We start from the raw sequence: 72,089 nt of genomic DNA on the forward strand, positions 1-72,089 counted from the left end.
AACATAATTTTATTAGAATACATATAACATATAACATTATTCTATTTGAATATTCTACATATACCTATTATTTTTATTTAATAAATGAAATTATTTAACAAGAAACCTATAAAACTATTCAATTAGATTATCAACATGATACATCATGCGTTAGATTCAAATATTGTATCTAGTTTGATTTTGTTTTTTATTTCATATTATTAGCCATTTAAAAGCTTTGATTTCAGCATTATATGACCTTAGTGTGTTTAAGTGCATCATTCTAATGATAATAGAAAATTTTAATTTTTATTCTATTAGAATATTATATGTATAAACATTTATACTATTAGAATATTACACAAATACCCATTGATTTTAAAGTTAATACCAGAAAATCTAGAATATTATCATAATATTATTCTATATGGTTTTTTTTTGTAACTCAAAGTAATGATGTTGTAGAGGAATCTCACTCAAGTAACATATTCATTGTAGCTAATGGTTCTTTGGTTTACATTTCAGATGTCGATTCTAGTCACACCTGATATAGCTACAATATTTAATGATATTAATGATGAGGCTATGATTCTCTACAATTATATTTTAAATGTATCAAAAACATTGGAAAATAAATGATGACTACAATAGTGCAAGAAAAAACTTTATCATAATTACATCATATTTCCAACCATACCTAGTATTTTATTAAACATAACAAGGAATTCGAACATTCAAAACGTAACTATTGTTCATACATACTTTGTTCAAAATACAGAAAACGTAAGAAAGAAAATGATTGAATGTCATTCACAATCACACATTTCCAAACTTCCATTAATTCTATTTTTGGATCCCTTCCAATGCATTCTTTTTCATCAATCCATTCCCTCTTCATCTTATGCCAAATTTCTTTATCAAGATTTTCATATTACTTAGGTTCTTCAATAATCTTTTTTCTTCTTATTTGATCTGCATCAAATTATATAGTATAAATCTGTTGGAAAACAAACATATGCATTATTTCATAACCTAATATAAAATCGAATACAAAAATATGTACATTCTAAGAATAATCAACATGGTAAAAAGTAGAATATAACACTTCACAATACCTTAACTTAGAATATTTATGTCAGATCTTCATATATATTAGTGTGTTTAATGTTATACCTTGACATTTATTTCAAGCTCTGATGAGGACCTATCGGTTGAGCTATCATTAACTTTCTTAGCTTTAGTATCAACAACATATTTTGCTCTTGACTTGTAATTCTTGTCACTTGATTTGCATAAAAACATATACTATGCTTCAATTAGGAAAATAAATACAAGAAGATTCAGGCCACACACCATAAACTAAAATAATACATGGATTTGTTTTTTAAATACTTGACAAAAACTAGAATATTGACATTATAAAGCATAAACTACAATATAATAATAATCAAAATCATATAGACATTAACCTTACACAATAAAGTCATTGGTGTATGATTTAAATTTCACTTATCAAAGTAGGAAATAGAATCTAGTTAATCAATAGAATAAGATCTGAAACCAAATTTATGAGGTAACATCTGACTTATCAAATAAGAATACCTAGAATATTATATTATCAAACACTAATTTACTAATCTTTTTTACCGGACCATCTATTTAATCAAGGAAGTAACATCTGAAATCAAATTATGACGTATTATATGACTTATCAAAAATAGAATACCTAGAATATCAAGTTATCAAACACCATTTTACCAAATTTTACTAAAACATCCATTTAATAAAAACATACATCTAAAATCAAATTAGGAAGTACCATATGACTTATCAAACCAAAATACCTAGAATATCAAGTTCTCAAACGCTATTTACTATATCTTTAGTAGATCATCCAATTAATCAAACAAAATAACATCATTAATCAAATTAGGAAGTTAGATATGACTTATCAAATCAGAATATGTGGAATATCAAGTTACCAAACAATTATTTACTAAATTTTCACTAGATAATAAGATAAATCAAACAAAATAACATTTGGAATCAAAATATATTTTAAATACCTCGAATATCTCAACATATTTTACGAATAACTTCATTTAGGCATAATAACATAACATGAATACTAGAATTATCAACATTGGAATTGTTAGCAGCCAAGGATGAGTCAATGACATCTACTATTACCTGATGAGAAGAATCCACCCGCAACTAAGAAACATGAAAAGCAGTACTAGTTGAAGGATTAATAGAAATATGTATGTGATGAGGAGTTTTTTTATTTCTTAAAATAACAACATTCTTATAACATTAAGTTATTATGTAAAATATTACATAGTCTAAAATCAGAATATGACACATAATTTCATAATATTTCACATTACTAGATTGTTAATAAAGTACTATCAGAATATTACATATTACTTCACAACAAGGTCCAAAATATGTTGTTTCCAACAAAATTAGAATGTATAAAGTTATATATTACACATTACTTAACAAAAAGTTCAAAACAAGATGTTTCCAACAAAATCATAATGTCTAAAATCATATATTACGCATTACTTAACAAAAAGATTGAAAGCAGTTTGTTTCTAACAAAATCATTGTGTCTAAAATCAGAATATGACACATAATTCTAGAATGATTCACATAAGTTTATGGTATATCAAATATTATCATAATATTACACAGTACTCCACCAAGTGGTTCAAAGCAAGTAGTTTCTAACAAAATCATAATGTCTAAAATACTTTTCCATAAGTGATTGTTCATTATTGACTTTATCTATTGAACCTTACAATTACATTTTCATTCAGCCTTTGTCTATAAATGAATCATTAGTGGTTTCCAACAAGATCAAAATGTCTAGAATATTCTTGATATTAAAACTTACATCATTATATTTGTACTGTATCATTTAATTAAACAACTTAATAACACTTGACCTTAGATTATACTAATAAGAATACATAGAATATTAAAATGAAAAACCATGTTTTACTAAATTCATACTAGAAGATAATTAGTCAACATAATACCTTAAATAACTTGTATATGGTCCTCAGTGGAATTAGCTTGTTACTTTGTTTGAGAACTTTGCTTTTAATTCTTTATCCTCAACTCTATTACTTCTTCGAAGCAGAGTAGATAAGGGTTAACATTGTTGTTTTGATTATAATCACTAGATGAAAATAGAAAGAAAAATACATGATCTTGAACCGGAAACAATTGAAATCGAAAACATATGTCTGAATAAGGTTTTATCATGAACGAGATTAAATCAACTTCATTTGTAATTTCATAATATTACATAGAAATATCATAATACTACACAAAATTTTAGAATAATATGTATCAACGCATGATTTAGTAAATAATATCGCAATCTTACCAAACCAAAATGCCTAATTTATTAGTGGGTTAAACCCTATTTCAATGTATTTGTACTACCTCATCTAACTAATCAACATAACAACGTCTGAACATAAACTTTACTAAGCATAATACTTAAAATACTCAGATCTAAAACCCTATTTAAACAAAATTTATACTAGAAGCTAATTAATCAAAAAATACCTGAAATAACTCTTTTATGCTCTTCATCAGAATCATGTATTTCAATCGGAGATGATTTTTTGAGAGATTCATAATGAGATATAATCAAGATTTGATTTGGGGTAGAGTGAAGTCGTGATTTCCAGAATATGAATCGAAATAAGTTTTTAGGGCTTTTTTGCGGTTTTAATCGACTGTTTGGGAAATTTATCTAGATTTAATCGAGAAAGTTTCTGAAGAAACTTTTAATCAGAATCAAATGTAATCATAAATGAAAATTTAATTTTAATGGATGGACTTTTTTCAAAATCGAAGATGAATCAGAATGAAAGGAATTAATTGACAAATTTCAAGGCGATGAGAGTTCTAGGGTTTGAAAGAGAACTTTTTGTTTGAGGAAGAAAGATGTAAAACAGGATGCGACGTGATTCAGGTACCAGGTGACTAAAGCAAATTGACAAGAATAGCCCTCCGTGTCCATGAATTAATCTTCAACTTTGAAATAATTTCAAAATTGCCACCGTGTTCCACCAACTTTTTTGTTTTAATCTCAACCCTAAATTATTTATAAAGAATGGTTCAGATATTGTCTTCTTGTCTCATATGAACCCAACCCTATATATATATATATATATATATATATATATATATATATATATATATATATATATATATATATATATCATTTTAGCACATTTTCATAATATTATTATTATTTAAATTTATTATAATTATATTTTTTTTTGGATCGGCCGTAATATCTTCCTTATATTTTGTGCAATAATACTATTCCTTCTATTTTGTAGGTATAATTCCAATAGCATTTCATGAACCGGTACGAAGCCCGTCTGGAAACTAAAACAATGCAAACGTGGGTATCGACTATCGACGGACGTAAAAGAAAATGTCAGAGATAACATACATGATTTTAAGGGTAGTATGCCGGAAAATTTCTCAAAAAAATTATACTACGCCGGAAATCGGAAGGGTAGCACAGGCCATGTGCAACTTGTTGGTCTGACATAGGTGGAGGGCGATTTTGCCATTGTTGATGTCACCAACACCATCATAGTCACCATTGCCGTACATCATTGATACGAAAGTCGCCTGGAACAACACTTCTTTTTGGGTGATTATGGTTCGGAATGTATGGTTCTTAAATTCTTTTAGTGTGGTTTCTGTAATTAAAAAATCACAATTAAATTAGTGTTTGTTCATGTTCGCTTCTATCCATTGAATTAAAAAAAACATGTTTATGGTTGGTTCTGTTGATCGAATCAATGTTTGTTGATAGTTAAAAGTATTTTTGTTATTGAAAAAGTTGTAAACTTGTTTGAGACACAAAGGAGTAGAAACGTCCACGTAAAAAATTGTCTGAAGTTTTTTGATTTTTTGAACTTGGTATTTTATGCTTGGCTTCTCAAAATATTTGTATTTGTTTTAAAAGCAATCATAGAGATTTTCTTGTGAAGGAAATGAAATAATTTTTGGAGTTATATTGCGTGATTGAATAATCCAATATTAAATCACTTTAACTCATGCATTGTCACGTGTTGCCTTGTGAAGGGTGCAAGAGTTAATATGATAAATGTTTATGGTAGGCAAGGAGTTGGTATACGAATTGGCAAATGGCAAGTGCTTTTGTTCCCTTTTAAGTATAGTATCTCACTTTTTTTAAAAAAAAATTGATAATTTAAATAAATATGATATTTTAAAAGTTTATAAAAAATATAAATGATGTTTTAATATTAAATTTAGGAAAAAATAAAAATAACAGTTAAAAATAATTTTAAAATATAAAAAAAAGGTTTTAGACAGATGATATTTTAAGTTTTTATTTATAACATATGAAATTCTCCCTCGATCAAGTTTTATAAACTCTAATTATTCAACAAATAATTAGGTTTATAATACATCGACACATGACATTTTCTAAAATTTTTGAATTTTTTATTTTCTATTTGTCATTTTATTGTATTTTTCATTTTATTAAATTAAAATTTCACATTTAATACGTAAGGTAATATATATGTAAGGTGTTTATTAAAAATGATGTATATATGTAATGTATTAAATGTATTAAAGTCTCATTAATTTTAATAATTTAAATTTTTTTCTTATTTTTCTTATAAATTCAAACTTTTCAAATTATTAAAATTTCATATTTAATTTTTTTAGATAAACTCATGTAATAAATGAGTGTCACACACCTAGTTATTTCATATAAAAATGTTTACTAACCAAATAACATCGTTTCTTGAATATTCTTTAACTAGGTTCAAATATCCTCATCAAGACCCAAAACATGGTAAACCTAAGTTCATCAATATGATCAGACATCGAGATTAGGGTTATGCCTCTGGTTGTTGTGTTAATATAACAAAATAATCTTCAAAAAGTAGTTCTCTTTTTAAAGCCCTCTTGACACCAAAATCGCCCTTGGACTTCACTCTTGAGCTCTTTGAAGTGTTTTCGGATAAAATGGGTGTGTGTGTGTGTTTTTGTCAGAAAAGTAAACAAGTATGTGGTCTTTCTTCCATGACACATTCGAGCATGTTGATAAAGCTAAAAACACTTTGATTAATGAAGAAAAACTAACCCAACAGTATTTATTCCGTATAAAAAGATAGAACATGTTACCAATATCTTCTTGTCAAGTTCAAACATTTTCAGGACTCACTTTCTACAGAATCCTCATGTACATATGTAATATGTTCGAATCATAGGATTTCAATCAAGAAGACATGGATATTACTACCATAGTATGGGCAGCTTTCATGCAGCAGCAGTTGGTTCACTAGTGGTTCGTGCTTCAAGTGTCTTCTCATATTCCTCGATAGATTTGAAGAGCTCAGAGAAATTCCCCTTCCCGAATCCTCCACACCCTGCCTTCTGCTGCACCTTGCCTTCATCATCTTTCACCATACACCCAACTCTCTGAATTATCTCTATGAATATGGTTGGCCTGCCCAGATACAAATACAAACAACAATCCCAATTTTGGGAATTCATCAATATGCAAGTTAGGGTTCTGTATTATTGAATATGCTGATAATGAATTCAAGAAAATTGGTGAATATGGGCAAACCTGTCGCCCACGGGTTTGGTGAAGATTTGAAGCAGAGTCCCCTGATCATCTCTATCGACTAATATTCCCAATTCCTCACACTCCTTAATCTGTTCATCCGTCAATACATCTCCGACTCTATTCTTCAAATTCCGATAATAAGTAGGCGGTGGCGACGGCATAAACTCAAAACCACCAATTCCGCTGCGCTTCCTCATCTCTCTCAAGGTCCGAAATATGTCCTCACTTGCCAGCGCCAAATGCTGAACTCCGGCGCCTTCGTTGTGTTCCAGGTACGTCTGAATCTGGCTCTTCCTCTTTGTTCCGTACACCGGCTCATTCATAGGGATCAAAACCATCTCGCTATTGCACGCTAAAACGACCGAATTGAGTCCGCTCTCGCTCGTGCCGACATCCTCCGCCGTGAATTCGGCGAACTCATGGAATCCAGTGAAAGATTTCACGTAGTCTACAGCCGGAGCGAGTTCCGGGACGTTGCCTACCGCATGATCAAGACGGCGGATACCGTAGTCAAGGTCAGGAAACGACGACGTCTTTTCAACTGGTTCAAACCCGGGCAAGAAATTAGATATGCCATCAAAGTTGGGATTCTTGTAGCTTATGTAACGCAAAACGACATCGCCGTAGAGTTTAACTTCCGACAGTATGACGTCGTTATTTCCAAGGGTGATTGGGGAAGAAGAGGGTTTAGCGCCGTGGGAGACGCTGACGGAGAAAGCGATTTCGGCGTCTTCGACTTCAATGGCGACTGAGCGGACTGCGAGGCCGTGGGAGGCGGTGAAGTTGCGGCAGTCAGTGTGGGAAAACGACGGGATGGAAGCGGTGGTGGTGGTGGCGGCGGAGGAGATGGATGGGGAATAAGGAGCAGTGAAGAGGAAGTTGAGTTGGCCGGAGCGGAGGAGGTAGGAGGCGTGAGTTGCGTTTCCAGTTGATAGATCGGATTTCTGAACGATGGGCATGCCGAGGCCCCAGGAGAAACGTCGGGCGGTGTTGGTGGCGTCGGAGCACCAGAACTCAATGTGGTGGAATCTTTTGACTGAGAATTTGTCGGACATGGGATTTGTTCGGATGAAGTTGTTGAAGCCAACTAGCTTGAAGGCGGAGCCGGTTTGTTCTCCGGCAACGGTGTTTCCATTGGTGAGTTTAGCTTCCGTTCCCATTTTGATTTTGGATTTGGATTTGGATTTGGATTTTGAAATCGTTAATTAGGTGTAGATCGAATATAGATATATAGAAGCGAGTAGGAGCACGTCTCCTACAGAAACAGGATATGAACCACACGGAAGTATCAACGATTGGTTTGGAGTGATGATATTGACACGTAGTCACGTAACACTGGTTATCTCAAAGATTCAAACCAGAATTAGATACTAATCTCTGTTTTTCAAGTTGCATATACACTTTATCTAACAAATTAGTGGCAATATAAGATCTTTATGCTAAATTTTTAAATTTAAATCGTTTAACTAAAATCTATGCATACGATAAAATCATAAGAGTAATTATATTTTTATGAAACCCAATTTTAGATATATTTAACATATAAATATTTAGAAATGCATTTTTTACATCTAATTATTTAATTCAAAATTGAATATTTATATACTAATCATATTATTTTGAAAATATTAATTTTTTTTATATAAGTTATCTTTAATCGAGGGATCAACATTTATATATTTCAAAATTGAGGAGCATTTCAGGTTGAGTTTGAAAATACAATTCATTTTTTTAGTAAATTACACGAATGGTCCCTATGGTTTGGGATAACTTGCGTGTTTGGTCTCTAACTTCTTTTTTTTAATTTGGACGGTCCTTAATATACATTTTTGTTACAAGCTTGGTCATCCCAAACATAAAAAGACTATTTTGCCCTTTACTATTTTTTTTTAAAAATTTAATTCATTTTTATTCACCTATTTATATTTATTATTAAATATAAAGAACCTAAATTTACTTCCCACTTTCATCACCCACGTTTTTTGGTTCACCCATAACTTCCACCTCCGGTTACATCTTCCACCGCCTCTACCCCCCCCCCCTCTACACGTCGACGTTTTCTCTCTCCAGCTTTCGACGTGTGCAAAGTCACCGCCACAACATCTATTGCTCCCGCCACAAACGTCGATCTACTGCCCCGCCACCCCCTTAGTGTAAGCATGTAAGGAACCCTCATTTTAAATCAATGTCGAAGTTTAATGGTGATGGATATGAAAATCGTCAAAGCTTTTAGTTAAGATGTAGAACACAGTTTCTAATGCTTATTCACTAATCTAGTATTTGCAAACCGAGAAAGGACACAATTTCTAATGCTTGTTCACTAATCTGGTATTTACAAAATCGAGAAAGAGCACCGATTTTTAGATCTAGGGTTTAGATTCATGGGCCTACCATTGTCGACAAACCAAACAAGTAACAAGGATGGGTGATTTTCGTTGGCGAAGTGTGAGTACAATACGACACTTCCATGGTAGATGCGATGTGTGTCTGTTTGGGGGGTGCTTATCGACCAAATTAGAAGGTGACTTGGTGCTGATTTTCTTTGAGTAATCAATGGCTTCGTCTTCTTACTTTCACCTAGCACTAATCCACAAGCTACCAATTTAAAAATGCTCGGAAAGTAAGCTTGTATTTGTTGAAATATTTTGTGGTGAGTAGTGAATTTAATAGACCATTTCTGATTCAATGATTTGTAATTGTAAGAGGCACATGGATTTCAAATCGTATTTTTGTTTTCTATGGTTGTTTTAGTGGTAATAGAAATTGTCTCTTTAGCTTCATATTCAACAGTTTCATGCTGGAAATCAAATTAATAAATTGGAATTTTTTGTCATGTAATTAGAACCGTGTTGTTGTTTGTGATTTTGTTTTGTATTGGGCATAAGTCATCTGATAGTGTCTCATGGTCGTCTAGTGGTTAGGGGGAAGAGATATGGGTCATCGGGGAGACAAAGGAAGGAAATTTGAAAAAGGTTTGGAGTGGGACCATTATATGTTAATAATAATATAAATAGTTGTATAAAAATGAATCAAATTAAAATAGAAATCACTAAAGGGCAAAATAGTCTTTTTATACTTGGCAGGGACCAAGTGCGTAACAAAAATATATACTAGAGACCGGCCGAGTTAAAAAAAAGAGTTAGAGACCAAACGCGCAAGTTACCCCAAACCATAGATACTATTCATGTAATTTACTCTTCATTTTTTTATGAAATTGTTTTCTATGCGGTAAAAAAATAGAATACATAAAGGTGTATTTGGATTAATTTATATATAAAAAAACTAGGTCCATGTGATTTTTAATCTCAGATATAATCTCTAAGTTTAAAAAACATCATAGATAGTCCCTGTGGTTTCAAAAAATTTAACAAATAGTCTCTTATCCACATAAAAAGACTTATTTACCCTTTTTAATATATTTTTGATTTCCTTTATTTAAATTTATTTAAAAAAATAATAAATAACTTGGCCCGCCCACCCCCCCCCCCTTCTCCCCCTCTATTTCTCTCTCTCCTACCTACGACACACTCTTCACTTGCATAATTATCTTCATAAAGTCATGATGGTGTATGGGTATTGGCCCATACATAAAACCAGGTCGGCAAGACAAGAAACAACCTAAACAGCCCCATCAAAACCCAAATACATAAACAGGTCGACGCCCACCTTAATCCAGTTTAAATCATGTCGGACAACAATAAATATATATGGAATTTTCTGCATGACAATGTCTCGGGGAACATGGAAAAGGCAACATTATTTTATTAAAGGGTTCCACCCTTGCGAACTTTGGGCAAAAGCAATACCTCGACAGGAGATTAATAAACTGGATCGACATCAGTATATAAAAAGGACCAAGCATACATCGAATAGGTATCATTATCTTTTCTCTCTTAAAGAAACTCAAGAAATCTTTCTTGTAACCTCAAACGACATCTAACTTAGGCATCAGAGAGTAATATCGGGGTCTAACTAGCAACGTATCCAAGATTCCACATAGCAAGATTGGTGTCACCCATCTATAAAAACAATGCAAGATAAATCACAAACCACACGTGTCATGGCAGACTCAAGCTTCAGTCTCATTAACTTAATCCCAACATTCATCTCGCTTACCACAATTATGCCAAGCACAGTACCACCAACGATTGTTTCGTCCCGACAAACAAAACAACCGTTAGTCCAAGTACACTTCCAAGAAGAAAGAGAGTTACAACGACAATCATCAACAAAATGAAAGAAAACAAGACAAGTAGGCTCGGTGATGATTGTATCAGATAGTAGTCCCATCACGGGCAGACCAACCGCACCAATGGGACAACTTAAGATTACCTCGAAGAATAACAAGTTGACGGTACGAGTCCTACCCCTGTTATTAAAACAACATTCAACAACTACCACAACGTTGGCACAACAAAATGCACCACCATACATTATGTTTCCACCACCATTCCTTTATACGCATTATCAATCATATTGGCCCCCACGGGGACAACAAGCTTACACCACACAAACCATCCTTAGAGATAAAGTAATCTCGCAGGTTCAATGGAACACCCAAACAACAACAACAACGCATTAAGAGACTCAACAAGGAACACCAACAATTGTCGTGTCTTGAAATCTGATAACTCGCCCCTTATTAGGAGTATACGCGAGTATCAGTTACCAATAGGAGAAAATATACAATAAATTTCAAAATACGATGGATCAGGCGACCTGGATGATCATACTGAAAAATACAAATGGACAATGGACGCTTATTACCTAGACGAGAAGTAATGGTGCTTCTTCTTCCCCACCACCTTGTCAGGGCCAACGCGATTATAGTATAAAAGCCTACCAGTGGAGTGCGTACATGATTTTAATCAGTTAAGAGATGAGTTTGTAGGTCATTTCATACAACAAATGAGATACACGTTGGACGCCCAAGTAATCCTAGGATGCAAACAACGTGAGGACTAATCATTGAGCTATTTCATCCATCGTTTTAGCAATGCCACACTTAATGCCCTAGAAAGAGCAGATAACATTGTGATAGTTGCGTTCACCTATGGTTTACGAACAAGGTTTTGTTCAAAAAGTTATTGGGTTAACCGCCAAAATCAAGAAAAGACACGATGGAATGAATTCACCGTTACATGAGACAAGAAGAAGCAGCATTTGAGAAAATAAAAACCGACCAGGGGGGAAATCTACGACCAAAGAGAGATCTGAACACCTTACGTGCGAAGCCAATTCCAAGATAATAACATATAACGCCCGCAAGATAGGGCTAGAAGATTAAAGAATAATATGATAATTATTTGTCACAACGATAAACAAATACTTTTGATAGAAGATTATTTAGGATAAATAATCTAAAAGAAAGTTGTAGGAATCGTAAAACTGAGAGCGTGCATATGATGAACGTCTAAATCTGACTTCGTAAGAGGACGTTATGATTTTCGAAATTTCAGCACAATAATATACGACACAGAAACCGAAATTAAGATCGGTCGATTTTTAGGAAAAAATTCTAAACGAGAGTTGAAGATCTCGTAAATACCTATATGTCGATATAAAGACAGTTAGAACGGATATCGTATGAGAGAGTTATGATTTTCGCACGGACTTTAATAGTTTAAGCACGTTAAAAATATAACTTTAAAATTAAAGTGAGAATTAGCTGACGGAGTCTAAACGAAAGTTGTAGATCTCGTCAATAGCTATGCGTGGATATAAATAACGGCGAAAACGAAACTCTTATGAAGAGTATAGATTTTCTGAAGTTTTTTTAAAAACGTCTCGCGTGGGTAGGTTATGCGTGGCGTGCAGACCTTCTAGAAGGGGAGACACGCACCTCAGATAGCTTGACACGTAACAACATTTTTGAGGAGCATCGTTGACCAAAGTGCGCGACACGCATGTCAAATCCTCCTATAAATAAGCTGTGAAGCAGCCTCATTTCTCATCCCATTTCATACATTTCTCTCTGAAAATCTCTTTAGCCCTTTAGATCCGACTTTTCCGGACTTTTGAAACTTTTAGCTAGGCTCTGGGATAGCTAGAAGCGCGATTAGTTCGGAGTTTTGCCAGTATAATTTCCAAACTTTTGTGAGGAAAATCTCTATAAGTTAAGCTACACTTGTATCGCTTTCAGTGTAACTTATATTTATATTCATAGTCGTTGTTATGAATTTATAAATAAGATTCATCACTAATTCCAAACCATAATACCAATTGATCTACTTTCGGGAATGATGTCTAGGCTGGATTTAGTGAGGTATTTAAAGTAAGATTTCCAATCAATATACTTTGTATACCAAATGGACCCTACCTCTAATATGATCCTACCTGGTTGTTCCTTACTTGATAGATCTTGATTTAGACATTAGGATTAGTGAGGAATCCAGACTATCATTATTCACCAAGAGTATTAAATCAAGACTCAATATTAATCATACGAAGGTCATGTTAAAGGAAATGTCAAGGTGTTAGGCGGAACACTGCCAGATTCTCCAGTCACCCACCTAAGTCGGGTGAGTGCATAGTTCTTTTCATGAACATGATTTTAATACAAGTATTAATTAAAGTATTAAATATTGGTCGAAAAGTTTATATGTGAGCTATAAGCTTTTTGTCTGGACTATGTGTAAAATGTATTTGATGATATACGATATGCGAGCCAAATATGGTTCTTTATATGTTAAGAGATATATATCTATTAGTACAAGTACTTATTAACAAACTTATAATTATTATTAGAAAGACACTATAATTTATCACTTTTAACTATTTACAAAATATTATTTGGGTTGTTTAAGTTGAACTAAAACTTATATTTAAGTTGACCCTGTAATGATATATTTAGATTAACAATTTAAGTATTTTATACAAATTGTTCAAAAACTATAGCTTTAAAATGATAATGATTTACATAAAACAACATATTAAAACTAATACATTAAGTATAATATGTTAAAAGTCAAAAACATAACTTTATAAGTAGAAGTAAATATATTCTTTAAATATTGAAATTTAGTTTATATATGATTATACTTTAGGTTTGATATTTATTTAACCTTATTAACCAACTTATAATCGTTATTAGAAAGAAACTGAAAAGTCATGAGTGTTTCAAATGAATGTGATGAAATGAAAAATGCTTCCTTTATAAGTATACTAGTCGAATCCTCGCGCGTTACGCGTGAATATAATTATTTAATTAAAATAATAACATTTAACAAATTGTGATTTAATATTCATACATGTAAAACCAATGTCAATAGCAAAACAAATTCTATAGTTAACATATTAGTTGTATTAATTTTAATAAATTTGTATCATTAGTTATTTCCACTATTAATTCATGATTTTATAAACCGTTTTATGTTGTGTAAATTATATATCAAACATATATTGATTTCTATATATAATAAAAACATAGTAGTATGAAAAAATAAATACTATAACTTTTGATGATTTTATAGAACGTATTAAGTTGTGAAAATTATATATAAAACGTATGCCGATTTGTATACAAAACAAATAATAAATAGTATGAAAAACACTATAGCTTTTAATAAAATAAAAACACTACAACATTATAACATTTACATCAAACAAAACTTATTAAACACTTATAAATCATTCAAAATTAATATTTAGAAATCAACATACATTTGATATATAAACACATTGTTATAAAAAAATTGTGTTGAAATAATCATTGATGCGACAAAACTTATTTTTTTTTTCAACTCATTCAATTTGAATCGCAAATCTTTTCAAACATATGATTTTTAATCAAAACTTACATATATACTACTAATATAGCTACAATGTGTATAATAAATAAGTGGAAAATAAAAAAGCATTGCACATTAATAATCATAAGTTTAAAAAACTTTTGAATGTAGTGTAAAATATAAAGGCAAATCACATTAAATTTGAAATCATAGTTACATTTAAATAAAAAAAAACTATTGAGTTGTAGTGAGATTTTTAAACTCTTGATTTCTTCCCAATAATGTAATATAAATATTAACAATTATATGTTATAAAAATAATATTATAAGTATTTATCATTGAGATAATAATTTTTATAATAAGTTGTAACTAATAATATAATAAATTTAAGTATACGATAAGAAAGAAATAAAAAGTTGTGTTTGAATCAAAATGAATTAAGTTTTTGATTTAAAATTATTTTAAACTATAGACATTTTTAACTAATTTATAAATAATTTATTTGAATATTTTTTATTTCCTATATTATTATTATTATTATTATTGAAATTATTATTTCAAATAACAGTAATTTTTTAATATAATATAATCTATTCATATTTGAAATTTTTCGTTATTATATTTTTCAAAAAAACTATCATACTTTTTTATTGTACTTTAATTTTTTTCCTTAAAGATATGAAATATTGGAAGAGAATGAACGGTCCAAATAAAATGGTGATTTGAATTTCAAAACTATAGTAATTGTTATGTATTGTGACAAATCTTAAAAAAAATATGTTAGAAGTGGGTTAGAGTAGAAGGAGTGTTACACTTAAGGTATATTTTTATCACTTATATTTTCTTATGAAAATATTAATATTCTATTTATTTTACTTTTCCTTAACGATAAAGAACGAATAGGGAAAAAAAATTGACAAATTTAATAAGATAATTTATTTTTATTACTATAAAAACATTTAAAATTGGGTACATCCATATAAGTTTTTGTAGAACATAAAGAAATCATTATTATAACACACATAATTATTGATTTTCAACAATCAAGTCATATCATATTAAAAATCATTCGTTCTAATTCGTCATTATCACCAACAATTTGGAATAATAATTGTAAACTCATTTCATCAAAATCAATTATACAAAACTCCATCGATGTTATTTACAACAAAATAAGCGATAGAAACTAACATAATATATACATAACATAAAATACATGTTGAATAATGTTCTCTTGTACATAAAATATATTTTGTTAACATAAAAAGGAGAGACACAACATAAAGATACATACATATTAACAAAGTTAATTTCTCTAACTGATAAATAGTTTGATGGTTGATTTACCAAAAGCTTATGAGAAGTAATTGTCAATCCCACTTCATCATCCTGTGATTATAGAAAGATGCATAACACATAAACTTAAAAAATGATCTCAAATATACCTTTACAAACATACCTAAATTTGAACATTGGTTAATATCTAAAACTTTACATGCACCCAATTTGAGTTTACATGAATTTATATTTGGAAAAGTTGCAATTGCTTTCTTACATCCATGGAACCACTCAAATAACTCTTCAAACCTTACAAATATGATCTATCATTTTGTGTTGACATACATGTAATATGTAATCTACAAATTTCTTATATAGGCTAAATATTTCATTTAACTCATCAATTAAATAGCATGATTTGAAGAGTTTTAAGAGTTACAAATCATACTATTTCAATTAATCAAAAACTTAATTTGTATAAGTTGAATAGTCTTGGGAGTTTGAAATGCATGAGGTTCAAGAAAAATGGTCTTGGGAGTTTGAAATGCATGAGGTTCAAGGAAAAATGCTAGCTTTATAAGATACTAGACGAATTCATGCGCATTGCGCAACGAATATTAAAAATATATTGTTAAAATATTGAAAAATATATGTTTAAAATGGTTATGTTATTGACATTAATTTTGAGATAATATTTTTACACACACACACATATATATATATATATATATATATATATATATATATATAATCTCAATTATTTTGAACAATATTATTCATTAATATCAACCCACATTCCTCATTAATAGAATTAAATATAATTATCTATTTAGTATTATTTTTAACAATTATTATTATTGATTAATTATATTTTTACTTATGCGATCATTTTCTAATTTCAATAATGATGTTCATTTAAAATACAATCTATTTATAGCTAAATGTAATTTATAATTTGATGTTATTATAATTTAAAATTGTTATTTATTAATTTTAAACCACTTATGATTACTAATAAGTTAAAGAAGACTTTTAAGAAACACTTAATATTATTATTAAAATGTGAAACATACACTAAATAATAAAGTGATAAGATAGACAATTTGCATTTCAAAAGAGACTTGCATGGATAATATGACATATCCATGTAATTTGATTTTATTATTTATAATTATTGCTTATTAATTTTAAAACCACCTATTATTATTAATAAGTGAAAAAAAACTTTTAAAAAGCACTTATTATTATAATTAAAATGTTAAACATATACTAAAATATAAAGTGATAAGATTGACAATTTGCATTTTAAAAAAGGCTTACATGGATAATATGGATAATATGACATATCCATGATTTTTAATTAATTATTTTTTTGAAGCAACATGAACATACAAACATGTATACAATAGTTAATTAAATATCATATATATCACCTTCCATAACATATGATCGATAACATGAATCTAATCTAATTTACATTAAAATTTCAACCACAACATACAATGATATTCTTAAAAGAATACTTAAATCAAAAAAATACAAAAAAAGAATTAGTATATAACAAACTTACAAATTAAAAACTTCAATATAATAACATGGCTCGAAAAATTGTTCAAAGCCCTTAAACCAACACAAAAAACTTTAAACTTGTTTTCTTTGTGAATTTTGCATGTGATTTGTATTTGTGTGTCTACTAAAAAAGATTGACATTTTTATAGTAGAGTATCCGTTAATTGTTTATTAAATATATTATATAAGTTATAAAACCTTTGAATTGTTAATCATTATTAAGAGACTTTTGAGTGGTATTCATTAAAATAGGAGGTTTCAAATGCATGAGGTGTTTGCAAATTTTTATGGGGGTTTCAAATGCATGAGGTTCAAAAAAAAATGCTAGCTTTATAAGTATGTATGATATAGATAGATATAGATATAGATATAGATATAGATATAGAGATAGGCGAATGTCCACGTGTTGCGCAGAAACACCTATATAGTTGAAATCTTCACAAATATATGTTTTCTTAAATATAACAAGAATGTTGTTGTTAAATTTGATATAATAATTCGTATACTAAGTTGATATAATATATTGATTATTTTGAATTATATTATAACATATACATCTATTAAATCTGCATAATCTCAATCGTTTGAATAACCTCTACCCACGGGTTACTCATTAATGAAAATAAAAAATAATATATGGTTTAATGTTATTTATAGTTGTTGTTATTGTTAATTAATTTTTTAAAATTTATTTTGCTTAACGTTTTAATTTCTATCATTGTAATTATTTAAAACATCAAACATTGTTTTTTGTTTTTATAGGTAACAATATAATCATTTATATAGAGTTTTTTCTAACTGTTGTTATTGTAAGTTATTTTAAGCTACTTATTTAAAAACTTTTAATGATTATAAAAATATCTCTAAGAAATATTTGAGTTAAATTCATATTACAATTTAGTTTTTATATTTAGTACTACAATTTATCACTTTTAACTATTCAAAAAATATTCTTTGGGTTTTTTAAGTGGAACTGCAATTTATATTTAAGTTGACCATGTAATTTTATATTTAAATTAACAATTTAAGTATTTTATCCAAATTGATCAAAAGTCGTAGCTTTAAACTGATAATGGTTACATACAACAACATATTAAATCTAATAAATAAAGTATAATATGTTAAAAGTTAAAAACATAATTTTATAAGTAAAAGTAAATATATTATTTTAATATTGAAAATTAGTTTATTTATGATTACACTTTAGGTTTGATATTTATTTAACCTTATTAACCAACTTAAAATCATTATTAGAAAGACACTACAATTTATCACTTTTAACTATTCACAAAATATTTTTTAGGTTGTTTAAGTAGAACTAAAATTTATATTTAAGTTGACCCTATAATGTTATATTTAAATTAACAATTTAAGTATTCTATCCAAACTGTTCGAAAGTTGTATTTTAAAATGATAATGATTTACATACAACAACATTTTAAAACTAATAAATTAAGTATAATATGTTAAAAGTTAAAGACAAAACTTTGTAAGTAAAACTATAAAAGTAAAGATATTATTTTAATATTAAAATTTAGTTTATAAATGATTACACTTTATGTTTGATATTTATTTAACTTTATTAACCAACTTATAATCATTATTAAAAAGAAATTGAAAAGTTATGGGAGTTTCAAATGAATGTGGTGAAAGGAAAAATGCATCATTTAAGCTACTTATTTGAAAACTTTTAACGGTTATAAAAATATCTTTAGGAAATAGTTTAGTTAAGTTGAGATTACAATTTAGTTTTTGCATTTATCACTACAATTTATCACTTTTAACTATTTATAAAATATTCTTTGGTTTTTTTAAGTGGAACTGAAATTTATATTTAAGTTGACATTGTAATGTTACATTTAAATTAACAATTTAAATATTTTGTCCAAACTGTTCAAAAGTTGTAGCTTTAAAATGATAATGGTTTACATACAATAACATATTAAATATAATAAATTAAATATAATATGTTAAAAGTTAAAGACATAGTTTTATAAGTAAAAGTAAATATATTATTTTAAAACTGAAATTTAGTATATTTTTTATTACACTTTAGGTTTGATATTTATTTAACCCATTAACCAACTTATAATCTTTATTAGAAAGACACTACAATTAATCACTTTTAAATATTTATAAAATATTATTTGGGTTGTTTAAGTTCAACTAAAATTTATATTTAAGTTGACCTTGTAATGTTATATTCAAATTAATAATTTAAATATTTTATACAAATTATTCCAAAATTGTATCTTTAAAATGATAATGGTTTACATCCAACAATATATTAAAACTAATAAATTAAGTATAATATGTTAAAAGTTAAAAAAAACATAACTTTATAAGTAGAAGTAAAGATATTATTTTAATATTGAAATTTAGTTTATATATGATTACACTTTAGGTTTGATATTTATTTAACCTTATTAACCAACTTATAATTATTATTAGAAAAAAATTGAAAAGTCATTGGAGTTTTAAATGAATGTGATGAATAGAAAAATGCTTCCTTTATATATATATATATATATACCAGTCGAATCTCCGCACGTTGCGCGTAAATATAATTATTTAATTAAAATAATAACATTTAACAAATTTTGATTTAATATTTATACTTGTAAAACCAATGTCAATAGAAAAACAAACTCCACAGTTAGCATATTAGTTTTATTAATTTTAATAAATTTATATCATTAGTTATTTCCCCTATTAATTCATGATTTTATAGACCGTTTTATATTGTGTAAGTTATATATATCAGACATATATTGATCCATATGTATAAAAAAACAAAGTAGTATGAAAAAATAAATACTACAGCTTTTGATGATTTTATAGAAGGTTTTAAGTTGTGGAAGTTATATATAAGACGTATGTCGGTTTGTATATAAAATAAATAACAAATAGTATGAAAAGCACTATAGCTTTTAATAAAATAAAAACACTACAACATTATATCATTTACATCAAACAAAACTTATTAAACACTTATAAATCATTCAAAATGAATATTTAGAAATCAACATGCATTTGATATATAGAAACATTGTTATAAAAAAATTGTGTTGAAATAACCATTGATACGACAAAACTTATTTTTTTCAACTCTTTCATTTTGAATCACAAATCTTTTAAAACATATGATTTTTTTAATCAAACATTACTTATATACTACTAATATAGCTACAATGTGTATAATAAATAAGTGGAAAATAAAAAAGCATTGCACATTAAAAACCACAAGTTTAAAAAACGTTTGAATGTAATGGAAAATGTAAACGCAAATTACATTCAATTTGAAATCATAATTACATTTAAATACAAAAAACTATTGAGTTGTAGTGGGAGTTTTAAACTCTTGAGTTGTGCCCAATAATGTAATATAAATATTAACAATTATATGTTATAAAACAATATTATAAGTATTTATCATTTAAATAATAATTTTTATACTAAGTTGTAACTAATATTATAATAATTTTAAGTATATGATCAAAAATATATAAAAAAAATTGTGTTTGAATCAAATTGAATTAAGTGTTTGATTTAAAATTATTTTTAACTATACTTATTTTAAACTAATTTATAAATAATTTATTTGAATCTTTTTATTTCCTATATTATTATTATTATTATTATTTCAAATAACAATAATTTATTAATATAATATAATATATTATTTAGTTTTACGTTATTTTAAACAATTATTACTTTTATTAATTAAAAATTACTTATTTGAAAATTTTCATTATTATATTTAAAAAGAACTATCATACTTTTTTATTGTATTTTTATTTTTTCCTTAAAGCTACGAAATATTGGAAGAGAATGAACGGTCCAAATAAAATGGTAATTTGAATTTCAAAACTATATTAATTGTTATGTACTGCGACCAATCTTAAAAACAATATGTTAAAAGTGGGTTAGGGGAGGAGGAGTGTTACATTTGAGCTATATTCTGATCACTTATATTTTTCTTATGAAAATATTAATATTTTATTTATTTTACTTTTCCTTTACGATAAAAAATGAATAGGAAAAAAGGAAAGCGACAAATGTAATAAGATAGTTTATTTTTATTACTATAAAAACATTTAAAATTGGGTACATCCATATAAGTTTTGGTAGAACATAAATAATTCAATTTTATAACACACATAATTATTGGTTTTCAACAATAAAGTCATATCATATTAAAAAATCATTCGTTCTAATTCGTCATTATCACCAACAATTTGGAATAATAATTGTAAACTCCTTTCATCAAAATCAATTATAAAAAATCTCCATCGATTTTATTTACAAAATAAACGATAGAAACTAACATAGTATATACATAGCATAAAATACATGTTGAATAATGTTCTCTTGTACATAAAATATTTTTTCTTAACATAAAAAAGAGAGAGACAACATAAAGATAAATACATGTTAACAAAGTTAATTGCTCTAACTTATAAATAATTTGATGGTTGTTTACCAAAAGACCATGAGAAGTAATTATAAATCTCACTTCATCATCCTGTGATTATAGAAATATACATAACACATTTACCTAAAAAATGATCTCAAGTATACCTTTACAAACATACCTAAATTTGAACATTGGTTAATATCTAAAAATTTACATGCACCCAATTTGAGTTTACATGAATTTATATTTGGAAAAGTTGCAATTGCTTTCTTACATCCATGAAACCACTCATATAACTCTTCAAACCCTACAAATATAATCTATCATTTTGTGTTTACATACATGCAATATGTAATCTACAAATTTCTTATATAGGCTAAATATTTCATTTAACTCATCAATCAAATAGCATGATTTGAAGAGTTTTAAGAGTTACAAATCGTAATATTTCAATTAATCATAAATTAATTTTTATAAGTTGAATAGTCTTGTGAGTTTCAAATGCATGAGGTTCAAGAAAAAATGGTCTTGGGAGTTTCAAATGCATTAGGTTCAGGGAAAAATGCTAGCTTTATAAGATATATATATATATAGTTAGGTTCAAGTGTTTCTAGCAACTATTGTGTGCATGAATGCACCAATAGGAATTTAGGAAAAAATAAATAATTAAATAAATCATTTAAGGGTATTAAAGTAATCTTTGCATAATTAATTATGGTAGATAATTAATATGTTGTTTATTATTCCTTTAAATATGGGATGTCAAAGTCAAAATCTGTTGAAAAAACCCTAGCCGATTCTTTTTCTCTTTCTCTGGAATTCATCTTCACGTACTTCTTTCCATCTTATATGTGTGTCTCAATCGATTCGTGTATCTCTTTGTTAACCTCGACTCTAGCCATATTTTGCTTTCCCGTTGTTTCTAATTTGTTTTGGGTCTTTTGCAAATAGTTGCATACGAAGAGGGGATTCAGGTGAGACGCTTCTGCATGTTTCTTCTTTCTCTATTCAATTTTATTTTGGATTCAGATTGGAGGCTGCCTGCAACACAATCGAAATCGGAGGTACCACTGTTCATTAGGTTTAATGCATAACCGGGGTAATTAGATGACGTCCAGGTAATTAGATGTTTGTTTAACCTAATTTTCCTTCTTCTAATTTCCAATATCAATTTCTGTATGCACACCCTCCATAGAGATTTGACCTTTTTCATTTTCTGCAAACGATTATTCCTTATTCCTTCTGTACGATATATTGTTTTGGTGTTTTTTGGTTTTTCCTTTATGTATTACCATCATAAAGAATACTTGATGGATGGAGATGATGATTGAATTGGTAAGACTCTCACTAATTTTTTTTGAAGAAACTGAAGCAACACATCACGTGTTCGATAAAATGCATAGTTGAAATCTACGTATTTTGTAACTGGAAAACAAAAGATTGTTTATGTGATGTAGTAACTTGTGCTTAACTGTAGAAATTATTTACCTCAATCCTGAAAATAGATTTTACATCCAATTGCTTTTTGATTTTGATTATGGAACACAATCATCAATTTTTTAACCAACTGATAAGTATATATGTTTATGCATTCTATGTATCCTGCTATTTCAATTTCATAGTCCTTTTTTCTATTTAGATTGTTAGGTTTTTTTAATGCATCTTAATGTCAATCATTCTGCTAGAATGGAATATCAAGTTCTAATTTTGTCAGAATAGAATCTTGAATTCCTTGTTAACTTAAGCAGTGAATTACCGTAACCAATTCTGTCAGAATAAAATTGGTTTCAATTCTTGTTATTGGTCTCGATTCTTATAAAATGACATCCTAAATAATGAAACATTACATTCTTTCAGAATAATATACATTGTAAGTTTAGGGATGATTGTTAATGTTGGTTTGTAGACATTATAGTTATATTCTATTTGAATGTATATCACATTCTATTAGATTTTATTGTTTTATTCTATTTAATGCACTAAATTTTTTAATATTTAAAAATTGATTATATTTTCCTTGTGAATTTAGGTTTTGAAGAGGTTGTCATTAATGTGGAAAATGAAGAAAACATGGAGAACGATATTGTATTTTAACAGGATGTATTCTGTCAGAATTTATAAATTGTTTCTTAACAATAATATTCTTTCGGAATAGAGTAGTGTTTTTGTTAGATTTTGATGTTTTTTTCTCTTTTTTAACCATTTTTAGTTTTAATCTTTAAGAATAAATGTAATCCTTAGAATGATTGTAATAATTGTTTATAGTCTTTTTCTTTACGAATGAATGTAAATAGTGATTCTTAAAGAACAAAATCTGTATTCTTTAGAAAATGTTATTCTTGATAATATGTTGTATAATTCTTTAAGCATGTTTAATATAAAAAGTATCTTGAATGAAACAATATTCTGCAACAATAAAACCGCAAATATATTTACTAGTTTATTGTTGATTTTTTGTCATTCTGACAGAATAAAATCGATTAGTATTAAAAGTAATATTAAAATTTAATTAAAAATTAATTTAAAAAATTCGGATTTTTTAAAAATAAGGGAATTAATGATCCCTTAAATTCCGAAAATTTCCTTTTTTAAAATAAGTTAATTGACCAAAATACCCTTTTGCTGAAATTTAAGTGATTATATGATACATGTCACCCTATTGTAATATCATAGACCTTCAGATCATAATTGTTGATTCTATTCATCCGGTGGTCTAGATCTGTGCATTATGACACACAATAGTTAGTAAAAACGAAATAACCTAAGCCTATATATATATATATATATATATATATATATATATATATATATATATATATATATATATATATATATTCATTTTTATTCTATATACTAAAATCAAAATACATAAAGTAAAATAACTTTTGTTATTTTATTTTAAGGTTATTACATAGTCATTTTGGTTACAAATAGAACTTGTTTTTTCAAGCAAAGATTGATTAAATATGATTAACATTTCATATTTCGTACACTTATTCCCATACATTTGTAGGAATATTTTCCATAGAATACACATACACGTCAACAAGACGTGGGAATTTTTACCAATTAGCATTTTTCACTTATCGGCTATTGGTTCAATGGTGGTTCAAGTGTCTTCTCATATTCCTCTATAGATTTGAAGAGCTCCGAGAAGTTCCCCTTGCCAAATCCCCCGCACCCTGCTTTTTGCTGTATATTTCCTTTATCGTCTTTCAACATACAACCAACTCTCTGAATTATCTCTATAAATATGGTTGGCCTACTTGTACACAAAAAAAAAAACCATAAAATTATAACAATCACCAATTAGAAACAACTGTTACTGTAAGCAAAATGCAAAAGTATTTTAAAATATGTTTTTCATAATGAATAATATGCAATTTAAGGTTGTTGAAAATACTAAAGGAAAATGGATAAGGTTTTTTCTCTTTCTCCATGTGTACCACATATTAGTTTACACAAACAAAAATCAAGTTCTTCATTTCTCTATCTCTATCTCTCATAATTTGCAAGCAAGACATTTCATTTTCTCTGGTTTCTTTTCATGAGTCTTTACGCCTCACAACCAAGAGACTAGGGGTGGCAAATCGTGCTATCGCTTCGTGTTTCTGTCTGACACGACACGACACGACAAGGTTTTATATAACACGAACACGACACGACACGACACGATGTTGTTTTTTTTAACTAACACGAAAACGAACGAATTAAAAAACGACAAACACGACACAACATGACAAAGATAAAATAAATAAAAGTTAGTTTATTTAATGAATACTTAATCATACATAACACGATAAAAACGACAAACACGAAAAACACGACAAGGAAACGCTAAATCGTGTCAATTTCGTGTCGAATTTTGAACACGAACACGACACGACACGACATTGTGTTTTTGACACTTAACACGAACACGACACGAACACGAATTCAAAATTCATTTTCGTCCCAATTTCGTTTCGTGTCGTGTATTTTTGTCGTGTCGTGTCATAAATTGCCACCCCTACAAGAGAGTGACACAAAAACCTTAAAAGGATATCCAACCTCATTATATTTTGAAATTATACTTTATTTATTGATTGTAACAGCTCCAACTCAACTTTATTTTACACTCAATAAATAGTAAAATAAACCATTACACTCTAAATTTGGAATGTTAGTTATACTATTTCTGACATTCTAATTTCACACTCTATTAAAGTGTAAAATTTATTTTAGAGTGACCTTGTAGATGAAGTGATGAACCATTATAAACTCTATTTTACACTTTAAAAATAAAAGTGTACTTGGAGATGCTCTAAGGACATGAGTTACATCCATATAAATTTTTTGGTTGGTAAATCATCAAAACATGTTGATTTTATTTTGTAGATATGTATTAAATTTCAACCGATAATAGGACAATATTATTATAATATTTTCTTATAACTAGAGATAGGAATGAGACAGAGGAGTATCAGGGACCTTATTCCACATCCTCATCCCGTTATCCCGCCTCAATCCGGCATCCCAAATGGGAATAAAAATGTGTCCTTATATCTTCATCCCCAATGGAAAATGATGAACCCTATCTAAAAGTCATGGATTTCCCGCTCAACTTTTATGTTAATATAACTTTAAATTTTATATTAACCAACATAAATTATAAACTTACAGTTATATTTTAAAACCCTCATTTAAAATTTTGTTGAAAGCTGGAGCTTTGAAAGAACAACAAACAAACTCTCAAAAATTAAGATTTTAGACTTCTTTTACTTGTTAGGTCATCGTAGAATGAGGTAGCATCCAACGACATGACAATAAGAGTATATACAAACACGTTGTTATTTCTTCGAATTAGCTCTTTAAGAGGGTGTTTGGATAAGGAAAAAAGAGGGAGCTTATTACTTATTGCTTATTCGTACCACTATAAGCTAAGTTTAAGTGTTTGGATAGAAAACACTAAAAATCAGCTTATTACGGTGGGGATAAGCTAAATAAGTTAATTTTAATAAGCATTTCCCCTTGCTTATAGCTTATTGCTTATTTCTAATCCAAACATTTTGCAAAAACTGATTTCTCTCACCACTAATAAGCTAATAAGCAATAAACTAATAAACTATAAGCTAATTTATCCAAACACCCTCTAAGTAATGAGTTAATGTCATTGTAGCCCAAACCAACTATCAAGTTCTATTTTAAATGGTCCTTCATGTTTTTTTGTTGTTTAGGGGCACAAAATCCATTTTTACCTGTTAAAAGAAACCTTAATCTGTAATTACTGGTTTCCTTAATCATGTGGCTTTTTCACTTAAAAAAGAAATTAAACTGAAATCCACCTCACATCTTTATCCATCATCTTCTTCTTCCGCTTTTATGTTGCTCCCATTCACAGAAACCAACCACCGTAAATTTTTCCCTATAGGAGTTTCAGATAAATAAGCACATCTTTACGACATCAAAAAACATTAGCCAACCAGTCAACACAATCGAAAGTGAATTTATCATATGAAGTATGAACTCGAGAATTTTATCTAATCCGTGTACAACAATTGTTAGTCTATATTATTAGCCCGCTTGTTTATGGGCCCTTTTTGTCTTTAGCCCATTAGGGTTTCTGTCTAGCTAGTATTTATATCCGCTTTATTCCTTGTAGTCTTTATGCTTTTCTCTGAGAACCCTTGTAATTTCTCTTTGATATAATCATATGACAATGTTATCATGGTATCAGAGCAGAGGTTTGATACGTTGTTAGAAGTCTTTGTAGCAGTCATCTGTAGCATGCCGTTTTCGTTCATTATCACTGGTATTCGTTTTTTTTATGTTGATTCGTTGCTGCTGTAGGTTCGTTGCTACTATCGGTTCGTTGCTACTGTTGGTTCGTTGCTGCTGTTGGTTCATAATTGCTGTTGATTCGTTATTCAAGTGATTGCTTCCGCTGGTTTGTTACTCCTTTCATTCTCAGATTATTATATTGTCATTGTGGTTATTCATTCACTATCAACATGACTGGAAAGGATGATTCCCTTCAGTCAATCAGTACTCGTTTGGATGGAAAGAATTATACGTATTGGAGTTACATTATGAAGAACTTCCTTCGTGGGAAGAATATGTGGGGCTATGTCACTGGGACTAAAGCCAAACCCTCAGTGCTCAAACTGAGAATTATGATATGTTGCTTGATGCTTGGGAGACTGATAACTCCAAGGTTATTACTTGGATCAATAACTCTGTTACTCAGTCCATTGGTATGCAGTTGGCTAAGTATGATACAACAAAGGAAGTTTGGAATCACTTGGAGAGACTGTATACTCAGTCCAATTTTGCTAAACAATACCAATTGGAATATGATATTCGTGCCCTTCAACAGAATGACCAGAGCATTCAAGATTTCTATGCTGCTATGTCTGATCTCTGGGATCAATTGGCTCTTACTGAATCTAAAGAGTTAAAAGATTTTGAGCCTTACATTGCTAGGAGGGAAGAACAACGCTTGGTTCAGTTCTTGATGGTCTTGCGTTCTGATTTTGAAGGTCTTCGTGGAACAATTCTTCATCGCTTTCCTCTTCCTTCAGTTGATTCAGTTGTCCATGAGTTAATTGCAGAAGAGACTCGTATCAAGTCCCATGCAGATAAAGGGTTTAAAGCAACCTCTACTCCTACTCCCGCTCCTGCTGTGCTTGCTGTCTCCTCCAGTCAATCTCGACAAACTTCAAGAGTCGCTTATGATGAGTGTGCATTCTGCAAACAGAAGAATCATTGGAAAGCTCAGTGTCGATTGTTAGTCAACAAGGGTAAATCTGGTCAACCTCGGTCAGGGCAACAAAATAGGTCTGGTCAACAGAAGTATCAGTCGCGTTGCTCTGGTACTCCTCCATGGACCCCTTGTCCTCCACAATTTGCTGCTGCTGCTGTTCCACCAGTTGACACAGAATCTGTTGGACATATGCCACCATCTGCATTGGATCCCAAGGTGTTTGAGAGCTTTAGACAATATTTGGCTTCTAATCCTACTGCCGTGTCTACATCTATGTCTCATTCTGGTCCTTCTTCATCTGACACTTCAGGTATTCCCTCATCTTTGTGGATTTTAGATTCTGGTGCAACCCATCATATGACTCCTCATTTGTCATCATTTACTTCTTTGTCGCAAGTGTCATCTATTTCTGTTAAGTCTGCTAGTGATACATCTATGCTAGTTGAGGGTATTGGGCCTGTCTCCGTTTCTCATATAACTCTTCCTGATGTTTATTACATTCCCAAACTTACTTTGAACCTTGCCTCAGTCAGTCAGTTATGGAATTCTGGTAACTGGGTGTTCTTTTCTGATTCTGTCTGTGTTATACAGGATCAACACACCCAGAAGGTGATTGGGATCGGCCGTAGGGTGGAGGAACTATATGTCTTGGAGGTCCTCAAAGTATTTGTTGTTGCTGCTTCCAGCATTGATTTATCTTCTTTTCGTTTGAGTCCTTTGTCGTCTGAGTTTTATCTTTGGCATTCTCGTTTGGGACATGTGTCTGTATCACGGTTGAATTTCTTTGCATCTAGTGGTGTGACAACCGTCAAAATCCGATTCGGTTCTAGATTTGAATAAACTTAGTTGCACATATACGCACGACACATACTGGACTTAGTGACTAGAAGCTCAGTTATAACCTACTAGAAACTTGGAAGCAACTAGAAACAATGGATAATGTACTTAGATTTCACATTGATATGTGAATTCTACAACTACTTAACTGTAGAGGCTATCCATATTCGGGTCACTCTTTGACTCGAACACCTTTTCATGAATCATATACATACATCATGCACTTGACCTAGAAGTAGAAATTAGGTCAAAGTCTCATAGAAACTTAAGTCAAAGTTGAAGACTAGGACTAGTATACTTGATTCCTCAATTTCGCTTGAATCTCGGAATCACTACATAGAATGCCAATAAACCGATAAAAATAAATTACAAACATTATTTATAACTATAAAAGAGTTATAATACCATAAGATAATTTAAAGTCTCAAATATTCTATTTATTTTGATATCCAAATTTTTACAAACTCTCAAAAACCCTAAAAACCCTAAAACTTAAATTTTATAAAGTTTAACATCAAGAATTCTATAAAAATAGTTATGAAACTTATAATATTATCTTAAAACAATTAAATTCAGGGAAATATAATCAAGGAAAATAAAAATTTAAGTCATTAACATTCATCCTTAATTTATAAGTCAAAAATCAAGGTTTCATGAATAAAAACTTGATTTTAGTGCACATTTTATATAAAATTTAGATATTTTATAAAATAACTTAAATTTTATAAAAACAAATGAATGAGAAAGGGTTATTATACTCAAATTTTCGGACCCCTCTCTTCCCATATCTCTCTCTCACACTCTCATTCTCCAACACACACACATCTCTCTTCTTTCTCTCTCTAGAAAACTCTCTCTACCTTCTCTCTAAATTTTTTTCTCCAAACACCACAACCACAGCCTCTTAACCACGAAATTATGGAGATTCATAAGGGTTTTTCAAGCCACAAATAAATTTAAGGTAAAGAACATACATCTCTTGAAGATCCACAACAATGATTTAAGCCATGCATGTGCATTTTACTTCAAAATCCGACTTCTACTTCTTCATCTTCTTCAAACTTGTTTTCTTTTTGTTAAAATGGTTTTTAGAACATCATGGATGTGTTTTAACACCATGCATGTATGATAAACAAGGTTGCATGTTCATGATCTTAGTGCAAAAATCGATTTTAAGGATTAAAACATCAAACTCAAGTTAAGAGTTTTTGAGAAACAAAATTTTGTTCATAAATGCATGTATACATTTTCATAAGTTTTAATCTTTTGATCTTTGGAAACATGACTAAAATATGAGTTTATCATGATATATTTAAAATACTTGAAAAGATTTACTCAAGGAAATGATGAAAACCCACTTTTCTAACCAATCATCATGCATGCAATCTGCCAGATTTCTTTACCTGACTTTAAACTGTCATATCTCACTCATTTCTTAGCCAAAATTCGTGATTCTTTTTCTGAAATATAATATTTTGAGTTAGCTTTCAAACCCATCTGAGCTCACTGGAAAATTCCAATATTTCGATTTTTACCAATTTTTACAAAACTGTTGCTCAAACAGCACTTTCCTTATGAACATTTGTTTTGTGTTGCATGTTCAAAGGACTTATTCATCACTAAAAATCATTCAAAAATTATTTTAAACTCTTAATATCATGTATTAACAGGAACAAAAATATCTTGATTCAAAAGTCTTTGTAACATGTTGCAAAAATTGTCAAAGTAACATCAATAATCTTTACATAAATCACAAGAACCAAGTTTTCTCTATACATTTTATTGAGCCTTTAGGCATGGTTTTCAACATCAAAAAATAAGAAAACAATTTTTCATTGTTGTTAAATTGTATGAAGATGCATTCTGAAAATTTTCAGCTCAATATATATTTTCTTTATTTTTATATGAAAATAATAAGAAAATAGAGTGTTAAATCATATAAAATACTTACACTAGTAAATAAATTCTGGACAAATTCGTGGATTATTCTTTAAGTTAATAAACATCTCCCATGAAGTTTCAATGACTTTTGTTACTGTTTAATATGGTTTTGAATTTTCTTTTTGTTTAGCCCCAATAAATCATAAAACCACTTTAGACAAGTTGAAAAGGCTGTATAACAATTTTCGCAGCTTCTACCAGAGGTATAAGACTTAGAAAAATATTTTCAGAATTTTTCATAATGTATTCCTATTTTTCTCTGATTTTTGTATTTATAATGGACTAAAAATAGAAAAAAATAGTTCTGCTCATCCAAATTTCATGCAAATTTACCAGAACACCTTGTAGTACATTAGGAGGCTACATAAAAATTTTGATGATTTTTCTCTTCTGTATACTATTTTTCTCCTATTTTCTAAGATTAAATACACTTAAATACACAAAATCGGATTTCAGTATATAAAAACCACATTTGGTATTTTTCCCAGATTATTTACTCTGAAAATGAAGTGTACAAAAATTTTGGTAATTTACTTTAACTGTTTAATAATTATTCTCCAATTAATTATTATTTAAGAGGATAAAACAAAGAAAAATAGAAAGACTAGTTGAAAAATATCTTTTATATTTTTCACAGCTTCTAAATGTATAATAAAAGTGTTACAAAAATTTTGGGCAATTTTGGAAACTGTTTTCTATTTATTTCAATTTTTATTAGAATAAATGCTCAAAAATCATAAAATTAGGTTAAACAGTTTAGAAATCAATTTTTATATTTTTCCCAGCTTAATAATGTTTCATAACAGTAATACAAAAAGTTTGGGTAATTTTGGAAACTGATTTCTATTTTTCATTAATTTGTATCTATTTAGAGAATTAAATATATGAAAAATAGTTATACATATTCATACTCCATGAAAATTTATCTAGAAGTCTTTTAGTACATTTAGAACCAAAATCTAAAGTTTGGTAATTTTTATTAACTGTTTAGTATTTTTCAAGATTTTATGGTTATTCAAGAAACTAAAATCGTGAAAAGTAGTCAGACAAATCAAAAATTCAAGAAAATTTATCTTGAGGTCTTTCACTTCAATTAAAACTGAAATGCAAACTTTGGGAAATTTTAGAACTAAATTAATTTAGTTTTTGAATATTTAATCATTGGAACACCTCTTAAATTGTTAAATTTTAGCATTTCAATAATGGGAAATTTCCACTTAAATTGTTATATAACAATTGATTCATTGAAATTTAATTTTCACAGAAAAATGTTTGTAACTTATCAATATTAAATTTTGACACAATATTGGCATAATTTTATTGTAGTAGTAAGTATACTAGTGTTAGATTTCGATTAGAGACTCACTAGCGAATACCATTATTGTAGGAATCGATAGTGGTACAAGTGGAACTTAGCTCAAGGCATCATTTGCATCATCTCAATGCATATTGTGAGTATTCACCACTCCCCTATTTTCGGTTTTTACGTTTTGGGGTGGAAAAGCATGTCCTAAACTATTTATGTTCGTTGTATTTAATTGACTCGTATAAACTTGGTTGCTATATTTTGCATATTGTGAGTATTCACCACTCCCCTATTTTCGGTTTTTAAATGTTTTGGGGTGGAAAAGCATGTCCTAAACTATTTATATTCGTTGTATTTATTTGACTCGTATAAACTTGGTTACTATATTTTATATATAGTGAGTATTCACGCACTCCCCTATTTTCGGTTTTTATGTTTTGGGGTGGAAAAGCATGTCCGAAAAACTATTTATTGTTCGTTGTATTTATTTGACTCGTATAAACTTGGTTGCTATGTTTTGCATATTGTGAGTATTCACCACTCCCCTATTTTCGGTTTTTACGTTTTGGGGTGGAAAAACATGTCCTAAACTATTTATGTTCGTTGTATTTAATTGACTCGTATAAACTTGGTTGCTATATTTTGCATATTGTGAGTATTCACCACTCCCCTATTTTCGGTTTTTAAATGTTTTGGGGTGGAAAAGCATGTCCTAAATTATTTATATTCGTTGTATTTATTTGACTCGTATAAACTTGGTTACTATATTTTATATATAGTGAGTATTCACGCACTCCCCTATTTTCGGTTTTTATGTTTTGGGGTGGAAAAGCATGTCCGAAAAACTATTTATTGTTCGTTGTATTTATTTGACTCGTATAAACTTGGTTGCTATGTTTTGCATATTGTGAGTATTCACCACTCCCCTATTTTCATTTTTTAAATGTTTTGGGGTGGAAAAGCATGTCCTAAACTATTTATGCTCGTTGTATTTATTTGACTTGTATAAACTTGGTTGCTATATTTTGCATATTGTGAGTATTCACCACTCCCCTATTTTCGGTTTTTACGTTTTGGGGTGGAAAAGCATGTCCTAAACTATTTATGTTCGTTGTATTTATTTGACTCGTATAAACTTGGTTGCTATATTTTGCATATTGTGAGTATTCACGCACTCCCCTATTTTCAGTTTTTATGTTTTGGGGTGGAAAAGCATGTCCCGAAAAACTATTATTTGAATGTTGTATTTAAATTGATTTGTATCAAACATGATTGCTATTTTATTGCTATATCTCTCTATGTATGTCTATGCAACACGGAACATGAGAACTTATCGTATTAAGGCCCTTCCCTTATCTCTAACCATTAACTCTTTGAGCCAATGGTCATTATGGATAACGCTATTAGGAATTGACAACTCCTCACTCGCCCTATTGCTGGAGTGCATGATACCATATTCATCTATGGAACGATAAGCATAGATCTTGATAGGGCTTCAGTCATAGGTTTGGTTGAGACTCATTGTTTGCTCATACACATACAAACTTGTTATTTATTATGGCAATAAACTCGTTTATCAATTATAGTAATCAACTTTGTTTCTTATTATAGCAATAAACTTTGTATCTCATTATAACAACGAACTTTTGTTACTAAATACTTATTTACTTGTTTTAGCAACAAAATTGGTTGCTTCTTATAGTAACAAACTTGTTTGCTCCTTGTAGCAATGAAACTTGATTACTCATTTTAGTAACAAACTTTATTTCCAATGAGGATATGAACGTTGCATCTCTTTTGGCAACATACTTTATTTCTCATGATGACAACGAACTTTGTTTACACAAACTTATTTACTCATTTTAGCAATATATTTTTATCTATGGAAACTTATATCAAAATTTGATTTCGATTCATGAAACCAATATTATTTTTAAACTTGTGAGTACTCACCAACTAATTTTATAATTGACGCTCGTTTTACATGCTTTTTCAGGAATCATCGAGTAAGTGGCACTTAGTGACACTTTAGTTTTAGGAGCATTCGCATGTGTTGTATTTCAATTTACATTGTAATTTCTTTTAAAAGTTGTTCAAACCCATTGTGAATTTGTAATGATTTTTAATACTATGGTTGGTGTTGTCTTTTAACTTTTGCGATGAAACCCTTTGTACTGCCATGCCCTGTGTTTCCGCTTTAGCGGGGTGTGACAAGTGGTGTTTTGGGTCATTTAAACTCTTGTGATATTTCTGATTGTAGTGGTTGCAAACTAGCAAAATTTTCTGCTTTACCCTTCAATAAAAGTATGTCTTGTTCTACTGCTCCTTTTGATATTATTCATTCTGATGTGTGGGGTCCTGCACCAGTATCCACAAAGGGTGGGTCAACCTATTATGTATCTTTTATAGATGATTATACTCGATATGCATGGGTTTATCTTATGAAACGCAGATCTGATTTCTTTGGTATTTACAGCAATTTTAGAGCTCTTGTTAAAACTCAACATTCGGCTGTGATTAAGTGCTTCAGGTGTGACTTAGGGGATGAATATACCTCTAATGATTTCACTCAGTTACTTGCTTCTGATGGTACCATACACCAGTCTTCGTGTACTGACACACCTCAGCAAAACGATGTGGCAGAACGAAAACATCGTCATATTGTTGAGACTGCCCGCTCATTGCTCCTGTCTGCGCAGGTCCCTAGTGCCTTTTGGGGAGAAGCAGTCCTAACTGCTGTGTATGTGATTAATCGTATCCCTACTTCATTGAATTCAGGAATATCTCCTTTTGAGAAGTTATATGGTCATCCACCAGACTACTCTTCCTTACGAGTTTTTGGATGTACTTGTTTTGTTCTTCGTCCTCATGTTGAAAGGAACAAGCTGGGGCCGACATCTGCTATTTGTGTATTTTTGGGGTATGGGATTGGTCAGAAAGGATACCGTTGCTATGATCCTGTGAGTCAGAAGTTATATGTTTCTCGGCACGTTACTTTTTTGGAACATATTCCTTTCTACTCGATTCCTGCTACAACCCACAATATAACAAAGTCTGATCTTCTGCGTATTGATCCTTTTAATGAAGATATAGAGGCTCAAGACTCATCTATGCCACATGATCCCTCAGCACATGACACACCCACTTCTTCAGAGGGTGCCTCGACTCCACCTGTTCCTGAGCCTGATCCTCCGATTATTGAAGTTGAGGATCCTCCTCCACCACCACCCCTCAGGAGATCTTCTCGTCCTGTCAAGTCCACCAAGCTACCAGATTTTTCTTACTCTACATATTCAGGACCGTTTGCTTCTTTTATAGCAAGCATCCATCATCTGTCTGAACCTGAATCATATAGAGAAGCTGTTTCAGATCCTCTTTGGCAGAATGCTATGGCTGAAGAACTCACTGCTCTTCATCAGACTCATACATGGGATTTGGTTTCTCTTCCTCCTGGGAAACATACGATAGGTTGTCGTTGGGTGTACAAGATAAAAACAAAAGCTGATGGCTCTGTTGAACGATATAAGGCTAGACTTGTAGCAAAAGGGTATTCCCAACAGTATGGTTTTGACTACGAGGAGACATTTGCCCCAGTTGCAAAGATAACGACAATTCGTACTATGATTGCAGTTGCATCCGTTCGACAGTGGAAGATCTTTCAAATGGATGTCAAGAATGCCTTTTTGAATGGTGACCTTCATGAAGAGGTTTATATGACCCCTCCTCCAGGAATTCAGCACCGACCGGGCGAGGTTTGTCGGCTTAGCAAAGCTTTGTATGGGCTCAAGCAAGCCCCTCGTGCTTGGTTTGAGAAATTCTCCACAGTGATTACCTCTCTTGGATTTGTCCAGAGTAATTACGATTCTGCTATGTTTGTTAGATGCTCGAGTGCAGGACGGATTCTTCTGTCCTTATATGTGGATGACATGATTATTACAGGTGATGACCATGGTGGTATTGAGTCTTTGAAGCATGATCTAGCTCGTCGATTTGCTATGAAGGATTTGGGCTTGCTGCGTTATTTCTTGGGTATTGAGGTCGCTCAGTCTAAGAAAGGGTACCTTCTTTCCCAGACTAAATATATATCTGACTTGTTTACACGGGCGGGACTTTCTGACAATCGGACTGTTGATACCCCTCTTGAAACCAATGCTCGATACTCTCCTACTGATGGTTTTCCTTTGTCTGATCCGAATCTTTATCGTACTGTGGTGGGAAGTTTAGTTTATCTCACAGTCACTCGTCCAGATATTGCTCATGTTGTTCATATTGTCAGTCAGTTTGTTACTGCACCTACCTCTGTTAATTGGGGAGCTGTTCTTCGTATTCTGAGATATCTTCGTGGCACTCAGTTTCAGACTCTCTTGTTTCCCTCGACATCTTCTCTTGAGTTACGTGCCTATAGTGATGCTGATTGGGATGGTGATCGTCATGATCGTAAGTCTACCACTGGATTTTATGTATTTCTTGGAGAGTCTCTTATTTCATGGAAGAGCAAGAAACAGGATGTTGTCTCTAGATCTTCCACGGAGGCTGAATATCGTGCTATGGCTGTAACTACATGCGAGATTATCTGGTTAAGGTGGCTGCTTGCGGATATGGGAGTTTACATTTCTTCACCTACTCCCTTGAATTGTGATAATAAAAGTGCGATACAAATTGCGAAGAATTCTGTTTTTCATGAGCGGACGAAGCACATTGAGATTGATTGTCATTTTACTCGTCATCATCTGCAGCTTGGGACCATTTCGCTTCCATTTGTTTCATCAACTTTGCAGCTTGCGGATATTTTTACGAAGGCTTTATCGGCTTCTCGGTTTCGGTTCTTATGTGACAAACTCTCAATGCTTATTGCTGCGGCATTGTGAGTTTGAGGGGGGATGTTAGTCTATATTATTAGCCCGCTTGTTTATGGGCCCTTTTTGTCTTTAGCCCATTAGGGTTTCTGTCTAGCTAGTATTCATATCCGCTTTATTCCTTGTAGTCTTTATGCTTTTCTCTGAGAACCCTTGTAATTTCTCTTTGATATAATCATATGACAATGTTATCAACAATATGTCTACTGTAGAACATACCAGGAACAACGATATCATGACCTCCGACTGTAATCATCGATCTTGTATCTCAGTGATGCAAAGAGATGGTTTCCAGATCTGTTTGTCAAGAACAAGAATCATGGTAAATCTGAACCAAATCATATCTTCTAAGTTTTTCTCACTGGTGGCTGTTTTTGGAACTCAAGAAATAGATTCAAGAATGAAAACGATAAAAATCGAAGATTTGTGTCACCTGACCTCTCACTCATTTTCATCTCCGACATGGGGACTGAGCTCTCGTCCATGGATGTCACCTCTGGTGCTCTGTTCCTCACATATTTTTTTCTATATTTTTTCCCGATTTTGTTCCAGATGTGGGTGTGATTTGTTTCTTTTGATCTTGGATAATAAATAATGGTGGACGGCGGAAGATACCGTTGGTGAACAATGGAAGATGTTGGTGGTGGGTGGTGGCTGTTGGTTTCTGGATTTGAATCTAAACCCCAAAAATAGAGTTTCAAACTGATGCATAAATAGGTGTTTGAAACAAAGAAGTGGTGATTGGTTTTTGGGTAACAAGTACTTTGTATTTTTAGGTTTAGACGTTTGGTAATTTCTTTCCTATGTTAACTCATATAGATAACTAAAGTTCTTTTTATGTTTGAATCAAACATGTTTTTTAATAATGTTCTTGGGTTTTCGTGTTCAAAATCTTTTATGTTTAAATCAAACATTTATTCATATTCCTCATATAGCATTAACAAATCTATTTAAAATTTTAATCTATAAAACTAAAATACGATACATGTTATTGAAGGGTTTACTGCTATCATGATGATGTTATTGTGATCGGTGATTCTTTAAGCAATCACACACACACACACACAGAGAGAGAGAGAGAGAAAGAGAGAGAGAGAGAGAGAGAGAGAGAGAGAGAGAGAGAGAGATCATCGCAACACATGTGGACCAATTTTAAATGATGTGGCAACAAATCATTTTGACTAGACAAATGTTTACCGGATGACCCCTTCCAATATCTATTAGTATTGGCTTTTTAACACATATAAAATGGACTTTATGCCTCAACAAAGCCAAAAAAATTACATTAGAGACCTTTTAAACCAAAATTGAAAAGTTTGTAGGGTATTAATGACATTTTCCCTTAAGTAATATGTGCGTTAATATCATTTTAATGTAACAAACTAAAGAATTTCCAGTTTAATCATTTACCAAAAAAAATACTGCTAAATTATTAACCAAGGTTTGTAGTGGTATATTATCAATTTAGAGGCGGTAAAACTGACACAGTCCGTCAATCCAACATGAAAATAATAAGTTTTGATAAGAGATTTTGTTATGTTTAATAATCGGTTGATATGATACGAAAAATAAATAATTAAAGTTATTGTCAAATTCTTTCAACACCTTTAATATTACAACACGACACGACACACTTATAAGTTCTAAAACCTAAACATTAAACCCCTAAGAGATAAACTTGTTTGAACAAGTTGTTTAAATAAATAAATTGATACAACATGATACAAAAATTAAATAGTTCTCTCAACCCATTTAATATTTAAAACGGAAAGAATCTCGCAAGGCCACGATACACACATCAACAAGGTTCCAGATATATAAGCATTAAAAGGCAACGTCGGTGGTAGTTTCCACCAACATTTCCTACCTTATACTTTTTAAAATATCACTTTTACCCTTATAATTTTTAAAATACTTTGTAAAATGACATTTTCTACCTTAATATTTTATAAAATGACTTTTTTCATCCATATAATTTTATACCTTTTAAAATGATAGTTTTTACCTTTATATTTTTTTAAATACTTAATGAAATGAAATTTTATAATGATATATTTTCTAAAATGATTGTTTTCGCTATATACTTTTCCTGATTAGTTTTAAAATATCACTTTCATCACCTTCATTTTGAACTTTATAAAATGTCGTTTTCATCCCTTCCATTTTGTAAAATTTTGTGTTTATCCCTGTAGTATATATAATCTACTTTTCCTTAATAATATTCGCTCGTAAACTAAACTTTTATGTGATTATTTTAATGTGTGTGTCAGTATAAATTCAAGGTGGTCAATGTCTCAACGTAAATTTATAGTTTTCGTTTGTTATTTTTTTTAAACAACTTACTTGTTTTTCATATGTACATGTTTGTGCTTATTTTTATTAGGGATGACAATTGATGACACGACACGAAACGGAATTGGGACAAAATTGAAATTTGAATTCGTGTTCGTGTCGTGTTCGTGTCAAGTATAAAAAACACGACGTCGTGTCGTGTCGTGTTCATATTCAAATTTCGACACGAAATTGACACGATTTAGCATTTGTCAGTCGTGTTTTTCGTGTTTGACGTGTTTGTCGTGTTCTGTATGATTATGTATTAATTAAATAAATTAATTGTTATATTATGTGATATTTGTCGTGTCGTGTTTGTTGTTTTTTAATCAGTTTGTTTTCGTGTTAGTTGAAAAAAATACGACATCGTGTCGTGTCGTGTTCGTGTTACAAAAAACATTGTCGTGTCGTGTCGTGTCAGACAAAAACACGACACGATGACCCGATTTGCCACCCCTAATTTTTATTAATGTTTTACGAGTGATTAAGATCATATATAATACAATTTTTGTTATTTGAACTTACGTTCGTTACCTTAAAAAATATTACTTACTTATTTTTATGTACGTGTTGGTATAAATTTGAGTTTCTTTACGTTTCGACGTAAATTTTATATACATTTTCATGCTTATTTTTATGCACGTTTACTACGTATGAGTTTAGTCACAAATAATATGTTTTATCACTGCTACCAACATTGTATATTTATTTATCAAAAAAAAAGCAACAATATTTTTCGTGTTTATTTTTATGTACGTACCGGTATAAATTCGAGGTAGTCAACGTTTCGAAATATATTTAGAACTTTTGTTCGTTAGTATTTAAAAAAAACTTGTTTTTTTTATATTTATGTGTATGTATAAATTCAAGTTTGTCTACTTTCGACGTAATTGTTTTATGTTTTCGTTTTTATTTTTATCTACGTATGAGTGAGGTCACACACACACACACACACACACACATATATATATATATATATATATATATATATATATATATATATATATATATATATATATATATATATATATATATAGGGGAAGGCTCATGCGAAAACGCAAATATTATGTGAAAATGAAAACAACCAATAACTATATTACACCTCATTAATCCAATTATTTAAACTAAAAATCCTTTAATTATATTTCAAGGGTATTTGAGTCATTTACAAAATTAATAATTCCCCACTTTTAGGATCGGTTATAATTGAAAAGAAGCAGTTTCATAACTTCTGCAAATCATAGATTCAAAAGCAATATATTTAATTAATTACTTTTCATCTGCATTTCAAATATTCAAAAGGCAACCTTGATATTTCCATCTCTTATTAATCGGCATCATCATATATTCTAAATAAAATATTTTCACCCATTTAATCATACTAATTATCATCTTTACATTCTTCATCATCATCAACTTCCATCGGATGTTCAAGATCGTCCAATTCCTTTAATTTGTAAGCGATTTGAATTTATATAGTATAAAACATATTAATATATGTTAAAGATATACAAGATATATAAAAACAAGCCATCACGTTCTTCTGTTCCACAAACGGAAGCTCTTGTTATTTCCAATTACGTTTCAATCATATTAATATAACTATCTTAAATAATAAGTATAAGTATTAATATTGCAGATTCCAAATAATACTTATTTTATTTGTCTAAATGGGATCATAAAGATTTCTAACGACTAAAACTGATAAATAAAAGATTAAATTATGACAATTCATTTTTTTTAATGGCAAAATGTATTAAAAAATATACAAAGCCAGCAGGAAGCTGGGACAGTACAAGAGTTTGATAAGAAAAAAAACAAAGATTACATGAGAGGGAAACTAATAACACAAGGTCAACAACACCAAGATCACATAATTTGGGATTAACAGCCCGAGGCCAACCACACCAGGAAGATAACTCTCGAGTCTTGAAGGGGCTAAATGGTAAAATCGTCCAAACAGACCGATGAGGAAGAGGCCATCCCCTGAACTTCATCAATTTAGAAATCTAGAGACCACATACTCCAGCAAGGACCCATAATGGAAACAAAAATTCAACCCAAACTCAAGGGCAAAATAGTTAAAATACATTAATTTAACAACAGGGCATATGAATGCCAGGGAGTTGCTCCAGATAGTGATCCCCAACACAAAACTTTGAACTTTACTTCACGCGACACCAAGAGGGCTTTATCCCAAAGGCAGCCATTGTAGAAGGAATTTTGAAAAGATCGTTGCAAATCATAGTGGTCAGAGTCAAACCAAACTAGAGAGCATTGAAGAGGGGAGGGTTGCAGTAACTTTGGAGAGATTAGTAAAATACTTGAAAATATCTACAATAATATTGAGCTCAAGCTATATAGTATTTAATTAAGATTGGAAATTTGTCTACCTAATCAGAGTGGGTAGAACCCGAAATATCCAGGAAGACTAATATTAATCAATAAAAGGAGAAATGGTCTGCCATCAAGCCATTTAATGAGGACAGGTTCTTGGGAAACATATTGGTCTATCAACAGGAAGTGGTTCGCCGACACTTGATACACCTCCTTTAGTTGCTTTAACCTTCAATCGATGGCTTCTTCTCAACATGTACATTGGATTATTTCTCCTTCCGAAAAAAGGTAATTTGCAAGCGAACTCTACACTGTCATAGAAAGGAATCGTGTCAATATGTGTGTGTGTGTGTGACAGAGAGAGAAGTGATCCCCAACACAAAACTTTGAACTTCACTTCACGCAACACCAAGAGGGCTTTACCCCAAAGGCAGCCATTGTAGAAGGAATTTTGAAAAGATCGTTGCAAATCATAGTGGTCAGAGTCAAACCAAACTAGAGAGCATTGAAGAGGGGAGGGTTGCAGTAACTTTGGAGAGATTAGTAAAATACTTGAAAATATCTACAATAATATTGAGCTCAAGCTATATAGTATTTAATTAAGATTGGAAATTTGTCTACCTAATCAGAGTGGGTAGAACCCGAAATATCCAGGAAGACTAATATTAATCAATAAAAGGAGAAATGGTCTGCCATCAAGCCATTTAATGAGGACAGGTTCTTGGGAAACATATTGGTCTATCAACAGGAAGTGGTTCGCCGACACTTGATACACCTTCTTTAGTTGCTTTAACCTTCAATCGATGGCTTCTTCTCAACATGTACATTGGATTATTTCTCCTTCCGAAAAAAGGTAATTTGCAAGCGAACTCTACACTGTCATAGAAAGGAATCGTGTCAATATGTGTGTGTGTGTGACAGAGAGAGAAGAGAGACACTTTTGAATGAGAACCAAAATCAAATTTGATGTGGGATTGAGCAAAAATGATCCTCAATGCCATCACTTTTCAAAACATCGTCATTTAAACAAAGAATCGAGCAAAAACAGTCGCTTGGACGGTGAAGGTGGAGAGAGAGAGAGAGAGAAGAAAAATAGAGCACCGATAAGGGTTTTAGGCAGAAAAACTGGGACATGTATGGCGGATTACCGGTGTTACTAATGTTGTTCTTTGATGGTGGTGTGTTCTAGTTGCAGCCGTGGTGAATCGATCAATGGTCGGGTTCTCAATGGATGTGGCGTTACTGTACGCGGATTGTGGTGCCAACAGCGGTGGAAGGAGGAAATGATTAGGGGCGGTGGTGATGGCAGCGCCGGCAGTACCATAATAGCGGCTTAGGAGACGGTGGCGGTGACAGCGATGTTAGCAGCGAATGTGGTGGAAACGGTAGCTTCTTCTTCTTCTTCTGTTATGGTTAAAACATAAGGTTTGTTTGTATTAGGGTTTCTTGAGAGAGATAGCGTGTATGAATTGGTAATGAATTAAATGGTTGATGATGGATGAGACGGATGTTACGGTTATACCCGTATAAAAATGAAAAATTACTAAAAAGCCCATAACGGTTCAAATGCACTTTATAATGAATTATCAATTATTAATAATAAACAATATTAGGTGGCACTTCCTTATTCGTTCTTTTCATTTTCACATGATAGATATATTTTCACAGGAACCTATTTCTATATATATATATATATATATATATATATATATATATATATTGACTTTTGTTCATTAACATAAAAAAAGAAATTTTTTACTTATTTTACATTTTGGTATAAATTCGAGTTTGTTTACATTTCGATGTAAATTTTATGTATGTTTTTATGTTTATTTTTTTGTAGTTTACCTACGTATGACTTTGGTCACATATAAAACGTTCTTATACAATGATATAAATTGGAGTTAATCAATGATACCGACCATGTATATTATGTATTGACAAATATAATAGTACTTAACTTTTATCAATACAATCGTCAAAATTTAACTTATAAAACGGATTGCCTACGTCACAACGCCCGACAAGTTAATTACTAGTCTAACATAATTTGCTAACACTAAAATTTTATTTAACTTTTAGTTTATTTATATTATTTTTTAATTATCCCAATTACTACCCCCATTGGTAACCCTCAATCCCCGTCTACTCCTATTCCTTTTTCCCCATAACACCCTCTAATCGTCCTTCTTATGTAGGACATTGATCATTTATTAAATTTTTTTGGATTTTTGGATTTAAATTTTTTGAATTTTAATATTATTTTTAATGTACTAAATACTATCATCAAATCTCCCTATTATAATAAAAAATAGTTTTTAATATCCTTTTGACAAGTGTCATCATATTAAGCCTCCTAATTAATGCATATTTTATTCTTCTTTTGCCATGTGTCACCATATTAGGCCTTCTAATTAATCCATGACACTTGTCAACCTATTAATTCTTCATTTCAAATTTCAAATTTTAAATTTCTCACTCTAATTACATTAAATTAATAACATTAGAATAAAAATTAAAATAAAATTAATACAAATTATAAGGTGATATAATTTCATATATTTATTTAAATTAACGATTATAACTTTATATAACTAAAAAAATATCTCTTAATTAATAATTTATTTAAAATAATTGATTAATAATTTTGAGTTCTGACTATAAAATTTTAATTAATTTTGTAACCGTGGTTTCCACGGGTTATAAACTAGTCCTTCATAATAAATGAAAATAATTTTGCCAAATGTCACTTTCTCATTAACTTGGACACATGTCTTTTGTATTTTTTAATAAATGTTTTTTCATGTGCCATTTTCTCATTTTTTTTTATCTTTTCTTAATTAACACATCACATTTACACCTCAATTAATAATTGCCTAAATTGAAAATAATCAATAAATTATAATATTACTACTTATATATTGTATTAAATATGTTTCCTTTTAAATTTAAATTTTAAATTTCAAATCTAAAATTTCAATTTTAAATAATTTTTTGTTTAAACCTTTATATTTAATTTTTTGTTTTATCCAACCCGTATAACATATGAGTCTTACAAGTAGTATTTTTATGAAACAATGTCAGATTACGTTCCAGGACTCATGGGATACTTTATCCCTATCCTGATCCCTGTTCAATTTGATTATTCGGAATCAATTTGGGTTAAAATATAAGGAATATGAATTATAAAGGAATGAAAGTTTTAAAGATGTTCAAAAAAGGCCATCAAAGTTTTGTCTTTTCAAAAAATGATTTGAACATATTAATAAACCGGATGGTAACCGTCATATCACAACAAAAAATGATTTGAACATATTAATAAACAAAAATTATAAATGACATAACATTTTTTTTAGTTTTACGTAGATTAAGTGGAATAGAAATTGATTTTCATAGCCTTCTTTCTCAAAATTGTTTAACCGGAGGGAGTGAACACAGAACCCTCTCTAGGGTCCGTTCCTACATTCCATAGTGCAACCCTTTGTGAAATCGATTTCCACAGCCTTGGGGACATTGATTTTAACAGTCAATTATGGTGGTGTTGATGGATAAATTTTTTTATTTTATTTTATTTTTTTATATTTAACATGTTAAAGAAGAAAATTTTACATAAATGTAGCGGGTAAACGGGCAACAAGTTGTGCCGCAACCCTACTATTGCAGCATCATCAGGATGCTCTTAATAAAAGCAAGTCATGTTGACTGCTTTGCTTGTTTGTAATGATGCATCTTGAAACTGATAAGCATTTCCAAATTTCAGTTGCTGTATATAGATGGGTGATGTAGAGAAGGACCAAACTACCCCTATATACAGTTTTTTTTTGTCATTTTTTGATTTTTCAGAAAGACCAATTTGCCCTCGCTTTAGGCTCATCACACATACAGCTCGAATATATGCAGTTTTTTTTTTTTTTTTTTTGGTAATTAACAGTTTATGACCAAACTGCCCCTGCTTTATGGTTTGATTTCTTTTTCTTCTTTTTAACTGAAATAAACAGTCTGCACTCAAAAATCATATGAACTCCAATATTGCAGCTTAACGGAGAGCTTGATACAGGGACTATGCTTCCAACTTTCTTTTGTGCACTTGTCAGACACTCGTATCTTAATGCATGTTACAATTTCTACCCTTGATTTATGAATCTTTTAGGCAACTAGGCTTAAATTAACAATCTTAAACACATCTACTTACTTGATATAGCTTTCAGCTAGTCTTAGAGTTGGATTGCATTACGATAAAAATGAGAATCTCCATTGCACCTTGCATGGGAAAAAGGCTGGAAGTTTTATTTGTTTGAGTATTTTAATGGCAGGTCAAGTAATGGGTCAAAATGGGTTTGGGAGGAAATAAAAGAAGAGAGATGTCATGTCATCCATTCCTATCCCATGTGTTTAATTGTTATGCCAACTAAGCAACTTTTAATCCAAGTCATCTTTTCACCCATAAGAACCTGTTATCATTTGGTTGGATTTAACAAAAGTTATACTTGTTTGGTGTTTTTTATATAATGTCTTTAGCTGGATGGTCTTTTTTAAACAAACAAAAATTTAATGATGTTTTTTGAACGTTTTTAAACATCTTTGCCCTTATAAGTCATTTTACCTAAAAGATGCTTCGGACATGTGGTATATTGTTGTTTATGGGTGTAAGTTGGTAGGTGATGGTTAATTGTGTTAGTATGTTATTAGTTATTATGTAATTAGGTAGATATATTGTCTAACTAAAGGGATTCTAACCTAACAGTATCTGATATTGTCCTCCCTCTTTAAGGTTGAGGGTTCAAATCCCACTGTGGACATAAGAAAAATAATTTGAAAGTAGTTTAATATGACGTTCAAAAAAAAGTTATATTGTTTAGTTTGATACTATGGAAAATCCGGATACTAATATCTGGCACCTGTAACTGTAACTAGAGGTGAGCAAAAACCGCACCGCAACTAAAATTAACCGCAAAAACCGCATAAACCGCAACCGATAAACCGCAACCGCAATAAAAACCGATGGTGAGGTTTTCTGTTTTTCAAAAACCGCAAATTTGCGGTGCGGTGCGGTTATTAGTTTTCAAAAACCGCACCGCACCGCATATATTATATACAATTTTTTTAAATTAATTATTAATATATTAAATATTAAAAATAAGGCAAGTTTCATGGATGAAAGATGAATAAAATACTAGAAGACAAAAGTGTGTTTAACTTTGAAAAATGGTGAAATTAGACAATTTAAAGATATTTATTGTTAATTACTATTGATTTCACGTTTTTAAGATATTAGTTGTTTGTGATTTAAGTTAATTGTCTTATACCTTATAGTTTTTTTATCATTACAAGTAATATGTTTGAACTCTTAAAACCGTTTGAGCTCTAAACTGTGGTTAAAAACCACACAAAATAACCGCACCAAATCCATGCGGTTAATAACCGCAACACAAAAAAAACAAAACCGCACCGCAAAAATAACCGCCTAACCGCACCGCAAAAATAACCGCACCAAGCGGTTTTGAAAATGGATTAACTGCATTTGCGGTTAGTGGTGAGGTTTTTGCTAATAACCGCACCGCGCTCACCCCTACCTGTAACAAATCGCATTGTAACCTGGCAAATGAAATTCAAGTTCTGGGTCACATGTGGATTAATTCCAGAAGCAAGGCCAAAAAAATTAGGTGGTTGAAATGGTGTTGCAATCCAGTAAGTGAATGCAATATTTGAAGCAGTATATTGATGGGGAAGGGGTTTTAGGGCTGATGTGGGTAAAACTTGGTGTCATTGGTGTCGAGCCTAATTATAGTAGTGTGTGTTTGGTGTGAACATCTTTGATTGGGTAGACATATTTTAGGTGTCACTATAATTAGGCTCTCCTTCGTGTTCTCTTTCGCGTTGGTTAGATAGAGAGGGGGGGGGGGGGGTTAAGTATAATCTCGGTGTGTGTTCTCTTTTTTCACCATATATTTATATATAGGATACATATGTTCCTTGGTGTTCTTATTTCTACAGGTTTTATAACGTTTGGTGCAAATGTCTGGCTTCAAAGGTTCATGCTCTCAAATAATGTCTAAGTAGCTGCATTGCAGAGGTTCTGATGAGCATATGGCCTTTTCTCTGGATCGGTCGGGAAATCGCAACACAAGGTGTACTCGACACGTGGCAAGGTAACATGCTTAACAAGTAGGTGAATTATTCGTTATTGATACTACCTGATGTTAGTGTCGTAGCATTCTCACAAGGAGAGGGGAGTCATCTTCTACATAGTATCTCTCGTAAAAGACATCACCACTCACAAAAGATTGGATTTCATTGCTATTACCGGGTCTCTGAAACTCAACTTATTGTGAAGTAGCTGCTGATCTGGTGAAAAAATTTTGGGGCAAAATTGATCGTCTTGTATGCGGCTTGACCTCTTGGTGTTTACTACTTGCTCTATTTGTTGTTTGTTGATTCCCTTTTTTTTAGTTAATTTAACTATCCATGGCTCCATGTCGGATCCTTGCTGTTTTGTAATCTGTCCAGCTTCATGCTGACTGTTTTTTTTTTAATTTCAATAATATCTTGTCGTTTAAAAAAAAATATCTGGCGATATGTTCTCATCTGGGTTCAGTTACCTAGATGGTGGGGTCAATAACTATTTTGATCTATATGATAAAATAAAACATATATTATAATTACATCAATACTTCTACTCGGTAATTGAGGGTAAATAAAAATAAAATTAATTTTTTATTTAGTTTTGCTTTTTAAAGAAATGTTACAATTAATTAATTTAAAACTTATTTATTTGACTTTTTTTTTAACTTGACCATGATAATTTTTTAAAATATCAACAATTATGTGTAAGTTAAAATGTAACTTATAATTTTAATTTACTATTAATCATTATTATTGTTAATGCATTTTAAAATCACTTGTATTCATTAAAAAGTTATAAAAGATTATAGGGGTAATTACTAATCTAGCCAAATTAAGGAAGTGATTAGCAATTTTTAACCAAAAATTAGTAAATGTCCAAATATAGCCCAAGAAACCGTAGGTTTCTATATTCGTCTACTGTTTCGCCAATTCCATAATGTTTCGTGTTTTGTATAATTTTTTTTTTCATTTCTAAGAAACAAAACCGTAGGTTTATTAAAACCTACGGTTTCCTCTCGGTTTAGCTACGGTTTCCCAAACCGTAGCCTACGGTTTTGGAAAAAAAAATACGTTTTTTTTTTTTTTTTTTTAAAGTCTACTGTTTTGGGGTTTAATCTACTGTTTTGTCAAAAAAGCTACGGTTTTGGGGTTTAATCTACTGTTTTGGGGTTTAATTTACTGTTTTGTCAAAAAAAAGTCTGTACGGTTCATACGAAACCGTAGGTGTACAAGTCGACATTGCACAATCTGTGCATTTGACACTTGTACACCGTAGGTTTCGTATGAAACCTACGGTTTTATATTTTTTTTTCGATTTTTTTCAAAAAAAACTTAACCTATATACAAAACATACTCCTAATCACAAACACGGTAAAATTTTAATGAAAAGTAGACAAACCTGGTTGTTCTTCGGGTGCTTCATTGGCTAATGAGCCACGAAAAAGTAAACGGGCCCGTGAAACAACAGTAGCCCATTAGGGGAAAATAATAGTCTTAGGGGAAAATAGTAGTCAACTGCGGAAAAGAGTAGTCAACTGTAGGTTGACTATTTGTGGGCTATTTTTGGCTAAGTGGTTTTTTTTTTTGCTATTTTTTTTATAAGTAATTAAGGATTTTGATTAGATTTGTATTTTCCCCAAGATTATATAGGTAAAATGTTTTAAAACCATTTATTATTGTTATTACTATTTATAAGATCATTAATTATCAGGTATTATTATTATTGCTTAATTGTAAACGTTATGATTTTAGGTCTAAAAGATAGAAAAAATTTTACTTACTTCCCACTTATATAATATTATTATTGATTAAAGAAAAATGGAAAAGTAAAGAAAATTTAGGGTATAGATAAGAAATATGGTTGCTACTTCAGAAAAGTCTTAATGATGCAATATGCTATAAGTGGGATTTGGGAAGTGAAGAATACTGAGGAGTTTCATGTGAGGAACATAATATTACCTGTCACCCACAGGCTTGGTGAAGATCTGAAGCAGAGTCCCCTGATCATCTCTATCCACCAGTATTCCCAACTCCTCACACTCCTTAATCTCTTCATCTGTCAATACATCTCCAACTCTATTCTTCAAATTCCGATAATAAGTAGGCGGTGGCGACGGCATAAATTCAAAACCACCAACTCCGCTGCGCTTCCTCATCTCTCTCAAGGTCCCAAATATGTCCTCACTGGAAAGCGCCAAATGCTGAACTCCGGCGCCTTCGTTGTGTTCCAGATACGTCTGGATCTGGCTCCTCCTCTTTGTTCCGTACACCGGCTCATTCATCGCGATCAAAACCATCTCGTTATTGCACGCTAAATTGACCGCATTGAGTCCGCTTTCGTTCGTACCAACATCATCCGCCGTGAATTCGGCGAACTTATGGAATCCGGTGAATGATTTCACGTAATCTATAGCCGGAGCGAGTTCCGGGACGTTGCCTACGGCGTGATCAAGGCCGCGAATCCCGTAGTCAAGGTCAGGAAGCGACGACGTATTTTCAACGGGTTTGAACCCGGGCAAAAAAGTACATATGGCATCATAGTTGGGACTCTTGTAGCTTACGTAACGCAAAACAACGTCACCGTAAAGTTTTACTTCAGACAATACGACGTCGTTATCTCCAAGGGTGATTGGAGCAGAGGAGGGTTTGGCGCCGTGGGAGACGCTGATGGAGAAAGCGATTTCGGCGTCTTCGACTTCGATGGCGATTGAGCGGACTGCGAGGCCGTGGCAGGCGGTGAAGTTGCGGCAATCAGTTTGGGAAAACGTCGGGATGGAGGCGGCAGTGGTGGTGGTGGAAGGGGAATAAGGAGCGGTGAAGAGGAAGTTGAGTTGGCCGGAGCGGAGGAGGTAGGAGGCATGAGTTGTGTTTCCGGTAGATAGATCAGACTTCTGAACGATGGGCATGCCAAGGCCCCAAGAGAAACGACAGGCAGTGTTGGTGGCGTCGGAGCACCAGAATTCAACGTGGTGGAACCTTTTGACTGAGAATTTGTCGGACATTGGATTTGTTCGGAGGAAGTTGTTGAAGCCAACTAGCTTGAAGGCGGAGCCGGTTTGTTCTCCGTCAGCAGCAGTGATGGTGTTTCCATTACTGAGCTCATGAGCTACGGTTTCCATTTTTGGATTTTGATAGCTTGTTGACAACTTTTCAATACTCAATTTATTTTGTTTAGTTTTAGTATTTACTCGTATTATATAGCAATAACAACAGCAAATCAACGGAATCACAATGTAGAAATCAGAAATGACAATCATATCCCCATAGGATGAGAAACTACTACGTTACTTAGATGGTGTGATGCATATGCATAATGAAAAAAAAATGGAAAATGTACAAATAAGGGAAAAGTAAGTCTTACACCTCTTCCCGAATTCAATTTAACGAGAGAAAAGAAAAAAAATTGGTGAAAATGAGAGGAAAGTAAAAGAAATTAGTGTTTTCGAGTTCCATTAAAAGAAGGAAGTGGAAGGAAATGAAATTATCACTTTCCATCCTAACTTTCCTTTCGATTTGGAAGGATTTGGAGAGAAAGTACAAAATGTTTAACTTTCCTTCCACTTCTCTTCAATTCAGGAACACAAAAGACAAAATTTTTTCCTTTCTTTTTTCTTCTTTTCCCTCCTTAATTTATTTTCTCTTCTTTTCTTTTCTTTACTACAACTCGGGGAATTGGGAGTTAGTATATTTAAGACAATTCGATAGGATTTTTGAAAAAAAAAATGTACGGATCTGAGAAATTACAAAATAGGAAATAGATTAGAAGGAACAAGCGATAGAGAGTATAAATAAATTAGAGGGAACAAGCGATAGAGAGTACTAAAAAAGAACTAACATACGAAACCGTTATAAACAATAAAGATAAAAAAATAAAGGCATACAAGAGGGAGAGACTATCTGCAATTTAATAGGTCTAACCTGCAAAATTAAAATTCTACTACAAAAAAAAATCCGGAGGTTTAATCTGCAAAGACACATTTAAAGATGTTACATGCTACATGATATTATATGATTTTAAATGTGTTACACTACATTCATTTTAAAGTTTTTCTCCTATTGCATTTGAAACGCATTTAAAGTAGGGGTGTAGATCACGTAAATTTTTTGGATTTTGGGTAATTTGGGTTTTTCATTTTACGAAAATAAATGTAATGAAGTAAATCCCGTGCTCTATTAGTCTTATTTATATAAACAAACGAAGCATAAACTAAGTTATTCAAACTTTGAACATTGACATTTTTTAGTCAATAATACTTGAGACAACTTAATCTAATAAAAAATAAGAGGTTAAAAAAACAAATACTCAAAGATCTTAGTTTAAAAGCCGAATCTCATGATAGAATAAAAAAAAAGTTTAATATATATAATAGATATATTACTCATTGTTTTAGATTGAAGATTTGCAAATTAAAACACTATAAATAAGCAAAAAAATGATCGGGAATTTGGGTAAAGTCGTAAACAACATATAGATAAGTGTGGATATTATCCAATGGACACTTTATTTTTTAAATAAATCGGGTATTTCGGGCTCAAATTGCCGGTATGCTTTCCGGCTCACAACCTGAAACCCTATACCCAGTCTAAAAAAATAGGGTAACCCGAATACCCGAAATATATACCCGATACCTGAGTTATCCGACCCGATTTACCCGAATTGAAAAAGGGTCGGGTGGGTAATTCGAGTTTCGGTTATTTTCGATAGACTAATTTAAAGGTGTTACTCATTTTTTATGAAGTGAGTTCAACAATTTCTAGCTTCTTAAAAGGAGTGAATGTCTATTAATATTAAGAATTAACAATACGAAATAAATACTAACCAAATGATGCGTTGATGCAAGGCGGTTGTTTGAAAAAAATTATACCAGTAACATTTCACGAAAAAGAAAAGGGCACTAATATATATGGATTATTAGGTTAAGCTGTTAAGATAGGGGTAAATAAGTAATTATGTTCCAAACTCAAATAAGGAGTCTCAAATAAATAAGAAGAAACCAAATTTGCGGATGCAAAGTGGTCGTTTGAAAAAAAAAATTGGTAACGTTTCATGAAAAAGAAAAGGGCACTAATATATATGGATTATTAGGTTAAGCTAGGGGTAAATAAGTAATTAGGTTCCAAACTTAAATACGGAGTCTCAAATAAATAAAGAGAAACCAAATTATTCAAAACTCCTATTTCAACTCGATCAATGAGTGTTTATAAGAAAATACTAATATCTTTTTATTATAGTGTTTATTCAAAACACTAATATCTTTTTATTATTGGTGCCAAATCGGTAAAGAAAATAAAGATTAAATAAGCAATCTCAAACACCCCCTAACCATTTCCATCATCTATGGATGAAGATGGTAACTAGGAGAGGCCTAGATGCTGATCGATAAAGTTGTATTGTGCCATGGGTCACAAACAATATTTGCTACCCTCTCGTGACTCGACACAAGATAGCCCTGTCAAAAATACCCGTTACCTGAATTACCCGTCCGATTTTTTCGGGTATCTGGTAAATCGGGTCGGGTAAATCGGGTATCGGGTTAATTTTTCGGGTAAGTGGGTAACCCGAATTTTTTTCGGGTCGGGTAAAGGGTAAGTTGTTTGGGTTTCGGGTATACCCGATTACCCGAAATATATTTAACAAATAATGTCCCTTTATGAGTTTATCTGTCCCTCCCAATTCCCAAATCCCAATTTCCCTCGTTGAGGCTCGTTCTATTTTCCCCACATCAAAAAACCCTCGTACCTCGTCCGCTCTTCGTTGGTGTTCGTCACCGGACACCGATCAATCAATTTCATCTAGTCGTCGGACACCTATGTAATGGTTTTCTATGTTTTCTAGATTTAAGACGTGAGTTTTTTGGTAAGTGCAAAATACATGCATATACATTGATATCAAGTAATTTAAATGGTAGACTTTGGTTGTTATTATTTCTTTAAATATTTGTTTTTTTTTAACATCTTATTAGATTTAATTAAATTGTTAAACGAATACTTGATATCTCAAATATTATTGAGTAAAAAATCTCAATGTTCAAAGTTTAGCACGACATACTTATTTCATTACATTTATTTTTAGGTGTCATTAAAAAATTTTAAAAAAAATTTAAAAATCGGGTAATACCCAAATTACCCAAACCCGAATTACCCGAATTTAATTTGGGTAGGGTAACGGGTAATTTTTTTTATATGAAAAACCCGAATTACCCGAAACCCGAAAATTTTACCCGATCAACACCCCTAACACAAGATGTGTGTGTAATTGCAACACTGAGACACACTTAGAATACCATATTTTTATGTTGGGCTTAGGAAAATTGATTTGTGTTTGGTATCGATAGGGTACATAACACATGTACATAATCGCAACATTTAGATAATACAAAAAATAATTGAAAACCCTTAAAAATCGTGATCATCAATCTACCTCCTCTATGACTAAGCGGAGTGGCTCGCCAAATACCCTTGCCAAACACGCTAAGCAACTTGGAACACCGCCCCCTAGCGCTCGCTAGGGACTCGCCACCGGAGGCTCGTCACTGTTTTGGTGAGAAGAAAGAGAAGATGAGAAACGAATGTGATTGGTTTGTGTGTGGTTTGACCGGATTACTTATTTGCTTGACAAAATTCAATTTAACGAACCTTGCTCTGCAAAAATGATGATTTTCTTCAAAAGAGAAAAAGATAAAACGTCCATGTTGTCTGGTTTTCTCAAAAGAGAAGAAGATAAACCAGATGAAATTATTTATCGCATAGTCCTTGTACTTTTACTTTACTTAAGCTTAATCCCTTGAGTTTTAAAGATTCTTTCTACATCAAGTGAAAGTTATGTTTCATAATGATATTACAATGGTACAAATTCATTTATAATAATAATAATAATAATAATAATAATAATAATAATAACCACAACAACTAATTACAAAACAAATTCATTTTTGGTTTAAAAAAATAAAATTTGTTTAATATTTATGCACAAAAAGTGTTTCTATATTAAAATAAAGTAATTAAATTAAATTAGAAAAAGAAAATAAAAAAAAAAGTGCTAGGAGTGTTACCACTCCCTACCAAATGCTAAGATTAAATGCTAAATATACAAAAATGAGGTGACACTCCAAAATCTAAGGTGACAAGGTGTTAGGAGTGTTACCACCCCCCTTAGCCTAATAAACAAAACCTACACAAGCCACATGTCTTCTTTCTACACATTTGTTTTGCCACGTGGCTTGCTTATATTCTTTTACATTCTGGTTTCTACATACTCGAATTTCATCTATGAAATTCGTAATTGAAATTTGAAATCGATTCTATTTAGCATGATTTGAGGATGAAAGGATTTGAATTTTTTGAAATTTCTTATCTCCTCTCCTCTTCTCTGGAGTATACATCGAATTTGTTTGGTAAACCCGATTCTCTCTATCCCCCCTTCTAATACTATAATACTTTATTCTCTTTTAATTTCTTTTGATTTTCCGTTTGAAATTTCTAATTTTTTTATTTAATATCGTTGATTTGCAAGTAAACCCCATTTCACCTGTTTGTCATCTCGCCATCTCATCTATTCTACCAATTTATGTTTTCAAACCATAAATCAACTTATGGTCTCATCAGTAAATACAACTTGATTTCCCATCTTCGTCTACACATGAGTCTTTCTAGATGCATTCATTGGTTCGTATTCCCCACCTTTGTCTTCACATGATTAACCATCAGCGTTGTAACAACCATCAGACACCACGCACCAGTCCACGCCTTGATTTGTAACCTTAGTTCTTGTAACATCCCGATGATGAGGTAATATCAATTTTAACCCTATGTATGAAGAAATATTGCATTTTGGTCCCTGCATATGAGAAGGATTGCAAAATGGCCCATGATGGCATTTTGGTAATTTTGGGGCGAGACTTAGTACGTTGGGCGTACGCTTCGTAAGCAAGGCGTACATGCGATGGAAGTAGTACGTTGGGCATACACCGCGTACGCAAGGCGTACATGCGAGGGTTTCAAACCCTAAAATTTAGGGTTTGGACCTTATTTAAACATCCTTATGGCCCTAAGACCTTCATCCTCATCATCCTCCATCTGAAAAGTCATCCCTCTAGCTAACCCTAAGTGTGAAGAGTGCACTTTGATCTTATTTGTGTGTTCTGGTGGTATTCTTGAAGAAGAAGAAGAAGGTGGTAAAAGGACATTGGAGCTTGGATGAAGCTTAGATCTGGGATTCTCAACTTGCTAGCAACCTCCATGAGGTAAAAAGCTCCCAGCTTGATCATCCTTTCTTGTAGATCAAGATATTCCTCCATTTAAGGCGTTTTTGGTCCCAACCCTTGTGATTCTTGAGCATAACAAGCTCTTGATCAATGAAGTTGTCATTTCAGACCCAATGAAGGGTCTTGAGTCATAAAAATGAGATCTCTATGCTTAGTTCTTCCCCATGCTTGCCCTAGAAGGTCTTAAGGCGTTAAGAAGTTGGGATTGTTTATATTAAGCACTTAATGGCATGCAAAGTCATAAAGTTAGAAACTTTATGACTCTTAGTGGTATTTTGGCCTTAGATTTGCATTTGGATGTAAAAATTCAAAGTACTAAGCTCTTAAGTGGTTAAGAAGGAAAAATTATGCGTACGCTGGGCATACCAAATGGTACGCTGCGCGTACGCAGCTTGAGCCCTGATGCCTCGGACGCGTGTACGCCCCGTGTACGAGGTATGAGTTGACTCGACTGGTTTGACTTGATTGGTTTGTTGATTTTCACAAGTTTTGACCAAGGGTATTTTGGGAAAAATGTTATTAATGGGAATTGTTTTGATATTTTGGAGTCAGGTAGAGTTGGTTGTCGGAGCAAGGATTTATTCAGACTACATTTAGACTGAGAGGCGAGTTTTCCTCACTGTACGATGGTCGAAGGCACCAATGCCGGCCCATTAGACTATATTTGGGTCTGGACTTGCTGGTGTTGTGGGCCCCGAATTTAATATTGGGTCATTATTGGCATAGTGGGCCTTTTTAGGCCTTGTGGCCCATTATAGTTTTGGACTTTGATGCTAGGCTCATTAATGCAGAAAAGGCTTTTGCGCCATAATGAAGGGACTTGGACTTAGGATTTTGGGCCCTTGACTAGGTTGTGTTATAATCCTAATTATTCAGTGTGAGATTTTGGATTGGTAGTCGAGCAACTATTGTTTTCAGCAGACTGAGGTGAGTCTTCTCATTATACTAGTGGGTCGAAGGCACCAATGCCCATCCATTACTTGATATGTGGTCTTAATAGTTTATATGCAATGGTTTTGTTAGTTGACATGTAATGACTTGTGTGAAGACCATGGGGGGAGCCCATGGCACCTGGTTATCAGACCATAGGGGAAACCAATGACATTCCAGGTAAAGACTATGGGGGAGCCTAAGACCCTTGGATGTTAGACCATGGGGGTAGCCCATGACATTCCAGGTGAAGACCATGGAGGGAGTCCATGGCAATTCTATATGTATATATGTTGCATGGTATTATGAGGTTGTATGTTTTGTGTATTTTGGGAACTCACTAAGCGTTTGCTTACAGTTTGTTGGGTGTTTCAGGTACTTCTGGTTTTAAGGGGAAGGATCCGACTTGATGGAGCAGCATTCATTCTCCAGTATTTCCACATTTATTGTTTTGGATATTCTTATCTTTTGGATATGATTTGATGTAATGGAATTTTAGAAAACAAAACATGATTGTAATTTCTAAATATTAAATAAAAAAAATTATCTAAATTTCCGGGTTGTTACACGGTGGGAGTTGGGATAGGTATCTTCCGTTAGCGGAATTTTCGTATAACAACAGTTATCACGCGAGCATCGATCGACCTCCTTTCGAGATGCTCTATGGGAGGAAGTGCAGGACCCCGATTTGTTCGGGCGAGGTCGGTCAGTGGGTTAAGGGGAGTACCGAGGTGGTACTCAAGACCACTGAGTTGATTCGGCAGGTTCGGAGCAGGCTCCAGACAACTCAGAGTCGGTAGAAGAGTTACGCCGACAGACGTCGGTCAGACTTGGAGTTTCAGGTGAGAGATATGGTTCTCCTGAAGGTGTCACCTTGGAAAGGTGTCATCCGGTTCAGGAAGAGGGGCAAGCTGGGCCCCAAGTATATTTGTCCTTTCAAGGTTTTGGCTCGGGTGGGTCGGCTTGCGTATCGTTTAAATCTTCCACCCGAGCTCAGTCAGATTCATAGCACATTCCATGTCTCTCAGCTGCGGAAATGCTTAGTGGATTATTCCGCAGTGGTACCTTTGGAGGATATTCAGGTGGATGACCGCCTGAATTATATTGAGAGATCGGTGGCGATTCTGGATTGGAGGATGAAGACCTTGGGGAACAAGGTTGTCGAGTTGGTGAAGGTATAATGGCAGCACCGCAAGGGTTCGAGGTGGACTTGTGAGCCCGAGGATGAGATGAGGGAGCACTATCCGAAGTTATTCGGGGCAGCGGACTTCGAGGACGAAGTCTGATTCAAGTGGGGGAGAATTGTAACACTTGAATCTTGGTATGTTTCTTTATTGCCCTTGTTATTATAAAAGTTGCATTTTAGGTCCTTGGGTAGTACGCGGGACGTACCACATGGTACGCTTAGCGTACAAGCTGTGAAGCGAGTACGCATATTTTAGTGATTGTTTTACCCAAAAAACCCTAAATTGTTCCTTAAGCTTTGTTGGTGGTGTTCTTGAGCCCTTGGGAGGATTTTAGTGATTGTTTTACTCATTATGAAGGAATATTTGAAGATTGAAGGTGCTTTTCTTGGAAGGTGTAACATCCGGATTCCCAGGTATCCTATTTTAAGTATTTTTATATTGAATTTTAGAGGGGGGGACTCGGCGAGTAGGCGCCCAGACTCGCCGAGTTGGATCGCGATGTGTTGGACTGATTTAATGAAGGACTCGGCGAGTCCATACGTGGACTCGGCGAGTCCACGCTGTTTAATGAAACCCTAATTTCTCGGGTTTGGGACCTATTTAAGGACCCTTATAGCCACCATTTGTGGCTACCAGACCCTTGATAGAAACCCTAATAGTGCTTGAGCGTTTGAGAGAGAGAAGAAGCCATTATTGGACCTTTGTGGGTTGGTTTTGCAAGAAGAAGTTGATTCCAGCTTAGAGGAGGGCAAGGAGGTTGCACATCTGTGGTTTTCAAGCAAAGGGCATCATCTTTGAGGTAGCATATCGATCCTCTTTCTGTTTTGTTAAAGAATCCATGGATCTAGGGTTTTCTATACCCTTTATTGGGATGATTTGTTGGAGATATGGTCCCTTAGCATGTTTAGGCTTCAGATCTGGACCCATAGTGGTCCAGAGAACCTTATCCATCTTGCTTTATGATGAGATATGAAAGAAATGGACTTAGGATGTTGTATTTGGGGCTAAATCATCAAGTAGAGTCATTTGGACGTTGCATGAGTATCAAGTTCGAACCTTTACTTGTTTATTGAGCTTGGGAAGGTTAGATCTATGGATTAGAGGAACAGATCTGACCTCAGAAGGTCATTTGAGTGTGAGCATGGAATGAACTCGCCGAGTCCATGAGCAGACTCGACGAGTCGAGTCGGGTTGCCCCGCGACTCGCGACCTGTGACGACCCGTGGAGTATAAGGTTGACTCAGCGAGTCAAGGGAGGACCAGGGGCGTAGAGGGCAGGCGTGTACTCGCCGAGTCACCCTAGTGCACTCGGCGAGTCGGGTCAAGGTTGACCGTTGACTTTCGTTGACCTTAGGGTTCTGGTCAAGGCTGATTCAGGAGAGTTCAGGGAAGGGTAGAATGGCCTTCTACCCAGTCTGTAGAGATGAGATCATGAGAGAGTATTGATCGGGAATGTTATTTGAATAATAGGAGGAGGCTAAGTCGGGACGTTGAGCACGAGAGGTTATCCGACTTCATTGAGGTGAGTCTTCTCACTATACTGTACCTGGAAGGGTACCTATGTGTGACCGGAAGGTCTTGTATGCTATGATGTATGTGCTATATGCGGTTATGTGATATGTATGTGTTATGTATGCTATGAATGATAAGGACTGGAAGGTCAAGATGATATGTATGTATGTGCTATGTATGTTACGTATGGTAAGGACCGGAAGGTCGAGATGATATGGACCGGAAGGTCAAGAGGTTACGGACCGGAAGGTCTACCGGGATTTGGGACGGAAGTCCCCTGAGACACATGGATCGGAAGATCCTACAAAGTTGTGGCCTGGAAAGGCGTATGTGGGGTATGTGGTATTTTGGGGAACTCACTAAGCGTTTATGCTTACAGTTGTTGTGTGATGTGTTTCAGGTACTAGCGAGGATCGCGGGAAGGCGCCGACATGATCCGTACATACTTATGGAGTTTATGATATCGAGATCTTGGGACATGTTTTGTTATGTTACAGTGGACACATTATGTTTTTATGATTATCGTGTGAATGAATGTATGTTTTTAAATGAAAAATTGTTTTGAAAATTTACGTTGTTACAAAAGAAAGGCCATAGATCCAAAATCATCTCACTTGTTGCAATCTCTTTGAGGTATCAAGTTTAAATCTTGGCTTGTAAATGTTTAGATCTCCTCATAGTTTGTTTTGTTATGCTTTTGGTCCCATTTTGGGTTGATTGAAGAGTTAACACGTTTTAAGGACTCATTCTTTTAGATATGAGCTTGTTAGGAGTTCTTTTAGCATAAATATGCAAGCTTTATGGGATTTTTGGTCACATGCATGCATTAAGTCACTTATTTAGTCATTTTTAAGCTTATGAGATTCATTTAACCATGTTTTGGACTAGATTTGGGCTTGGAAGTTCGTGGGGTTGAAGAAAACAACTTAATCCATTAAGCTGTTTGGAACCCAGTTACCACGACGTGGCATGAGGTCGCTATGCCATGGCGAATGGGGTCAGATTGGATGTTTGGTCGTCTTATGCCCACGGCGTGGCCAAGGAAGGCCACGGCGTGGAGGATTGTGGCGAGTCAACTTTGACCACTGACTTTGACTTTTGACTTGCATCGACTTTTGGTCAAACCCCTAGTCATGGAAGAAAAGCTAAGGTTGTACTTTATATGGTCGTATAGGTGGTTAGTAGCATCTATGTTTGCAACAGTAGTAGCAATTGCAGCTAATCTTCGTTTGATATGTGATTTCCTTCACTGTACTCATGGGCCGAAGGCACCATTGCCGGCCCACCGGATTATGTTTGTAGGATGATAGTTGTCTTTGTGACAGTTACTGTTATGCCTGTATGTACTTGTTGTCTTGATGACTCTTGTTAATCTGATTGTATGCTTAGCTTTAGGGGTGAAATTGACCCGATACCGGGTGAAATAGACCGACGGGAGTGAAATAGACCCAATACTGGTTGAAACCGAAGGGGGTGAAATAGACCCAATACCGGTTGAAAGAGACCGAAGGGGTGAAGTAGACCCAATTATGTTTTGAACTGTTATGTATGTATGGTATGGGGTATTTTGGGAAACTCACTAAGCTTTGTGCTTACAGTTTTATGTTTATGGTTTCAGGAATTTCCAATTCGAAAGGGAAGGGTCCGACATGATCGTATCACATCCACCAGCATTCCGCATTTTATGACATGATTTGTACTCTGATAACTATATTATACATTTTCATGTTTGATGGTTTTGAAATGAATGAATGATGTTATGTTGGTTCTTAAAATGAAATTTTTTACTTAGTAATTTTTGGGGACATTACATTCTGCCTCGTTTCCAACTGTTTACATGCAATTTTTGGACGTATATTCAATGAGATACATACTCCTAAGCAAGGGGTATTTGAAGTTGTGTTTTTTCTTTTTAAAACCAACCTTTATTTTAGTATAATAGATCCTACATAAGTTAAAAATGTTTTGTCCCACATAGAAGAAGAATTCAAAATGTGTAGAGCTATGGTTAGATTTCTTGAGAAATTTAAGGTGAAAACCGACATAATATCGACGTTAACAAAACCAATGGCACATCATTTATTTGGATAAATATTTAACGTGTAGAAACACATTAGGGAATGATCTGAAAGTCCCCAATTTTGCTTGATCGGCAAGGATATGGACAGTAAATACGATAAGTATTGGGGCGACCTTGAAATATTAAACGACTGTTTGTACTTTACAGTCATATTAGATCCACAGTTGAAATATGAGTTTATTCAACAAGCCTTTGAGAAGTTGATTAAGTTGAAGAATACAAAAAAAATCTCATCTTTAGTTCGAAAGTCAGTTTGAAGGCTAAGGCCTTAATATGGGATCTTCAAAAAAAGATTTTAATTTAAATTTTTAAAATTTCTACAAAGCAAATGTAGACAATATCGATTCTTATCAAAGTCAAACACATGCTCATGAAGATGTAGTTGTGGTTGATGACGAGAATGACTTCGTGGGTGACTTAATTATACAAGCGGATTACCGCTCGACATCAATTGAAATGGAGTTGACATGATCCCTAAACGAGCGGTTAATTAAATACAATAAAGATTTTGATATTCTACTTTGGTGGAAAGAAAATTCATCTTGTTACCTTATTGTATCTCGTATAGCGAAAGATATACCTTTATTTATTTGTATACTTTTATAATTATATTTTAACATTTTGTATGTTTATGTTGATAGATATTTTGGGGTTGCAGATTTTTACCATGGCGTTCGAGGCGGCTTTTAGTACAAACATACAAATATTAGACCCATATCAAACAAATTTGTCCATAAATATACTAGATGCTTTGGTTTACACCCAATATTGGGTAAAGAAATCAAGAAAGTCAATTATTGACAACATTGATGAAGTTTTGAAAGATGATAAGGTCACGAAAGAGCTAGAAGATGCGATAAACAATAGAGGTTTAAAGGTAAAACAACCAATCAATATTCCCCAATAGTTAATTTGTATTTGGTGAATGTTATTTTGAAAGATAAAAAACACATGCCAAGCACCAATCAGAACCCACATCTCCACTTTCTTTCTCCTCTATCTTCTCGCTAGTCAGCTAGCAAGGCTTGCTTAGTTCCTCCCTTGGCACACTCTAGTGGGTCATGTTTGGTGAGCATAGCGTTCCTTGGCGAGGGACTTGGCGTACCCCACTCCTAATAGCCTAAGTTAAAAATGCATCTTCAAAAGTTCCACACAAATTGTCTCTCACAATCACTGTTTGTTTGCATTGAATGAAGTTTATACTACCCATGACTTACTAATTAAATCAAATTTAGATACAATATTCACTCATCAGTAAACCAACTACATCCAATACCCCAAAGAGAAAGTTCCACACAAATTATCTTTCACAATCAATTTTAGATTCAATATTTAATCATTAGTACCAAACAACCCTTGTACAATATCTATGAACATCAGTGGAAGAACAGTATTGGTATAACCAGTCCGATTTTCATTTCATATTATTGCTAATTCGGTTCTCGGTTCTTTCGATTCCGGTTCGGTTCCAAACCATCCTTACTGAGTGGTGTAGTTTACAAATCAGAGTGCTATGAGCTTCAAATTAGAGTTTGCTTAGTCTTATTCTTTTTCCAACTTTATTTACAGGTGCACAAAAATATCGGTTTTGATTTTGAAATTAGTTTATGATCCGGCCCGATCTGATTTAGAAATCGGTTTAATGGACCGACGGTTTACAGATTTAACATTTTATCAATTAGAACCAGTTTAGAAACCGGTTTTCAAATCTAAAAAAAACTTATGTTTATATAGTAAAATAAAAATTGTTTTCATCTGATATATCTTCAATTTGCTATAATACAAAGTTTTAGAGGTTTCGCAAGACCAGTTTTCTCCCCTTTTACTATCTCGGATTCCTAAGAAACACTTTTTTAATAATTAAAAGTTTAAAAATTGTTAGTTGAGATAATTTCCCATGATGAATTAGTCATTAAAAACCTATTAATACAAACCCATAAGGGTCGATTACAATACAAGGCTAATACTATTGGGCTACTATACAATACACAAATACGTATACAAAAGGTACATGAATAATATCTGCTAACATCCCCTCGCAATGTGATTGGTATGAGAATTTTGAACGTTCAAACTGGACTTGAAATCATTGAAGAACTGAGTTGCAAGGCCTTTGGTGAAGATGTCGACATATTGAGTAGAAGAAGGTACATGGAAAACATGTATTGTACCACGAGCCACCATGTCACGAACAAAGTGTATGTCAATCTCAATGTGTTTCGTGCATTGGTGCTGGACTAGGTTCGATGTCATATAAACATAGTTGATATTGTCACAATAAAGAATAGTGGCTTTGGTGGGCGGACATCAAAGCTCACGAAGAAGATTACGAACCCAACAAGTTTATGTAACAACATTGGCAACACCGCGATACTCCACGTCTACGCTTGAGCTCGAAATGACCCCTTGACGTTTAGATGACCAGGAAGTAAGATTATCACCAAGGAACACAGTAGCCTGAAGTCGAACGTCGAGAGACCAGATATCCTCCCCAGTCTGCATCAGAGTATGCATGAAGATCAAAATACGGGGATACATGAAGCTGCAGACCATGATCAAGGGTCCCCCGGATGTAGCGCAAAATGAGCTTAAGTGCATGAAAGTGAGGCTCTCGAGGGTTATACATGAAGAGACAAATCTGCTGAACAGCAAACGCAATGTCTGGGCGAGTGAAGGTCAGGGACTATAGTGCACCAGCAAGGTGATGGGTTTTGAGCACTATAACAATTTTATGGTGCACATACAACCCTAATGCTTTGGATCTAAGTTTTCTCAAGTTATACATGCAATTTCATATCATCCAAATCATAAACCCTAACTAGCATACAATTGGAGATTTACAACATAAAATCTAGTTTGATGAATACCTCTTAGTTGTAGCTTGTAGTTCTTGGCCTTTCAAGAGCTTAGTACCTCAAATGTGATACCTCTAATAAGTCACAAACGCCAAAAGAAATTGGAGGAATATGAGAGAGAGGTTAGGAGGCACCAAACGGCTAGGGTTACTTCTTGGAACACAAGTGTCGATTTTGGGAGTGCAATGGTTAGTATTTATAGTGTGGAATCCCTAGGGTTTCATCTTGGAAACCCTAATTCATATGATTAAGCCTTAATCAATCCAATAACCCATATGATAGGCCCTTTGGACTAAATCTTCATGGACTCTCACATAGATTTAGTCCATCCCTAATCAACATGGATCATTAGGCCAAACTATAAGTATTATTGGTTTACCTAATTAGTCCCCGTTAATTTAATCAGTCTCTTTTGATCACTAAATTAATTCCAAAGTAATTCTTGATCGATACAAATTATATAATATGATTTATCAATTAATATATTATCCATATAATATATTAATAAATCACAAATAACATCTTTCTCAAAAATCCATCCTATCAAATTGCTATGGTGAAGGCAACCCAAAAGGACCATGCTACTATCGGGTCAAGTACATACCAATTATAGTTATGGGCTTAGACACCTAATCCAACACAAGGTTTCGGTAAAGAGATGGGTCAACAACGGGAGGTCCAGTAGCATCCAACTTATACGTCGTCTCAGCAGGAGTACGAGCTGGATTACACTAAAGCATGTGAGCACACTCGAGGATCTCAGATGCATACTTCCTCTGAGAGAGAAAGGGCCATGGGTGGAATGTGTGGCTGAGATTCCAAGAAAGTAGGTGAGTGCTCCAAGGTCAACACAATATTATCAACACACAGAAATAAGCAGACAATGCCAGTGCCACATTGATATATAAATAGGGATGAGTCAGTGAGACTGTGATGAAATCCCATGCATAGAGCATGCTAAGCAATACCGTTGACACTAGGCCCAAGGGGCCTGTTTTAGGCCGTATAGAGATCTCTGAAGGTGACATATATGATCCGGATGTTACGGGTCTCGAAAACTTGGGGGTTGATGCATATATACAGTCTCATGGAAGGTAACCGTGAAGAAATGCATTCTTCATGTGTAGTTGATGAATATGCCAATGTCTGGAGATGGCAAGACTGAGAACAATGCGTATGGTTGCCGGTTTAACAACCGGAATAAAAGTCTCATCACAATTGATCCATGGTTGCTGACTACGACTGTTAGCCACAAGCCAGGCTTTATAGCATGAAAGAGAACCGTCATTATTAAACTTCTGTTCGAATAGCCACATAGAGCGAATAATGTTGGCTCCAGGTGGACGTGACACAAGGACCCAAGTGTAGTTTGTAATAAGAGCATTATATTTCTCGTTCATGGATGTATGCTAGTTTGGATCTTTTAAAGCCTGAACATGTGACCTCGGGACATACGATATGGAGGAGTGGAGATTTAAACCATTATTGGGTTTAAATGTACCCCGTTGAGAACAGGTGGTCATGGGGTGGATGGTTGGAGTAAGATAGGGGTAGGGAGGTAAGTGAGGTGTATTATTTATGGGACCCTCTTCGTGAGGAGAAGGTTCTGTGGGAGTAGGGGATGGGGTAGGGTCCTCGACAAGAGGAAGAGCAGGGGTGGAGTAAGAGTGGGAGGAGGAGAATGAAGAATCTCGTGAAGAATAGGAAAGAATTTTGTGTTAAGAAATAAGGGTGGTTCGGTGGGGGTGACGGAACCGAAAGGAAAAACAGTCTCGTCAAAATTGACATGGCAAGAGATGACGATCTTCCGAGTGGAGAGATCAAGGCAAAGGAAACCACGGTGATGGGTAGGGTACCCGAGGAAAACACAAGGGGTGGAACGAGGCTGGAGATTGTGAGAGGTTGGGAGGCCGGGAAAACAAAGGCACCCGAAAACATGGAGGTGGTAATAAGTGGGGTGACACTAAAAGTGGCGATAATGAGGTGTGTCATTGGAGATAGAAACGAAAGGGAGACTATTAAGGAGATGAGAAGCCCTGTGAAGGGCTTCGATCTAAAATATGGGTGGAAGATGAGAGTGAAAAAGATGCGTACGGTTCATGTTGTTGATGGTACGAATCATGCATTCAGATCGACCATTTTGTTGGGACGTGTGAGGACATGAGAAACGAAAAATGGTCCTGTTGGAAGCAAAATGGTTATGAAATTGTTTATTGTTGTGTTCGGTTCCGTTATCACGTTGGAATTGTTTTATGACACCCCTAAATTTAGTGGAGATTATATTAGAAAACTGTAAGAATTTGGCATAAACTTCAAATTTTTGTTTTAAAGGATACACCCATAAGTGGTGAGTGAAATGATCAAGAAACAAGACATAATATTTTAAACCACCATTACTAGAGATAGGTGATGTCCATAAATCAGAGTGAATGATCTCAAAAGGTGCAGAAACAAAAGAGTCAGACAAATAAAATGGTAATCTAGTGTGTTTTCCATGTTAACACGCATGGAACATTACATTATTTTTTGGAAATTGACCAGAAATAGAACTATTTGAAGATAAATGCTTCAAGACTTGATTGTTGGGATGATCGAGTTGTTGATGCCATGTGATGGGTGAGATGGAGACAAAAGCATGACTTGTGGAGCTTGAAACAAGATAAAGGGGCCTGGTGCTATTACAACGGATCAGAGGGCGGTGTGTCTGATAATCAAGAACGGTAAAACCATAAGGATCAAAATCAATAGAACAATTATTATAAGTAGTGAATTTTCTAACAGTAATAAGATTTTTGACAATGTCGATGTGATAAGAACATTTTTTAAGTGAAGGAGACGATAGATTAGGGATTGCAAAAGAGAATGTCCCAAAGTCACAACAGGTATTGCAGATCCATTACCAACATAAATAGATCGAGGATAATGAGTATTACATACGGTTTTGAGTATACCTGATTGTACATGAACATGGTCAGTCGCTCCGATGTCCATAACCCAACCGCCATTGCCCAGATCGTTAAGAGTCATGGTATTAAACAGTTATGGGAGTGAGGTGGGTTGATCAGATCCCAACCAAGCCCAAGGAGGCTGATCCAGACTTGTTTGTTGAAGATGGGCCTAATGTGTAAAGTTGTTAGGTCGACTGCCAAGTAATCCGGGGTTGCTGGAACCGGGTCTGCCCCATGGCTATTGTTGGGTCGAAGGTCTGCCATCTCACTGTTGCGTCTAGGCCGAGGGTGGAGCCTGCCACTGTTGCGAGGTGGTTGTGGAGGAGGCATAAAAATCCATCCATATTGCTGGACAAGCTAACCAGAAAAACAAGGGGATGATGAGAGATATTGTCGCCACCCCGTCGGTTGTTGGAACCCCCCTACCACGTCTGTTTTGGTTGCTGCCTCAGTATGAACCGCCTCCATTGCCACAATTGGATGAGGTTGAACCCACATGAAGAATGGTAGATGATGATGAGTGGATATCATGCGAAGGAGTGGTGATGGAGGGAGATATAAGTTGATTTTCTTCAACCGCCAACATGGATCTCATTTCAGAGAAGGTTGGGAACGGTTTTGTGAAACGAATAATACAGGCAACACCTTCGTATTTGTTGGAGAGACCATTAAGAGCATGTGTTACCAAGTTGCGTTCTTTTAACGGTTCTTTAAGGCCTTCAAGCAAGTCTCCAAGTTTTTTTTAACTTTTTCACAGTAGTCATGAATGGAGAGGTCTCCCATGGAGATGGTTCGGAGCTCTGTTTCCAATTGCATGGCTATAGATTCTTTGTTCTCGTAGAAGATGGTGTAGAGATTAATCCAGATCTTACAGGAATTAGCATTTGGAGAATGGGTAGAAGTGATTAGTGTTTGGAAGATAGAACCAAAAATCCAGAGCTTGACCAATTGATCGAGTTGTTCCCAGACTGCTGTTGTCGGTGGCTTATTGGGTGACTCGGATGAATCATCTATATGATCCAAAACATCATAGGCAATACAATGGGCTCGGAAAAGATCACTCCAAGTTTCATAATTCTGAGTTGTGAGATCAAGAATAAGAGGAACGTAAGTTTTTATATTTGTAATAACATAAGCTTTGTGAGTGGGGGTGGTGGAGGTAGAACATATCATTGTGAAAAAGAAGAAGAAGAAACAGGTGAAGGAGAGTGTCGACTGATGAGAAGAGTCGACATAAAGAGGAATCGTTGCTTAGGGCTTTTCGCTCGATACCATGCTAGTTGAGATAATTTCCCATGATGAATTAGTCAGTAACAAACGTATTAATACAAATCCATAAGGGCCGATTACAATACAAGGCTAATACTATTGGGCTTCAATACAATGGGCCAATACAATACACAGATACAAATACAAATACAAAAGGTACATAAATAATATCTGCTAACAAAAATATCATTTTGAACTCCCAATCGACCTTCAATGCTAGAAAAGTACATTACATCATGGCAAAGCCATAAGTTTGGTTTTTTGGTCCATGTATGATCAAGAATGAATTTGTTAAATCCTGAAACCAAAATCAAGTTTGGCAAAATAGAGAAAAGTGAAGAAAACATAGGTCTTTTTTTCAACCCTAACCGGTTCGAATATTTTTGCTCGAAAACCAGTTTGGATTCAATTTGGTTTTGACTTTGTTGACTAAAACCGTTTCGGAGAAAATCCGATTTGTACACCTTTAGCCTTCTTATTTTTTCACTTCTATTGGTTAGCTTCTTCTATTTGATCAATAGAAAACTATTTGGTTGACGTCAATACATCTGAACCAACATGATGCCGTTGGTTAGCTTCTTCTACATCATTTTTCATACTAAAACATAGGATGACTAAAAAAAAGTATCTTAGTTTCCTAGTTTGTGAAATAAAAATATTTTACTAAAACATATAACTCAAACCAATTAAATTAAACATTATTCAGTTTGGTTTTGGTTAATTTAAAATTGTTAAAAATGAAAATGGTTTCCAGATCCCAAAATTGAAATGAAAATAGTGTGCGTCCCGTCAAAACATCTCCTCACCTTGGAGTTCTCAGATCCCTTTCAAACAAATCCTTGACTTGAAACCAAACTAAAACTGGACAGACTATTAACAAGCAATCAACTAAAAAATGATGATGACGTGTAAATAATATTCCAACAGTCCTATAAACCGATTTTGCATGAATTTTTTTTAGTAATAACTAATATGACATCATTTATGTAGCAGAATCTTTCAGGCTTGATATATTCAAGTAAATCAATTTTTTGGTTGTAATGAGTCTAATGACAGGGTACACAACAAAATATAGGTATAGTTCCTAAAAACAAAAAGAGTCCCTTAAAACTACAAATTTATGAGAAAAAGTATAATACCCATATAACCCCTTTTCATATAAGCACATTCAACTAGCTAGCTACTGGTTTTGCAATGGTTTGCTTAATTGCTTCAGCATATGTCTTGTACTGATATGTAAGTGTCGATTCCAACATCTCCCAAATTGGTGTCTTGGGATTCCAACCTAAAAAATTCACCCAAATTTCCAACCTAAATCTCTTACCAAGAAACAAATTCATAAAAACTCAAGGGGAATTATTTGGATACCTAATTGTTTGTTTATAATTGTCATGTCTGGGATCCTTTTGTCACTGTCATCATAACCTTCACCATAAAACTCTTTGGAGCTCACATCAATGGTGGGTGTTTTTATTGAATCTTCCCCACTTACCTTCGAGTATACCTGAGTCATCATTTCAGCCAGTTGTCTGACTGTAACTTCATTGTTTGGGTTACCCACGTTGAATATATGACCATTTGCTCTACCAGGATTTTCCTAACAATAGAGCACAACATTTTATTAGCAAAAAGATACCAAATTAAGTGTTGAAAAGATAAGTAAGGAAGTAGAGCATACAATCATCAAAAGAACAGCTTCAATGGCATCCTTGATGTAAACAAAGGTTCTTTGTGATTCACCACCATCCACAAGCTTCAGAGGTTCACGCCTCAGAAGATTCTGAACAAAGGGAAAATATTGTAGAATTGGAGAAAAAGTAGCTTAAGAATCAAGAAATTCAAGGAAGAAATTAGACTAACATTACTAAAGCAAGCTAGAACCCTAGGAACACCATCACTGGGACCATCGATTCCAGGAATAAAATCCATCCTCGGCCCAATCCAGTTGAAAGGTCTGACTATGGTGAACTGAAGACCATTTTCTGCACCCTCGGCTGTAAAAAGATTTTTTTTTAAAAAAAGTAAGGAGAGATTCTTATATTATTAGACAAAATGAGTCAAAAGTGTGTGTTAGTTTTGTTCACCATAGATTAGCCTCTCCATCAACTGTTTTGCACATGCATAAGACCACCTTTGCTTCTCAACTGAGCCAAAAATGCAAGGGGATGTATCTTCTTTCAGGATGTAATATGCAGGATCCTGTACATATATCATACAGAAAGAACTTTTAAACGAATTAGGCAAGACTGAGAAGGGGAAAGCACATGCAAGAACATAAGAAACTGAGGATCTGAAACCTCACCTGTCTCAGGGGGCTGTTGTTAGGAAGATAGCTACCAATTGTTTTCCCATAGATTTCACATGTAGAAAAATGAATCAGCCGCTTCTTATTATCAGAACAGTACTTTACCTGAAAACAACAGTATAATGCTTAACATGCAGCTGTAGAATTGCTCTTAATGTTCTTATTAACCATTCGATGAATCAGTAGAAAATGATTAATGTATGCTGAACATGATCATATATGTAAATCAAATCAATTCTTACCACTGGGAGACCATCAATGAAATTGCTGTAGATAGTGTCGAGAGGACGAGTATTGTAATCCGCTGGTGTGCATATGGCCGCTAGATTTAATGTCTATATGTCAAAAAAGAGGAACAGCAGAATTCAGTAGAAAGCTAGTCATGAAACACATTCTTTTACAGCATTATACAGTTTGATGATCCATCGTTTACATTATCTGAAAATACTCTTTGATGTTTCATGTTTCTAGCATTAAACAGGATATTGCACATTATTAACATATTAGTAAAAAACAGATGACTTGAAATACTGATCTAAGACGATTCATATTACCAAAACTGGAAATAAACAGGTATGAAGCAATAATTGAACATTTTACCAGATCGGAGGACTTTATGAGGCCTTCGAGACGAGAATCGTTC

General features: G+C 33.0%; 3 protein-coding genes across 4 annotated transcripts in view; all 3 read right to left on the reverse strand.

Annotated features, from left to right (window-relative positions):
* Positions 1–6,100: 6,100 nt before the first annotated feature.
* LOC145160694 (4-hydroxyphenylpyruvate dioxygenase-like) lies at positions 6,101–7,942 on the reverse strand. The gene is made up of 2 exons (XM_079079979.1): positions 6,629–7,942; positions 6,101–6,505 (listed from the first exon to the last, which is right to left on the reverse strand). Exons 1-2 carry the CDS (start codon positions 7,786–7,788, stop codon positions 6,316–6,318), a joined length of 1,350 nt encoding a protein of 449 aa, XP_078936105.1. The 5' UTR covers positions 7,789–7,942; the 3' UTR covers positions 6,101–6,315.
* A 16,589-nt stretch (positions 7,943–24,531) lies between these two features.
* On the reverse strand, positions 24,532–51,319 carry LOC145160695 (4-hydroxyphenylpyruvate dioxygenase-like). Of its 2 annotated transcripts, none has more exons than XM_079079980.1 (2): positions 50,056–51,310; positions 24,532–24,885 (listed from the first exon to the last, which is right to left on the reverse strand). In XM_079079980.1, the coding sequence occupies exons 1-2, from the start codon at positions 51,213–51,215 to the stop codon at positions 24,714–24,716; spliced, it is 1,332 nt and encodes a 443-aa protein (XP_078936106.1). In that variant the 5' UTR covers positions 51,216–51,310; the 3' UTR covers positions 24,532–24,713. The 2 variants fall into 2 exon arrangements, with proteins under 2 accessions (XP_078936106.1, XP_078936107.1); XM_079079981.1 differs by lacking the exon at positions 24,532–24,885 and adding an exon at positions 43,286–43,377 and having other exon boundaries at positions 50,056–51,319.
* Positions 51,320–70,126: 18,807 nt separating this feature from the next.
* Positions 70,127–72,089, reverse strand: part of LOC145156908 (UDP-D-apiose/UDP-D-xylose synthase 2-like) — a 2,404-nt gene continuing 441 nt past the window's right edge. Inside the window, exons 1-8 of the mRNA XM_079076122.1 lie at positions 72,047–72,089; positions 71,689–71,781; positions 71,444–71,551; positions 71,226–71,340; positions 71,002–71,135; positions 70,820–70,921; positions 70,510–70,738; positions 70,127–70,426 (exon numbers count right to left, since the gene is read on the reverse strand). The exon at positions 72,047–72,089 is cut by the window's right edge and continues 441 nt beyond it. Coding sequence (XP_078932248.1) covers positions 70,314–70,426; positions 70,510–70,738; positions 70,820–70,921; positions 71,002–71,135; positions 71,226–71,340; positions 71,444–71,551; positions 71,689–71,781; positions 72,047–72,089 — 937 coding nt within the window. The 3' untranslated portion in view covers positions 70,127–70,313. The remainder of the gene's footprint in view (positions 70,427–70,509; positions 70,739–70,819; positions 70,922–71,001; positions 71,136–71,225; positions 71,341–71,443; positions 71,552–71,688; positions 71,782–72,046) is intronic.

This window comes from Lactuca virosa, chromosome 2 (assembly GCF_052849685.1).
Source record: "Lactuca virosa cultivar CGN04683 chromosome 2, Lactuca_virosa_CGN04683_v6, whole genome shotgun sequence".
Taxonomy (NCBI): Eukaryota; Viridiplantae; Streptophyta; class Magnoliopsida; order Asterales; family Asteraceae; genus Lactuca; species Lactuca virosa.

What these genes read in the sequence shown, in the direction of transcription:
- LOC145160694 (XM_079079979.1), bottom strand. Translation starts at nt 7,788, where the DNA reads ATGGGAACGGAAGCTAAACTCACCAATGGAAACACCGTTGCCGGAGAA. An exon ending in ACCAAACCCGTGGGCGACAG is followed by an intron (nt 6,506 to 6,628) that starts GTTTGCCCATAT and finishes GTATCTGGGCAG; the next exon opens with GCCAACCATATTCATAGAGA.
- LOC145160695 (XM_079079980.1), bottom strand. Translation starts at nt 51,215, where the DNA reads ATGGAAACCGTAGCTCATGAGCTCAGTAATGGAAACACCATCACTGCT. An exon ending in ACCAAGCCTGTGGGTGACAG is followed by an intron (nt 24,886 to 50,055) that starts GTAATATTATGT and finishes GTGTACAAGTAG; the next exon opens with GCCAACCATATTTATAGAGA.